This window comes from Silene latifolia, chromosome 6 (genome assembly GCF_048544455.1).
Source record: "Silene latifolia isolate original U9 population chromosome 6, ASM4854445v1, whole genome shotgun sequence".
NCBI lineage: Eukaryota > Viridiplantae > Streptophyta > Magnoliopsida > Caryophyllales > Caryophyllaceae > Silene > Silene latifolia.
The window spans coordinates 103558758-103630846 of record NC_133531.1 but is presented as its reverse complement, the minus strand read 5'-3'; the positions used below and the strand labels follow the sequence as shown (position 1 = coordinate 103630846).

The window sequence follows — 72089 nt, the reverse complement described above, 5'->3', positions numbered from 1 at the left end:
GACTCTTGGAAGAGGCACAGCAGGTGCTACATCCTTTCCCAGACTTGTCTCTGTCTGAGTAAAAACTCGACAGACCTTGTTTCATTTCATAATTAACAAAACACATTTCTATCTCAAACTCTCTCAAATCCCAACCATTTGCCGTCAAAATTCGATCAATCTACTCCATTCATCGTATCCTTGATTTTAATTCTTGTTTTTGATCAATTAGAGCCAAAAAATTAGGGTTTTCCTTCCCCTTTATGTCGAAAATTTGGGGGTTTTGCCTCTAATGGATTTGTTTGATAAAATTGATATTAGAAATGGATAATTGGCAATGTTAGGAACATAACCATGTATTCTTTTTGAATTTTTGTCAAGTATTGAGCATTTGAGTGAAATTGAGACGTTTTTCAGCTATTTTTGGAACCATTGTGTAATGGGTAAACTTCCTAACATATCGGATTTTTGATTTGTGACAGCTTTTTCAGGACACTTTTCTAGGGTATAATCGTTATTATAGCCAAATGCTGCCGAAATTTCAACTCATTGTAGATACCTCATTTCTGCACCTCCCGCAAGCCACCCGGTGATGATTGGCCCGCATGTTTGGTACACGGAATTATTTATGACAATTCGTAAGTTTATCATCAAGTGATAGCTCAAATACTTGTGTCTACCCCTTGGTCATCGTCTACGCACCGTTACGGTCGTTTTGACAGTAATTAAAGTTCATTTGGAGTCCGGGTCAAAAACAGTCTTCATTTTCTAATAAGCCGTTTAAAATACCGAGTCGGAATGTTCAGGAATATTCCGGATATTTCTATTCCATATTTTAATCTTTTAATCTTTTGGCAAAATATATCCCGAAATTATATTTTAAACAATAAGGAAGTTGAGATCTACCGCAATTCCATAACAGAAACGCGGAAAATCTTTCTTCTGCAGGAGGAAACTCCTAGGGAAAGGACGCAGCACATGCCGCGCCTCTTCTAAGAGCCGCAGTGGCTGCCGCGCCTCTTCCCAGCTCCTTTCTGCGTATTTTAAGATCTTTTCGAGATTTGTTTCCAAAGTTTTAACGAAACCCTAATTCCTCTAGTGATTAGTATAAATAGGGACTTTCGTTCCTCATATTTCTCACGCGAGTATCTGCCCTTCTCTTCTCCCTTTGAATTCTAAGACCGTGCTCTTTGCTTATTGGCGTCTACGTGCTTGAACTTTCGACCACATAAGCTCGGATCCTTCTGAGTACCGCCTCGTTTTGCATGACCAACTCCACTCAATATATTTAATCAACTTAGTTTAATTCCTCTTACGAGGGCACTTTTATCGTATATTCGAGTCGAGCAATCACTAATCGTTAACTTAGTCAATCTCGTTTCGTCAAACATGTAAGTCTGAGGGTGTAAATCCCATGTTTTATTATTGTATTTTACTTTTGTATAAATTATTGTAAGATTTACTTCGAAAGCATGTTTAAAACCGATTTATAAAACTTTTTACTAAACCCTTTTTTCGGATTAACAGAGATCAGATGTCGAGAAGAAACGCAACAACTACTGCGCCTCTTCAAAGAGTCGTGGCATCTGCTGCGCCTTTTCCTGAGGCTGGCGCTGTTTCTGCTTTTATTCTTCTTCCTTCGTTCTTCGTTGATTCATCTTTTTTTGTTCCGTTTCCTTTTATTTTTCTTCATCATTCATTCGTATAATAATTTTAACACATAATTAGTTATTTAACACTTTTAAATTCTGACTTAAATCCCAAGTAATCAATATTTGCGGGTTTTCGTCATTAAAATCAAACCCGGATTTTAGAGATTCGATTCATCCATATTAAGTCTCTGGAATTCGTCTTTTGTATATTTTTCATCAGTTCATCCATCTACATTATCAATAGTTTAAAACCTAATTATTTTGTATTAGCAACCCTAGTTAATTCATGTTAACCCAAAATTTGTAATTAGTCTTTAATTCGTTCTAATTAATTTGAGTTCGTTCTTTGTTACTTTTATGACCCATTCATATGTAAATAATCTGTTAAATCACTTTCATCGGAGTCAAATATCAGTAATCGATCATTAAAATCACCAACGAACATTAACGATATGCAGTTCCGGCTTCATGGCCAGAACTCACCTCAGGAGCAGACGCAGTGACCACTGCGCCTCTTCCAAGGGACGCAGCTCTGTTGCGCTTGTTCCGAGGTGAGTTCTGCCTCTGAACTTCTGTTGTTGCTTTAACCTAGCTTATTAGTTTACGTATTAATCGACTATTACCCGTATTATCACCATTAATCTGTCCGTTTTCTAACCTTAATTTATTTTCCTTTTCTTTTCTCAAATTATTCGTTTTAAATGTATTTTCGGCGTAAATCAATCAAGCCATTGTAATTATTATAATTTTAATTATCGTATTATATTTATTGTATTCTTTATTATCGTTTTGTTTGCTTGTTCTCGCACGTAATCAACCTAAATTTCTACTTCGACTTATTGTATGCTAAATTACATGTTCACCGACTTAGTTAATTCTCACATGCTAGGATTAATCTATTGTTTGTTGCATTGCATGCATATAATCGACAGCATATCAAATATAGATGATTTTCCCTAATCATTAGTAGAGGCCGCTATCGAGGCGGGCGAGATTAGGTGTTCGATCAAAAGAGCTTCCTAATATGTACCCTCACCCCTTACTCCAGATCTCTGTGAACATCCGTGTTCATTGGCATCCACGAGAGTCATTCTAGACATAGAATGCTTAGGGTAACGAGTGCTTAGTGTCTATGTCACTACTTTGTGTCTTGACATGACGAGAAGTATTCGAATAATTTCCAATTTTCCATAATAAATTGGTAGCGACTCCACAAATGCAAACGCTTGTTTTCCCCCGTACACCCCCCCCCCCCCCCTCCCCCCCGTGTCCACACTCATACCCGTGACTAGGCTTGGATTTAGACTTGACTTGACTTGACCCAATTTACCACATAAGTGGTCGGGTTTCGAAAGAAATGGCCAAAGATGGCGAGAAACGCCCATTTTCCGGGCTTAAGAAGCTTGAAACAACCTCACTGAGGCTTGTCGTCATTTTACGCGGCCTAATTACTTTAATTTTGTAGGTGACATTCCTTCTACGTTGGGGCGGACTCCCATGGATGTGGACGTCGACTTCAAACCTTCTCTCGCTCTCGAGGAGGTGGTCGAGGAGGTAGTTGAGGAGGTTGTTGAGGAGGAGGAGGTCGAGGAGGTCCCGAGGCGGGCCAACGTAGGACGTGGTGGTCGCCAGCTAGTGGGGACACCCGAGTGGGCTGAGAAATGGGATGGTAAACATCTCATTTGGGCAGCAGAGAGCCACCTGTCTTACAGGACGGTGAGGAGTTTGGTAAGTCTCGAACTGGTCATTCTTTTATTACGTTTACTTATTCACTTGCCATTTCATTTCTCGTTAATCTTGCGCTAAAGATAGCATCTGACCTGGATTGATACTGGATGCCGGGAACTTGAGGTCCTTCTCCGGCTACACGACGATGATAGAAGCCTACGAGAGACTGGCGGAGGAGGAGAAGGCCATCATCGAGCTGGGAGCCTTCAGAGCTTTGGTGGGAGCGTGGAGGGCGATCAAGGAAAGGAAGATTCGGGCTAACCTTTGCCTGATTCGAGCATTCCTTGATCGGTACTGGGACACAACCTTGACCTTTCACATGCCTTTTGGAGAGGTCGGGGTCACTCTGGAGGACTACGGCATGATCTCGGGTCTGCCGTGCGGAGAGGAGCCCTTAGTGTTTCCGTTGACAGCCATGAGAGTAGCCTCAGACGAGGCGAGAGAGTTGATCGGCTGGAACCTGGCATCGAGTGCTGCCAGCGTTCCCGGGCTGGTGCCGAGTTCTTACGTCAGGGACTACTTCGCAGGTAGGACCCTGGCGAGGGTGAGGATGGATGGGAGGATGGTGCCTCCACCTCCTTGCAGTGCTGAGCAGAGGGATTGTCTGTGGCTTTGGTGGTTCTTGTCTTCGATTTACCTCGGAGATAAGGGGAGAGGTTATCGACGAAGCTTCTTCCTTTTCTTGATAACTTGAGTAGCCTAGGTCGGTGGGACTGGGTTACTCCTGGCTTTGCAGTCCTCACTCACTACATGAGGGCCATGGTGCGTCCTGAGTCGATGGATAAGGGAACTTCTCCTACTACTGTCGATCATGGACTCCTGTTGGAGGTATGAACCTTCTTTTCGCATTATGAAAGATCATTATTTCTTTATCATTTGTTTTCTTTATCAAATTAAGAAAGGTCATAAATGATTGTCTTTGCTTTGCAGGCGTGGGTGTACTCCTACTTTCCCAGCTTCGCGCCCAAGAGGACGAAGCCCGAGCCGAGGGCGTACCCAGTCGTGAGAGACTGGGTGGTGTGTTGTAAGAAGAGTCAGCGCTCTTCTTACGATGTTTGTCGACGGGGCATGAATGCCCTAAAGTTGGAGGACGTAAGTGCTTTTGACTACTTGTTTAATTATTTCTTTTTATTTTTATTTAGAAGTGATCATAAGAATGACCCCCTTTCCCGCTTAGAGCCGATCATAGGAATGACCCCTTGTTTCCTTATCTTAGTGAGTGCCCAAACCCTGGGTAGAATACCTTGACGTTCCAGCTTTCGTAGCCGAGGTCCTTCGTCCTAGGAGCTCGAGTCGGCTGTTGTTGAGGGCGTCCATGGGACTTGTGTGGTACCTGGGCGAGCGTTTAACTCGGCAGTGCTCTCGTGAGACTTTCGTGGTTCCCATCGATCCTCCACAGACAATGTTTATGGAGCCTTCTGACGCCGAGAGAGAGGCTGGCTTGGCAGACGCGAGCAGTGACGCCCTTCTCCTTCCTGGGGAGGAGTACTCTGAGTTCATTCGTCAGAGGTTGGCGTTTTGGCCAGTTGTGCTAAGTATCTCACTTTTATTGTTTTGACTTGTCGAATAACGAATGATCGTCAAATAAATAAAAGAACTATTTGAAACTCGTAGGAGATCGAGGTGGCAGGCGTCGTGCCCCCAGCATACCCAGAGACACTTAAGTACATCGACGCGGCGGTGATGACGACGATCTCGGAGATCCATGACTTTGGCGAGGAGGTGACGGACACTGGCCTGGAGGAGTGCAGCACTTAGTGAGGAGGGTAAGCCCCCAGCTGCGGCTGTTTTTCGCAATCCTTATTGCATAAGAATGCATTTGTTCTTTATTGAAAACCTTTTGTTTATTCGAATACAAGTGACACCGTCTTAGTATGTGACACTGTGGAGGATGGCCAACCGGCTGTGGGCGATGGCCATTGAAGCACTTGCAGGTGGTCGAGGACGACAGGTATGAACCTCTCATTCTCTTTATTTTATTTCAAATTTTGTTGCTATTTCTCGCGTGCTGTTTTGAAATGGTTGAATGAAATGATTGAAATGAGGCATTTCTTGATCATTTACAGAGAGAGCGTGACCTAGAGCGCGAGCTGGCGCAGTCCCAGGAGGAGACAGCTCGCCTGTTGAGGGAGTTGGAGGTCAGAGACGCTGAGATTGCCGCTCTCGAGGCGACCGTAGCTGAGCTGAGCGACGACCAGGAGTAGCTGTCTTCTCTTCTTTTTGATGTTGTTGTCTTGTATATACTTGTACATTTTGGACTTCATGTTAGACTTTTAGGACCTCTTTCGGGCGAGAGCCCCCATTTTGATGTACATATTGCATTTCGGTTGTATATATGACGGCCTGAGTGCCTTTGCTGCCGAGTTTGCTATTCCTGCAGGTTAGCTTAAAAAATAGGTTTGGTAGTTGACGGTTTGTGCCGTCATGCTGCCAAATTTACACAGAATTTGCAAATAAAACACATAACATATAGATGGCTTAAATTAGCACAAAATAAGAAAAAGTGAAAAAGTGCCCGAAAATGAGCAAAAATGCAAAAAAAATGCCCAGAAATGAGCTCAAAATGACCGGACTGTAGGGAGGGCTACCCCCTAAAAAAAACTTAAAAAGAAATGTATAAGTGTGAAACGTAGTGAAAATGAGGAGTGAAATGATTCTCCGAAAAAAAAAAACAAAATGGGTAAGTGTGCTCGTTTGGCGAAAATGCCAATTTTGTCTCAAAAAGCGAACCCGAAAAGATTAAGGAAATATAAAATTTGGTAATTTGACGGAATTACCAAAATAATAACCTATAAAAATAGGAAATTATAGCCCAAACAAATTAGGAAAGATCCAAGGCTCAAAATCACGGAAAACAGAATGGGGAAGAGGCGCAGCAGGAGCTGCGACTCTTCGAAGAGGCGCAACAGATGCTGCGCCATTTCCCGAGCTAGTCAAACCTCGACAGAAATTAGGAAATTGCGTTTAGTATAAATAGAGACTTCGGGGGAGCTTTTATTCAGACAATTCCTCCATCTTTATTCCGTCTATCTCATAAAAGCTCTCATATCTTCATAAAAATTTCAAAATCATAGATGCTTTCGAAAACCGTCTCAAGGAGTGGACGAATGAGTTTACAAATGTTGAGAAACATGACATGGGTACATTTAGTTTGAGATCGATCTTGAGTCTCAAATTAGTGAAGATCGTGAAACCTTTCTTGGATGCCTGTCTCGATTATTGGGATCCTAATTTTCATGTGTTCGCCTTTTCTGGAGGCGATATTTGCCCTTTCTCTGAAGAAATAGCTGCTATTGGAGGATGGGACCCAGAAAATGCACCTGCTATACCTTTTAGCTCTCAAGGGTATAAAAGTAAATTTAGAGACTTGCTTGGATTGACCAAGGCTGAGGTTGACCGTCTTGTGACCTCAAAAGGAGTTCATATATTTGATTTTATTGACCGATTTATAAATAGGGAAGACCCTTCTATTTCTTATGTTGCGAGACGCGGGGCGTTCGGGTTTTGTCTACTGCATTTTTATGTCCCTCAAGGCCGTGTTGACAAGGAGATGAGAGGGGATCCTCGTTTCTTGAGCTTAGTAGAACAAATGGAGCTGCACAAGAGCCCAGCATGCCTTTGCTTAGAAGAAATCATTTTGGGGTTGGATAACAGAAAAGCAAACCGCAAGCTTCCTTATTTGGGAAGTCCCACCATTCTGCAGGTAAGGACCCGCTTTCCAACTGTTTTGGTAAGATTTTACCGACTAAAGATTTGTGAGTCAATGCGGCTATTCCAATTAAAATACGATATTAAAGACTTAAGTAGATCGATAGTAAGAACATAGTGAGAACGAAAGTAAACAACTAGTATGAAAGAGAAACAAACGAAAAGAAAGATAGACAAACGACACAAGCAAAATGGTGACGTGGGAAACCCAAAATGTGGGAAAAACCGCGGGGAGAATGGTATCCCACCAATGATCCACTAGTAGTAATAGTATTCAAGGGCGAACCTAGCTAGAATGATCAGGAGGTACAACATTAATCTCCAAATGACTAAGTACAAATGATACGAACGATGTATAAATTTCTAAGTATGTTAATAATATTAATTGTTGCAGGTGGTGAATGATATTTCTTCGAGTGGAGTCAAATGATGAATGCCCTTGAATCTAATGTTCGTTTATCTTTTATAGCCCTTCTTTGAATTGTCGCATATGCTCCCTACATATGCTCAACCATACGCTCCACTTCCTATGAAACAGGAAGTGGTTGCTGACTTTGTCAAAGCTTTTGCTGATCACTGCAATGTTCCTACTGGCTTCTTGTTACTTAATTCAAACATGGCCTTTGTATCACTTGAATGTCTAGGTTCATCCCCTCTTGTTCTTCATTGCGTCTAGCAACCTGCTGCCTTATTATTGATCCGTGTGCCTTTATTTTATCCAATTGCGAGTTGCCACGTCATGATGAGAAAATGAGGGTATTTTTACCCATACAATTACTCCCAAGAGACTGCCAGGTTCTGTTCTTGCTCGATGGATGTTGGGAGTTGCTTCCCTCTTGGACACTACGTGTAGTGGCGATGTCATAGCGTGACATCAGCCCACTTGCATTCTTATCCACTAAGTCTGACCGTTAGAGGTCTAATCAGTCACTTCCTCTCAATAACTCCCCACCTCCCCCACGTCTCCTTTCCCTCGATCCCCTCCCAATCTAACTCCCTCCCTTAACTCCCTTCTCTTAACTCCCTTTGGTTATAAATACACCCCTCCCTCTCCCACTTCCTTTATTCCCATCCTTATTAACCCCTTTCCCTAAAACCTTTTACTCTCCCTCTCTCCTTATAAAATCTCCCAATCCATCAGGTAAACTCCTTACTTTCTTCCCTCTCTCTTAATTTTTTTCACCTATAAACTTCATAATCATGGTCAAAAAGGCTATCTGCCGCACCGCTCCTTCTCCTTCTCCCCGTGGGGGTCCATCTGCTGCTGCTCTCTCTCCCTTCCGATCCTCTGGGATCCTCGCAGATCACTATCTGTGCGATTCCAGCTTTGTTGATACCCCCCTCGAGGAGGTGAGAGAGAGGCTTGGCCTTGGGCAGGAGGTCGAGATTCATATTCCTCAGCCTGGGGAGGCGTCGGATGCCCATAATCCCGGTTGGGTATGCCTGTACAAGTACCCTTTTACCCAGGGTTTGTCTTTTCCCTTCCCTCCTTTGGTGCAAAGGATCTTGCGTCACTACAGATTGGCGATCTGCCAGCTTGCGCCTCATGCGTGGCGCATTTTGGTTTCGCTCTGCATCCTCGCTGAGGATCACGCTTTGGGGATTGGTCTGGGTGACCTCGCCCTGCTCTATACCTTCAGGCCCTTTGTTGCCGGGATTATCACCTTGAGGTCCTGCGACACCAGCAACCCTGGCGTGATCCTTCCTCCCAAAGTGAGGGATGAAAGCTGGAATACAAACTTCATCTTCGTTAAGATTGACTTACCCCCACCCCCGAATACTTATTTGACAAGTGGGGGGCCTCTAAAGGTAATTTCAGTTTCTGGGTGTCAGTCGTTTTTCTTTTATCTTAATGTTCTTACTGGTGTGTACTGCTACAGGTTTGAAGCAGCCAGCTCCCTCAAGAGATCACAGCGTGATTAGCCGTTTATTTGCTCTTCCTATTGCAACTCGTTCTTACCCTGGTGTACTTTCTTCCCCTATTGGTACATCTGCCTCCAAACCTCTTGGCATTAGTGAAGGAGAGCAAGAGGAGGAAGAAGATAGAGAAGAAGAGGAGGAAGAAGAGGAAGAGGAAGAAGAAGAAGAGGAATTTGGTACCTCCACCAGTCAGCAAGAACCCCCAGCTGCCGAATTCCAGATGTCGTCTGGTAAGGCTTTGTTTTTTATAGGTTTTCGTTCTTGCTATATGGTCATTTGCATTTATGTTCTAATTGTGTTCCTGTACTAGGGAATATTCCTGTTTCCTCTCTCTCCCTGCTGGATAGAAAGAGGAAGCAAGTTGCTTCTGCCTCCTCCGGTCCTTCTCCCAGGAAGAGGCCATCGCTCCCTGCTGAAAAGGAGCCGGTTAACATGCCTAACCTTATTGAGATTGCTCCTCTGGCTCTAGCGGCTCCAAGGCCTCCTCTTCCCAATGCCTCCACCGTAATCCGATTTCCCAAGGGGTATGGCTCCAGTGGGGTGCCCCTCTGAACTCAAATGGAACAACTCCTGCTCCCTACTGTTGTCCATTCCATGGGAAATACCCCTCTTCCTACAGTATTAGATGAAGCTCCTGGACGCGCCCTGCAGGTACTTTTTTAATTCCCTTTGGGCTTCATCGGTCTATTTTGTTCGTGTTGCTGACTGTTCTTCTTGCAGGTCTTGCAGGACGGCCTGTTCCTGCGCAGGGAGGTTGCCAGGTTGATGAGGGAGGTGAACAACCTCAACGTCAACCGGGGGAAGGTGGAGGCAGATCTGGCGCTGGCTAGGAGGGAGAAGATGGCGACCCAAAAGAAGTCGGGCGAGGAGAAGGCGCTGCCCATATTTGGATCTTTGAGAGGAGGGCAGAGAGGCGTATGGAAGAGGCTTATAAGGAGGTGGAGCTATTGAAGCATCTCCTCTTGGACTCTACATTGGTTTTCGGTTGGGAAACAAAGATCAAAGGCATCAAGGAGTTTGAGGCGGGTGAACACTCCAACTGGGACCTTGCTGAGCAGGAACGACTGTTTAATGATGCATATCCAATCAAGCCGGACTTCAGCCTAATCAACGACTTGCTGGGTGGTGATGAAGGAGAGACCAGTGCTAGGACTGAATAACCAGTTGTCGCGTCGGTCGAGGAGGTCAGGGAGGATGCCCTTGTTGCCCAGGGAGGGGAAGGTTCATCTGGGGGAGAGGCTATTGTGGAGCCCAACACCCCTGTAGATGTTCCTGCTGGTGGCGCCCCGGATTCTGTTGCTGCCTAGTTTAGACATTTAAATTTATTTTTTTTTTATCTTGATGTTTTGTTGGGCACCATGTGTGGGTCCCATTGTAATCTAACTCTTGCTGCCTGGTAGTTTTGGGCACCATTTAGTACTCTTTTGTTTTTGCCTCGTAGGAGGGGCAAAAATACTTACTTTTCAAGTTCCCCCTGCTGAGGGGTGTTTATGAAAATTCCGTTTTGTTCCTTCTGTTGTTTTGCTAGCAATTTTTTTGTTCTTTCTGTTTGTGTGCCGGCTTCGTACTTGTTGAGGTGTCTATGGTGGTTCAGAGAGCTTTCTATCCATCAGGATGCTCGAATCCCTCTGTTTCGACCACGCGCACATTGGGTACTTCCTGCAGGAGGAACAATTTGTTAGTTCTTGTTCATCAGTTAGCCTACTAGGACATTGCCTTAATATTCAACTTACCATATCCACATTCAATCCAAAAACAATGATAAACCTAAAAATGGAAGCAATTTCATAAATCCAAAATAGTTTAGGGAGCACAAAGTGTGCTCCCCCAGAGTTTTACAACAACTTAAAAGAAATAGAGTTTCATTTTGGCCTTTTGAAATACCAAGTACGCTGCTTCCACATTTTGCTCCTTGTGACACCTGTGAAGTTGACACCAAGGGAAAATAAGAAAAAGGGTTTTAACTCAAAGGATTTAAAAGATACGTTGTAAGTTGTCATTTCCCTAGTATTACCTGCTGAATTCAGGAGACTTAGCACGTGCGTAATGAACGAAAGACCTTGCCTGGTGACTTAGTTGTTCCTGCTTTCAAAAGAGATGTAACTGTTAGACCAATGCAGGTGGTACAGTCAGGCGATACGAAACAAAATGATTAGTTCTTTGCGTATGTACCTTATGAGAGAGTGAGCTGTGGCTCTAGCAAGTGGGTTATAGGGTTGTTCCCCTTCAAGCGTTAGCTGCTTAATCAAAGACACTTTTAGCAAGTTAGTTCATGTTCTAAGGTTTCGGGAGTACTGAATGCTAGGATTCAAGGGTCCTGGGATGTACCTGTTGGAGGTGAAACTTCTGGGTCCTGCACGTGGAACCTCAGACATAGTATTTTTTAAGGTGAATGATGTTCCAGGATCTAGGGACAGTTTCCCCATCCATAGTACGCTGCCATCCTGATTTGGGCGCTGGTCCTTGGCTCATCAATGGTATCCAGGCTGCTGGCCATTTCTACCTGGTTCCTCTCTTCGGTGGCAATGGCATATCGATGCGTCGGTACTGGCACCTCAAAGGGAATAACTGTCTCGGTCCCATATACCAGACTGAATGGTGTTTGACCTGTTGCCACTTTAGGGGTAGTTCTATCAGACCACAACACGAAGGGGAGCTCATCTGCCCAGTTGCCTCCTATCTCCTCCTGCCTTCTTTTCAGGTTCTTCATGACTATCTTATTGCTGAATTCTGCCTGACCGTTGGTCTGCGGATTCCCAGGAGTGGACTTAAGCAGCTTGATGTTCCACCTAGCGCAGTAGTCTTCCGTTCTGTTGGATATGAATTGTGACCCGTTGTCACATATGATTTCTGAAAGGATGCCATATCTGTTGACTATGTTCCTCTTGATGAAAGATATCACATGCTTCTCCTGGATATGAGGGAAAGCTTCTGCCTCTATCCATTTAGAGAAGTAATCCGTCATTGTCAGCGTGTACGCCCTGTTTCCAGAAGCACGGGGTAATAGTCCCACAATGTCCATTCCTCATTTCATAAAAGGCCAAGGTGAGATGATCGGATGCATATGTTCTGCTGGCTGGTGGCTGACAGGAGCGTGCCTTTGGCATTATTCGCTTTTCATGACGTAATCTATGGCGTCCTTCCTCATGGTAGGCCAGAAGTAACCCTGTCTTAGTGTCTTATTGGACAGGCTCCTACCCCCTGTGTGATTTCCACAATCGCCACTGTGGATATCACACATTACTGCCCGTGCCTCATGTATGCTTAATCACCTCGATAGGGTCTTGCTAAGGACTTCCTAAATAGGATACCATCAATGAGTACGAATCTGGAGGATTTCATTTTGAAGCTCCTGGTGTCTTTCTGGTCAGTTGGTAATACCTCATCACGTCGCCAACTAAATTAAGGCTTGCGCTAATCATCAATCTCTTCCTGGGGTGTGGCAGTACACAGTATCCCTGGTTCGTATGTCCACTTGGTGGTTGTAGCCTTACTGGCGTTCTGCTGTTCATTCTGACGTATGTCAGGTTTCATGACATGTATAAATGGTATAGTACCCACTGCCCCTGGAGTGAAGGCTGCTCCCAGGGTGGCAAGAGCATCCGATTCAATATTCCAATCCCTTGATATCTGCTGGATGTGGAAGGAGGCAAAGCGGAAGCTCCTTCGCCACTTCCAGGTAGGCTATCATTTTAGGATCCATGGTTGTGTATACGTTATTCACATGGTTTACGATCCGTTTGGAGTCACTATACACCTCGATGCGGCTGATTTGCAATTCTAAGGCTAATTGGAGTCCTAAGATTAGGGCCTCGTATTCAGTCTCGTTATTTGTTGCTTTGAAATCACACCGTACTACCTGTATTATATGTTCCCCCTGAGGTGATTTCAGGACCGGCCCTACCCCTGCTCCCTTCGTATTGGATGCCCCCATCAACATGTAACTCCCATACCTGCTCCCCTTTTGCCTCACTTAGGGTCAAGATTTCACTGTCGGCTTGTTCTTAAAGGGTGGGACTAAAGTCTGACACAAAGTCAGCTAGGGCTTGAGACTTTATGGCTATTTGAGGTTCAAATTTCAGGTCGTACCTACTCAGGTGGACAAACCACTTAACCATTCTCCCTGACAGTTCGGGTTTCCTCATTATGGTTTTCAAGGGGTAGCCGGTCATGACTGAAATTGTATATGACTCAAAATAGGGACGCAATTTGTACGAAGTAGTAACAAGTGCTAAAACGAGTTTTTCCAGAGATGTGTACCTGGTCTCTGCAGGTAACGGAGACTTGCTTATATAGTATACTGGTTTCTGCATTCCTTCGTGCTCTCGTACCAGTACAGCGCTTACAGCCGCCTCTGTCACTGATAGATACAAATAGAACGGTTCTCCCTGTTCTGGCTTGGAGAGAAGATGAGGGGTGCTTAGGTACTGCTTGAGCTCCCCAAACGCTTTTTTATGCTTCTGCGTCCCCTCAAACTTCTGGCTCTTCCTCAGGATGTCACAGAACAATCGACACCTGCATGATGACCTTGATTTGAACTGGTTTAGGGCTGCTACCCGACCTGTGAGCCTCTGTACATCCTTTGGCTTCTGAGGAGATTCTAAATGAAATACTGCTTTGATTTGCTCTGTGCTGGCATTTATCCCTCTTTGCGTCACCAAGTACCCCAGGACTTTCCCAGAGGAGACTCTAAAAGTGCATTTCAGGGGGTTCAGCTTCATATGGTATTTTCTGAGGATCGGGAAGGTATTCTCCGGGTGGGAGATATGTTGTTCTACCTTCTCGGATTTGACTACCATATCGTCAATGTAGACTTTCGTTGTTCTCCCTATCTCCTCCTTAAACATTCTGTTCACCAGGCGCTGATAGTTGGAACCAGCATTCTTGAGGCCAAAGGGCATCACATTGTAGTAGTACAAGCCTCTGTCAGATCTGAAGGTTATTTTCTCTTGATCCTTAGGGTCCATTTTTATCTGGTTGTACCCACTCCGGGCGTCAAGGAAGGTAAGTAGCTCATGCCTTACTGTAGCGTCTACCATGGAATCAATATGCGGCAGGGGGAACGGGTCTTTTGGGCAAGCTTTGTTAAGATTTGTGAAATCGACACATACTCTCCACTTGTTGTTCTTCTTGGGTACAACCACAACATTTGAGAGCCATTCTGGATAGTTAACTTCCCCGATCTTGCCTACTGCCAGGAGGTTGTCTACCTCCTGTTTTATCACCTCGTTCCTTTCAGGAGCAAATTTCCGCCTTTTCTACTAGACTGGAGGAAATCTGGGGTTTACATTTAACCGGTGTGTAATTACACTTGGATCTATGCCAATCATGTCGCTATGGGACCAGGCGAAACAATCCATGTTTGTATATAGAAATTCAATTATCTGCTCACGGATGTTACCTGCACAATCAGCTCCCACCAGCACTATTCTTGCTGGAAACTGTAGGTCCAGGTTTACTTCGTCGAGTTCCTCCTGGGGAGGTGCGATATAGTCCCTCCGGATGCACAGTTTCTGTAATTGCTATGCTGGACCAGCTGCGGTGGGTTTTAGAGCGTTCTTGTAGTAATCCCGAGCTTCATTTTGATCTCCCCGTATCTCATGTACCCATACTCGCTGAGCTTAGGTGGAGCCTCGGTGCTCTCTGTTTCTCCTAAGACTTTGTTCACTGTGTTCTTGCTGTAGGGTTTGGCTCTTTAATTCTTTCTCTCTGTTGTGATTTTTCTGCTGGACGACTATGTTCCATACAGGTCCCTTCTATCCTCATCCTCCTCTAGGCGATAAGTAGCCTCTGCCATTTGCTTGACTTCCTCAAAGGTGGCACATGGATGCTTGGTGAGATCCTTGTACAAATCAGAGTCGCGATACAGTCACCTTCTGAAGGCGTTGACTGTCGTTGTAGGGTCGCACCTAGGGATAGATATTTTTTCCACATTGAATCTGGGAAGATAATCCCTGGTGGATTCCTCGAACCTCTGGATGATCCGGTATAGATCACTGGATAATTTTTCTGGCTTGCGACTGCTTGTGAATTGCTAATTGAAAACATTCACTAACCCTGCGAAGCTGGAAATAGACTTGTTGGGAAGGTTAACGAACCACTGGAGTGCGACTCCTGACAAGGTGGAACCGAATCCTTTGCACATACATGCCTCCTTCTCAGGCCATGTTGCCACCATCATTTTCTGTTTGTACTGGTTGATGTGCTCCAGCGGATCCTCTGTTCCATCATACAACATCATTGTTAGTGTGGTGAACCCCTTTGGCATGCTGACAAGGGCAATTCTGTCCATGAAGGGGGAATCCGCATAGCACTCCGGGGTTGCTACCTCCATGGGACGTGGTAACCCTGGAACCTTGCTGAGTAAGGACCTGATATCCTGCAACTGTTGTTCTACATGGCTTCCTGCCCCATACCCTGGTTGTGGGGAACTGAGTAGATCCCGTATAGATTTGGTGTTCCTCCTGGCATGTAAGGAGGTACCATGTAGCTTCCAGGTAATGGTGTTGAGTTCACAATAGGCCTGAACTGACTGTCTGGAGTATACGGCATATAGGAGCACATCCCAGGATATGTGTTTCCTGCTGACTGTTCTCCTGGATTGCTCCCTGGTACCACTGGTGTACTGCTGGTTGTTGATATGGGATTTGGAGTCAGTCAGTGCTCCTAATCCCACAGGATTGAGTACCATGGGGTACGTTTGCGACGTCCTTGGTCGTGGTGGGACCCCTGGTGGTTGGATTGTACCCTGGGTGGCCACCGTTCCTGCTGGATACACTTGCTCGGGTGGTGTGGTTACCCCTGGTGGCAGCATATCCATATCGAGCCTGGTTACTAGATTTTGCAGCATTAGCCTCCCTGAGTACTCCCTGCATTCCGTTGGTCGAGTCTCGACCTTGCCATCTGCTGGGGCGTTTCCAGGGGTGACACTGCATCTATCTTCTCCTATAAGGACTGGTTATTCCTTTGTAACCCTATCACCGCCTGCTGCAAGGATGTCAACCCTTGCAGCAACTACTGTACTGGATCCGGTTGTGATGCTCCTGGGAGACGGGCACCTATCAGGTGTCCTGGTGATCCTGGGCGCTGCGGACTCCCATCCTTATTAGGCTTTGGCACAGGATTAATAACTGGTGATTTGCCAGCCTTCCCTACTCCCAGATCTGTGATTTTGGGGGAGTAAGGAGGCTTTATGCGATACTTGGGCCGAGCCCGGCTGCGATCACTCGGTGGTAGGGACCGTCGTTGTTGGAACACCGGAGGTTACTGGCGTCAACCCTACTACTGGAGTTTGCGCTGATGTACTCATCGGATCTGATACGTTCTGATTAGATCCTGACATTACCAACTACAGAGATGTTAGGATATTTCGAAAAAAGGTATTTTAACCAAGATTTATCCACAAGGCCCCACGGTGGGCGCCAAATTGCTTTGGTAAGATTTTACCGGCTAAAGATTTGTGAGTCAATGCGGCTATTCCGATTAAAATACGATATTAAAGACTTAAGTAGATCGGTAGTAAGAACATAGCGAGAACGAAAGAAAACAACTAGTACGAAAGAGAAACAAACGAAAAGAAAGAGAGACAAACGACACAAGCAAAATGGTGACGCGGGAAACCCAAAATGTGGGAAAAACCGCGGAGGTAATGGTATCTCACCAATAATCCACTAGTTGTAATAGTATTCGAGGGCGAACCTAGTTTCAACGATCAGGAGGTACAGCAGTGATCTCCAAATGACTAAGTACAAATGATACGAACGATGTATAAATTTGTAAGTGTGTTAATGATATTAATTGTTGCAGGTGGTGAATGATATTTCTTCGAGTGGAGTCAAATGATGAATGCCCTTGAATCTGATGTTCATTGCTCATTTATAGCCCTCCTTTGAATTGTCGCACATGCTCCCTACATATGCTCAACCATACGCTCCACTTCCTATGAAATAGGAAGTGGTTGCTGACTTTGTCAAAGCTTTTGCTGATCACCACAATGTTCTTGCTGGCTGCTTATTACTTAATTCAAACGTGGCCTTTGTATCACTTGAATGTCTAGGTTCATCCCTCCTTGTTCTTCCTTGCATCTAGCAGCGTGCTGCCTTGTTATTGATCTAAGTGCCTTTATTTTATCCAATTGTTAGTTGTCACGTCATGATGAGAATGAGAGGGTATTTTTACCCATACACCAACCGTTTTTTTTCCTTTTTTTGTAGTTTTTTTTTCTTGTTTTTTTCGCGGTTGACCATGTGAGCATTGATTCCCGTCTTTCTTTGCAGGTTTGTCTTATGAAGTGTCTGCGGTTGATCGAGGCCCCAGTTAATATGCTAGGATACCATGCTTGATCAATTGCAATGCGGACTAGGCTCTACATGGTGGACTTCACTCGGGTTTATAACTATTGGGAGAATAAGCTGAAGAATGAAGGAGGACCCTTGATTCGGTGGATTGGGCCGTGGTGGCATCTTAGGTCAGTCACCGGAGTTTTATCTTTAGACCCGACTCGGTCAATTCGCATCCCTGGCTTGGAGTTCATGATTTGCATCTTTCCGGAGATATTGATGAGACAAGTAGGCCTTAAGCAGAAGATTCCTAAGCTCGACACCGTCCTTCAAACTGCATTGGCACATACTACAGAGTCTAATCGAGAGTGGGCACTCAAGTGGGCTCAGACGAACATGTGTTTCATACCCTTTCCTATTGGCTCCTTATGGGTATCCGACTCATACTTACAATGGAGGAAGGCTGCTACTCCTGAAGAGCGTGAGAAATTGAGGAAACACGAGCCTGTTGACTACAAGATTCGCGAGGTAGCAAAGGAGAACCAAAATTACTTGACTGAGGAGGAAGAAGAGGCCGGATTTCGAGTCTTTCATCCGTCGAAGAAACCGAAGACCGCTCTTGCCTTAGAGATGTTGATGAATCGAAATGGTAGGCTAGCGAGAGAGGCCTTTGGTTATTAGGTCTGAGATGGCACAAGAGCGCTCGGCTCGTGGCCGAGACAAGAAATATGACAAGGGTGACAAAAGCAAAGGGAAAATGGAAGAATAGCCTTAATCATTTATTATAGTGTTTATTTATTATTATTATTATTAAGTTGTAATAAATGGCGGAGTTTTTTGAATTCTAGCCTAGCATTTATTTTCAGCATTTTATATTATTTGGCATATTATTATTATTTATGGAACAAATGAATAAAAGATTAATTAGTTAAGAAACTATTGTGATTTTCTTGTATTATTCTTGTCGAATTTCAAATGCAAATGCAAATGTCCTTCTATTTGCATGTTAAAGTAATGGGTTGTATCCTATGAAGGATTGTCTACGTATTCATAAAAAATGAAATCAAACCCTTGCGCGTAGTTCGAATAAATGTAAGAGAATAATTGTTCTAAGCAAGAGCTTGTAGCGAACTAGAAAATAAGCATGAGCTTTACTTACTCCTAAAATACAATTCAATTTATTTGATGATACGAGGATGTCGAAGTGTCAAAATGCAAGAGCAATGTGACATAAGCTTTCTTACAAAGAAGGAATGTAGCACACAACTCTACTGCAAGCATTGGCTAAATTGAATGTAGAGCAGGGTTGAATACCTCACAGAGAATATCATAGAGCAGGGTTTAGAAACATTCAAACAAGAGTAAGGTCGGTTCCTAGTCCATTTCATGGAGTAGTGAAAGCCCTTGATACAAATATGAGTATGTAACACGGTATGGTTGACGTCAATCGCTATCTATCCTTAGGCCTAGATAAGAATTTGGACCGTTCAGACGGGACGATTGGTTGAATGGGTTGGGTTGGTCCATGGAAGGCCAAATAAAACGACCTAGACAACTGTCTCGTATAAACTATTCCCTAACCTTGTTCAAGTTTCATCCTTAGCAACACGTAAGTGTATTAATCCCCAGCGGAGTCGCCAAACTGTGGACACGAAGGGCCCACGGGGGGCGCTTGGGAACAAGCGTTTGCATTTGTGGAGTCACAACCAATTTTTATGGGAAATTAGAATCGTTCGAATACCTCGTGTCATGTCAAGACACAAAGTAGTGACATAAACACTAAGAACTCGTTACCCTTAGCATTCTATGTCTAGAATGACTCTTGTGGATGCCAATGAACACGGATGTTCACAGAGATCTAGAGTAAGGGGTGAGGGTATGTATTAGGAAGTCCTTTTACTGGACACCTAATCCCGCCCGCCTCAATAGCGGCCTCTACTAATGATTAGGGAAATTATTCATAGTTGATATGTTGTCGATTATATGCATGCAATGCAACATCCAACGTTTTAATCCTAGCATGTGAATTAATACTAAGTCGGTGAACATGTAATTTAGCACTCAATTATGTCGAATTGGAATTTAGATTAATTACATGTGAAAAACAAGCAAATAAATCATCCATAGCGATAAATAAATAACGATAAAAGATACAATGAATTACAACGATATAAATGATTTACGTCAAAAATATACCTAAGACGGACGATTTGAGAAAAATAAAGGAAGATAAATAAGGTTAGAAAATATGGATAGATTAGGAGTGGTATTATGACTAATAGTCGATTAATACGTAATTAAAGAGTTTAGGTCAAAGCAAGAACGGAAGTTCAGAGACAGAACTCATCCCGGAAGAGGCGCATCATTGCTGCGTCCCTTGGAAGAGGCGCAGCTTTTACTGCGTCTGTTCCTGAGGTGAGTTCTGGCTGTGAAGTCAGAACTGCGGGTAGTTAGCATTCATTGGTATGTTTAATGATTCATTATCGATGTTTAACTCAAGTGAAAGTGATTTAGCATGTTAATCATATATGAGACCGTCATAAAAGCAATAAACACGAATTAAAACGGATTAAAACGAATTAAGACGAATTAAAACTAATTAGGTGAATTAGGTTAAATTATGTAGACGGAAACGATTTGAAAGACGTGATAAACTGATGAAAACCTGTACAAAAGTCAAATTCCAGAGATTTGATATGAACAAATCGAATCTCCAAAATCCGGGTTTGATTTGTTGACGAAAACCCGCAAATATCGATTATAAGGGATTTAAGTCGAAAAATAAAGCATGGTAAATATTAAGGATGTACTAAAATTTATTATATACGAAGAAAAGAAGAGAAAATAAGAAAACAAAGGAAAAGGAACGAATCCACAGAGAACCGAGGAAGCAGAAGAAAAGCAGGAACTGCGGCAGCCTTCTGGAAGAGGCACAGCAGATGATGCGACTCTTCGAAGAGGCGCAGCAGTTGCTGCGTTTCTTGTCGACGTCTGGTTATTGTTAATCCGTAAAAGCAGTTTAATAAAGGGTTTTATAAGTCGGTTTTAAACATACTTTTGAAGTAAATCTTACATTAATTGATACAAAAATGAAATACAATAAAAAAGATGGGATTTACACTCTTAGACTTACATGTTTGACGAAACGAGATTAACTAAGTTATCGTTTTAATGATTTCTCGACTCAAATGTATGTAGAAAGGTGCCCTCGTAAGAGGATTTATATTAAGTTGATTGATGTGTAGTGGTCAAATTGGTCGGTCATGCAACGTGACTGGTACTCAGAATGATCTGAGCTTACGTGGTCGATTGATCAAGCACGTAGACGTCAAAAGCTTAGAGCATGGTCTTAGAATGCAAAGGGAGAAGAGAAGAGCGGACACTCGCGTGAAAAATATGTGGAACGAAGGTCCCTATTTATACTAAAAAATATGGAGAGTTATAGAATGACTCAAACTTTGGAAACAAATCACGGAAAAATCTGAAAACACGCAGAAATGAGCTGGGGAAGAGGCGCAGCAAGAGCTGCGACTCTTCGAAGAGGCGCGGCATCTGCTGCGTCATTTCCCCAGTGGTTTCCTCCTGCGGAAGAAAGAATTCCGCGTTTCTTTTATGGAATTGCGGTGGATCTCTACTTCCTTATTTCTTAAAATAAGATTTTCGGGATATATTTTACCAAAAGATATAAAATTAATTTATGGAATAAAAATATCCGGAATATTCTAGAGCATTCTGACTCGGCATTTTAAACGACTTAAAAAATGAAGCGGTTTTTAACCCGGACTCCGAATGAACTCTAATTACTGTCAAAACGACCGTATCGGCGTGTAGATGACAACCAAGGGGTAGACATAAGTATTTCAGCTATCACTTGACGATAAACTTATGAACTGACATAAACCGTTCCGCGTACCAAACATGCGGCCCAATCATCACTGGGTGGTTGGCGGGAGGTGTAGTAACGAGGTATCTACAGCTCGCGATACGCATCAATTGGCTCCGAGTATACCGTATCTTAACCCCGCAGATTTTGAGGGTTAACCAAAATTGAATATTTGATTCTCAGTCCCCGGACCAGAGTTGGCCGAGGTTCTTCTCCGTGGTGGTTTCTTGACAACCATCCAGTCCCCAAAGTCCGCCTTTGGTATTTCATTAACACCCACTTGATGCTCATTTCGATTATCTACCTCCATACTAGCTCTTGAGGTCTTATCTTTTGGACACAGATAAAATGTATGGCCTAGCTAATTTACCACACTTAAAGCAAATCATCTTCAACCCTTCATATTGAATGCCATACACTTTACCATATAGCCTGAATTTCGATAATAAGGGTTTAGAAACATCAACCTCGACAAACTGACCTCTCTGAGCAGTGGCCGTGTTATTGTCAATGCGTATAACTTCCCCTATCTTTAAGCCTATCTTTTTTAGAAATGTAGCATTGAAGTATTCTACTCGTAAGTTCGGGATGCGAACCCATGCTGTAAGTTTGGTGATACTGTCCTCCGAAGGAACAAAATTGGGCACCCATTTCCTATTGTGAGGTAGTGATCGTCAATCATCCACAGACCATGGGTTATGACAAAATCATAGTCTTGCTTTGATGAAAAACGGGCAACGTAATAGGAGTTCGTGAGGTCATTCAAGGTTAATTTTCCTTTAATCAACCATTTTGCGTGAAGCTTCCGCATTAACGAGAGATATCCGATATTTTTATCGAACATCTTTATGATAAGTGAATGTCGCCATGGTTTACGGATAATGGCTTTTTCCTTTTTGGGTAAGGCAAATCCTAGGGCACGTCACATCTTCTTCATTTCCCTTCTCCTCAACATCATTATCTGACTCAAGATCGATATCATCAAGTGATAATCATCCATTGAGTTGGAACCATATTCCAATCCTTGTACCTGATGTGAACATTATTTGCGCACATTTAGTCCCCTAATTGAACCCATTTTGCATACTAATATAGCGTTCCAAAGCCATTTTATCCGTCAAATGCTTTCTATTTTGCTTTCCTAGTGCATTTCGTATGTTTTGTAGGAAAGAAGATAATTAGGCGGAAATTCCCGTCTCCCATGCATATTTAGAAGCTTTTTGATGATATTGGATGGACTAGTATGAAGAGAAGACAAGATTAGAAGGCCTTTGTACATACTATAGTAGATGGGCAATGATGAGAAAAGATCTTTGCATCCCCGAGGAAATCCTCAAGGATTTTATGAAGAGAACGGAAGAACAGAAGAAAGGAAGAAGCTGAAAGACAATCCGAGCGGATTGCCCACAATCTGCCCGTCCAAGAGGAGCAATCCGAGCGTCTTCCCCAGCTGGACGCCCGTCCAGAACCACCACAATCCGCCTGTCCACCCCAAGAATCCGCTCGTCCAAAACACCCACAATCCGCCCGTCCCGTGCTCTGGACGCTCGGATTGTGTGACAGCTATTTCGTCTTCTACTCGTTCAAGGAAGGATGCACATATTTTTCTAAGACCGGCGAAAAGGAGACCGAAGTCTCTCTTGAGACCGGCGATTCCTCAAGGACTTAATCGTCATTTAAACCCTTAGTAAACCCTAATTTATGTACCTAATCCCCACTATAAATACCCCATTAGGCTAATTAGATTATCATCTTCTTCTTAGCAATCTCTAGTGTAGTTTATATCAATCAAATCTCTCTTTAATCTTGTAATCAACATTTAATCAAGTTTTAATACAAATCTTATTTCCTTAATCTCTCTTTTGTTCATCTTTCATTTTGGGTAATTGAAGATTATTTGGGTTATTATTGGGAGATTGACAACCTTCCAGTCAATCATCAAGTACTTCTATTATTCTTTGCTTTATTATTGGAATCATTAGTAGGTATAATTCTTTTAATCCCTTTTTAATTATTGCTAATGATCTTCATTTATTCATCATGTTTTACTTTGTTGGTATGATTGACAACCTTGCTAGCATGTTCCACATGATAATGAGTGAGTAATTTCCTTAGCTAGGGTTAATGGGTAATTAGGGGAAACCAACATGGGGGATGATTCATGCTTAAATTAATATGTTTTCATAGTTTATTTGCTTGCTTGTTGTGATCTCAACTTATGCACATGTTATGTTTGATGAAATGCGAGCCTATGAATCCTTACATTTTTTACCCATCACCTATCTTTTCAATGAGACTTGTAAGACATAAACCAACTCGAGTCTCATTAGACCATGCATATAGTTGAGTAGGGAAGATTAAGTCGACTTGTAAGTGTTGTACAATCTAATCGATTCGGCTCCGGGACCCAAACTTTCCTAGGATTGTAAGATATAAACTAACTTGATCCATCACAACAATAATTGCTTGCTTATAATTTGAGAATATGTTTGTATGATCAATTCCCATGAATCCCCTATGACCCCATGACACCCTAGTGCCTTTTATCAATTGTTTACATCCCTTTTTAATCATCTTGCTTGTTTACTTTTATTGCTATTTAGTTTAGTGATCTTCTACTTCAAACCCGAAATTGTGACACCCCTAGACACCACTAGTTGCAATTGAAAATCTCATCTCAATTCCCGTCCCTTGGGATCCGACCTTTACTTGCCTCTTTACTAATTGTAGAGTTGTTTATGGAGTTATAAATTGTGTTTTGGTCTAGGTGCTCCTAACGACAAGTACCGAAAACTAAACCCTCACAAGAGGTCACGACCAAAAATGGCGCCGTTGCCGGGGACGGTGTTAACTTGATTTAGATTTTCTTATATTGTTATTAGTTGTGTCTTTCTTTGCCTTAGGGAAGTAAAACTCCTCAAGGTTTGTTCTAATTATTTTCAAGTTCTTTGATATTTTGCATGTCTAGAAGATCACAAGGTAACTTGTTACCTTTTGATCACGAAATTGAAAGGACTTTGACAAACAATAGAAGACTTGCTAGGAGAACTTTGAGAGGTATTGGTGAGGTTGTAGATATTCAACCAAACACTATTGAGTTCGTCAACCCTTTTGCAAGAGAAGGTGAGGAGAACCCAACACAAAATCCAACACAAAATCAACCCACAATGCCTAAATTTTCATCACATTCCGTACCAACCGAGGAGAACCTACCCAATGGTACTCCCACACCACAACACTTAAACGGAAATTTTATTGTCAAATCCGCATTTATCCAATTAGTCGAAAGAAGTCAATTTGGGGGGATGCCTAGTGAAGACCCTCACTCTCACATGGAGACTTTTTGCGACTATTGTGATGCGATTTCTCAAACCGGTGTAACTCAAGACAAAATTCGATGGGTCTTATTTCCTTTTTCTCTAATTGGCACCGCGAAACAATGGTTAAAAGGCCTTGATAAGGCTACTCTCGGAATTGATTCTTGGAAGAAATTGGCTTTAGCTTTCTACAAAAAGTTCTATCCACCGGAGAAGACTAACATGCTAAGAGCTCAAATTACGGGCTTTAAGCAAAGAGATGAAGAATCCTTGTATGAAACTTGGGAGCGATTCAAAGGAATTTGTCGCTCATGTCCTCATCATGGACTTAGCGAGTGGTTCTTGGTACAACAATTTTGGAACGGTCTTTATGAAGACTCAAGAAACATTCTCAACATGGGATCAAATGGTATGTTCACCGAAGTTGATGACAATCAAACCTGGAACAAGATTGAGGAAATGGCGGTCCATAATTCACAATATAGTAGACCTCGCAAGGCTACTAGAGGAGGAAAGCATGAAGTGGACTCCATTACTCAATTGGGTGCTCAACTTAGTGCTCATATTGATACCATCAATTTGAAGATCGAAAAAGCTATGGCTAGACTTGAAGAAGCCTCAAAATCACCAAAGCAACATGTTAATGCCATGACGGCATCTTCATCAATCCCAAGTGGGATATGTGAGAATTGTGGAACTTTGGGACATGACCAAAGTGAATTTAGGGGGAACAAATGAACAAGTGAATGCTTTTCAAGCATACAAGAGTGGTACCCCTTATTCAAATTATTACAATGAGAACACCAAATTCCACCCAAATCTCTCATACAAAAGCCAAAATGTTCAAAACCCTCAACCAACATACACCCCACCTCCCATGAGAAACCAAAATCAAAGACCCTTTTACAACCAAAACCAAGGTTACCAAAATCAAACTCCATACAATCAACAAAATGACCAAGGTTTTGATGTTCAAAAAGTGGTCCTCCAAATGCAAAAGAATCAACAAGAGTTTTTTACTCAGATGTAAAAGGATAGTCAAGCAAAGGAAATCACCATCAACAACATCCTAGCCCACACCAAAATGTTGGAAACCCAATTGACTCAACTAGCATCTTCAAGCTCACAAAGACAAAAGGGGCAATTACCACCTCAAAGTAATCCCCCAAGACATAAAACGGTTAGTGCCATTCACTTGAGAAGTTGTACGAGATATGAAGCACCAAAGAAGCAAGTTGAGGATGAAGTTGTGGAAGCTAGTGACAAAGAAGAAGTTGTGCAAAACTCCAAGGATGGAGAACAATCAAAAGAAGAAGTTTCAAAGAAAAATGAAGACAAGGCCAAGGAGAAGGAGCCCATTGTGATTAGACTTCCTTTTCCAAGTCGTCAAGCCAAGCCCAAATTTGATGACCAACTTGGAAAATTTATGGAAATTGTGAATAATTTGGAAGTCTCGATTCCTTTCACGGAATTAATCAATCACGTGCCGGCCTATGCAAAATACATGAAAGACATCCTTACAAAGAAGAAGTCGATCCGGAAGCTTGAGACTATCGCCTTCACTAAGGTGAGTAGTGCAATACTTCAAGGGAGTTCACCTCCAAAACTTAAAAATCTGGGAAGCTTCTCAATACGTGTACCATTGGCGACACCACGATCAACAAAGCCTTATGTGATCTAGGGGCTAGTGTGAGTGTTATGCCGTACTCGGTAAGTAAAAGGTTAGGGATGGGAGAGCTTAAATGCACTAATATCACACTCCAAATGGCCGATAGATCGACGAAGACATCATTAGGGATATGGGAAGATGTTCCCGTAAGAGTTGGGAAATTTTTCATCCCGGTGGACTTTGTCATTGTTGACATGGAAGAAGACTCCAATATTCCGATCATTCTAGGCAGACCTTTCTTGCACACCGCGGGTGCGGTGATAGATGTGAAGCATGGAGAGCTCACTCTAGAAGTGGGAAATAAAAGCATAACTTTCAATCTTGACAAGACCATGAGAGCTCCCCGTTTGCATGAACCATGTTTTATGGTTGATCATTATAGCCGGAAGGATGATAGGAAGAAGTCGGAATTCCAATGGAAGAAGAAAGTCGATGATGCTCCATCAAAAGAGCAAGGAAATTGTAACAAAGAGAGCTTGAAAAGCTCACCAAAGTCAAGCAATGAAGAAGATGGCCTCATTGGCCAAGACAAGAAAGTGGGAGAGTTGTCTCTATCAACTCAAGAGATCTTTAGTGACCAAGTAGATGAAGTTTGTGGTCTATGGGACGATGAGTTTGAAGGGATTTTCAATCCCTACATTGGTAATGCTATCGATCAAGACCAACATGAAGGACAACAAGTGCAAAGATCTATTGAAAATCTTTATCATGACAATGAACAAGCTTTTGACTACTTCTTCAAGGTGTTGGGTAACATCAACAACACCTTGGACATGCCCCCATGACATCTCACTAAGGATGAGAGTTTGGTGGAGTCCTCTCCAAACCACCATTTGTAAATATTTCTAACTCCCTAACTTGAATTTTAATTCTTACATTGCATTTTTGTCATTTTTGGATTTTTTTTTTTATGCCTTGATCAAGATATTTATCATTTTTGAGAAAAGTGAGGGAGGGACTAATGATTCTATTGATGTGTAGTGCTTTAACTTAGTGTGGGGATAGCAATTGCCTAGGCTATTCATGCCTTCGTAGTGCCCCTACAATGAAGAATGAAAATGACACGGGATATGCAAGTGCACGGATGGAACTGAATCCGGGTAGACCAGGAGGAATCCGAGCGTCCTGATGGGTAATCCGCTCGTCTTATGGGAATCCGAGCATCTGTGGAAGAATCCGTCCGTCCAAATGAGCTGCAAAGTTGAAAATTTTGCTCTGTTAGAGAATCCGAGCGTCTCAGCTGAGAAGACGCTCGTCTGCAAGAAGACGCTCGTCTTTTTGCCAATGCAGATTGAGAAAATTCGCTGTAACAGAATCCGCTCGTCTTTGAGGGAATCCGCTCGTCCTAAATTGCAGAAATCCGCCCGTCTTCACTGAAAGACGCTCGTCTTTAGGCGAGATTTTCTGAACCCAGAATGAGCAGAATCCGAGCGTCCCGACGGGAATCCGCTCGTCTTCCCCCTGCAGTTTTGAACTTTCGGGTGTTTTAAATACCCCTTCCCACATTCATTCATTCATTCATACATTCAAAACACTACCCATAAACCCCAAAACCCCAAAACCCTCATCCTCTCCATCACCAAAAACAAGATTTCCTCAACCAAATTCAACAAAATCAAATTCAAACTTCCTTACAACAACAATTAATCACTCATTTTTCAATAATAATCAATCCAAGCACCAAAATCTTCAACCTTTGAGTCGATTTTTGAAATACAAAGGCAAATCCTTTCATCTTAAAATCGATTTGGGTATAATTGGAAATTGGAGATTTTCAATCTTTTCTTGGTATAATCATCAATGGCAATAACAAAAGGATCAACAAAGGCACTCAAGGCAAAGGCACTCTCAAAAAGGCAACAATGCCTTCAAGCAAAGAAAGCCTCAATGGCTATGGTGGTTGCTAATGCAAACTTGGAAGTTCAACAACAACAAAATCCTCCCTTGGAAACAACAACAACAACAACTCCGGAAATTGCTCAATTACCAAACTATCCGGAGGTAATTTTCATTTCTAACTCCCATAGGGATACATTTGCCAAGTATGCTAAGAAAGTCATTCTACCCACCAAATTCATATGTGAAGATGCCTTGAACAAATTGGGTATCCTTGAACAAACAAAAGCCTTCTTTGAAGTCATGGGGTTGGGAAAATTGTTTACTACAAGAGAATTTATATACCCCTCCCTTACCTTGGAATTCTTAAGTTCATTGAAAGTGACTAAGGTAGAGACTAGAACATACATCGAGTTTCGCCTTGCTAATGTGAATAGGCGCATCACCTTTGATGTTTTGAGTAAAGCATTAAGTCTTAGTGATACACCTTATTATCATAAGATGCCCGAAAAATATGACCCCGCTCCTCTTTGGGAGGCGATTTCCGGGAAGAAATTTGTGAGCTTTCATGCTTGTCGCGCTCTATTAGTCCACCATCCGGGCATTAGAGTGTGGCACAAGGTCATCGGGAATACTATAATTTCAAGAAAAGACACTAACCACTTTACAAAGCTCGATTGTGTTCTACTTGAGTCGGCCTTAAATGTTGGAAGGGAATTCACTAAGCCTTACAATGCTCTAAGGCTTTTGGTGGAAAGATGGCTCAATGTTGATTGTGGTAAGGAAGGCACCGCTTTTATCGTAAATGGAGGTCTAGTTACTCTCTTGGCCAAGTACTTTGATCCAAATTTCAACAAGGATAACACCTATGTGGCGATCAAAGGGGGTCATCTCATTGACATGGACGCCATGATTAACAAGTACAAGTGGGTCAAGCATAACTCTCTTGACACCAACTATGGGTGGCTCACCAATGATGCTAGATCTTTCACTTTGCCTTCCAAGATATGCCGCTTGAGTGCTCATCGAACAAACTACCTACTTCCACTCTCAAAAGGCGCCGAATACATCATCCGTCAACAAAGGGGCGAGATTGAAGAGCCCTCCTCCTCCATTTTCACACCACCCTATCCATTCAAATATCAAGAGTTCAAACCCGAAGGTGTTGAAGTGGGCAATGACTACATGACTCTACTTATGAAAGAGATGCATAAACAAGCTTACAATGATCGAGTAGATGCATACTTGGCCCAATATCCGCCCCTCTTTCATTTAGCTAGGCAAGGACTACTTGATCCTTCATGTCCTTTGCCTAGTTGGGCGGATAGGGAAGTCTTCTTTCCAAGCACATCTAGGGGTGAAAGACCGGGTGAAGATGGGAATGTCGATGATGAGGTTGATGATGATGAGGGTGTTGATGAAGAGGTAGATGATGAAGAAGAAGAGGCTAATGAAGATGATGAAAGAAGTGAGCAAGGAAGTGAAGAGGGGAGTGGAGATGAGTCCTCTTCTATGGAGGAAAATTATGACAATGATGATATGGTGGAGGACTAGCAAGCTTTGGAGGCTCCTACCCTCTTGAGGTTTGTCTACTTCTTTCTTTGTTTTATTTATTTATTTTTATCTTGATCATAGTTTGGAGAGTCCTAGCAACATGAGGACTAACACCTTGGCTCTATTGAGGTGTTCTTATTTTATTGTTTCCGTTTGAAAATCCAAACTGACAATATATAGTTTCATGCATTGCATCTTGTATGCATGAACTACCCCATAATTTAAGACATTAGAAATAATGTCTATCTCGGTTTGGGGAAGTACATGCATACGCAACGGGAGGTAATCTAAATTACGCTCTACGTCATAAACAAAAACCCATGCATCATGTAGTGTAGATTAGTATAGCTTGCATTTAGTATAGAATTCATGCATCATACTTGCATAATTTCCTATCATTTTGGCCATTGAGGACAATGCCCATATTAGTGTGGGGATGGGGAATTCTAACTTAACTTTTATTCAAAAATCCAAAAAAAAAATCAAAAATTTCGAAAAAATCAAAAAAATTGAAAATTTTCAAAAAATCAAAAACAAGTTCATTTCCTTTGTAGTGTAGACTTGTTTATATTGTTGTATATATTATGTTCGTTTATCCTTGTTCACATTGATCGACTACGCCACATCCTAGACATGAGGATATTGAAGACCGCATGGTATGATCTTTCCAATCTCCTTTTTCCTCTTTATGTTAATGACTATGTGGCTTTATTTTGATTGATGCGGTATAACAATGTGAATTTAGGACTTGCATTTAACTTATATGGCATATTAGTTGGTAGAATCATTTGCATTAGGATGTATATATGTTAGTTGCATCTGGCATGTAGTTTGCATGTTAGAAAAATTTTGCGAAACCATCTAATTGGGAAGCTTGACAAGTGTATATAGGCCCTAGTAGATGCTTTTTCTTCTTAAGACTTTGCTTGTTAGAATACTTGTAAAACACCCTAGGATGTGTCATGCTAGTATCCTTTGACCCATGGATTAAGGTCTAGTCAAGAGTACCTTGTGGTGTGATAACTCCTTGGCTACCGTTTATTCCAAGGTGACCCTTGAAACCATGCATCCATCATCCATGTTCTACCACATTTTTGTCATCAAAGGGAATGGGCACAAAAAGAAATTGATTTGAGTTCAATAAAATGAAAAGTGAAAGAAAGTTTGCAAAAATGCATCAAATGAAAAGAGGAGCAAAAATAGACTCCTAAAGCTTCAAATATAAGGCACCCTCACTACATATGAGGTGACTTTGAAAATGTTTTAAATAAATGCAAAAAGTGAAAAGTTATCAAGTATTGAAATGCCAAAAATCAAAAGAAATGGCAAGAAAGTGTTCTCAAACGTCAAATGCCACAAGAAATTGGGGGGGGGGGGACAAACAACAAAACAAAATCCCAAAATGAAACTCAAGTATCTATTGATCCCTTTATCCATCGTATCCAGTTTTGTGCATGGTAGAGAGGGGACGACCCTTCTTCTTGTCTAGGCAAGAAGGGGAATTCCGCGATCCTCCAGTGTTTCTAACACCATAGGGAGTCTACTCTTGACAAAAGCATTCAACGATTGAGGACAAAGGTACCCTAGCTTGACACAACTTGGAGGTGATTTATTGGTATCCTTCTAGGCTTAGTAGTTTGAAGAAATTCCATCTATGAAGGAGTGTGTACCCTTGAATTGCTTCCCCTTTAGATAATTTCCGCCACTTAGATGAGGAAAGTGGCTATTCTTTTGTAGATGCATCCATTACTTGATTTTGTGTGCTTTAATGATTGGATGTGTCGCCATTTTGGCAAGACCCACCTTGCCTTGCAAGAAGGCACCCTACCTCATAGTTGTCTTGTTGTGAGTTGAAGGGGCGGAGTGAGACCCGCTAATTGTCTCATATCGGTTATATTAGTAGGTTAGTTTAAATAAAGGTCTAGTTTTTGTCACCTCTTTACTCGGGACGAGTAAAGGTTCGGTTTGGGGATATTTGATGTGAACATTATTTGCGCACATTTAGTCTCCTAATTGAACCCATTTTGCATACTAATATAGCGTTCCAAAGCCATTTTATCCGTCAAATGCTTTCTATTTTGCTTTCCTAGTGCATTTCGTATGTTTTGTAGGAAGGAAGATAATTAGGCGGAAATTCCCGTCTCCCGTGAATATTTAGAAGCTTTTTGATGATATTGGATGGACTAGTATGAAGAGAAGACAAGATTAGAAGGCCTTTATACATACTATAGTAGATGGGCAATGATGAGAAAAGATCCTTGCGTCCCCGAGGAAATCCTCAAGGATTTTATGAAGAGAGAGGAAGAAAAGAAGAAAGGAAGAAGCTGTAAGACAATCCGAGCGTCTTCCCCAGCTGGACGTCCGTCCAGAACCACCACAATCCGCCCGTCCACCCCAAGAATCCGCTCGTCCAAAACACCCACAATCCGCCCGTCCCGTGCTTTGGACGCTCGGATTGTGTGACAGCTATTTCGTCTTCTACTCGTTCAAGGAAGAATGCGCATATTTTTCTAAGACCGGCGAAAAGGAGACCGAAGTCTCTCTTGAGACCGGCGATTCCTCAAGGACTTAATCGTCATTTAAACCCTTAGTAAACCCTAATTTATGTACCTAATCCCCACTATAAATACCCCATTAGGCTAATTAGATTATCATCTTCTTCTTAGCAATCTCTAGTGTAGTTTATATCAATCAAATCTCTCGTTAATCTTGTAATCAACATTTAATCAAGTTTTAATACAAATCTTATTTCCTTAATCTCTCTTTTGTTCATCTTTCATTTTGGGTAATTGAAGATTATTTGGGTTATTATTGGGAGATTGACAACCTTCCAGTCAATCATCAAGTACTTCTATTATTCTTTGCTTTATTATTGGAATCATTAGTAGGTATAATTCTTTTAATCCCTTTTTAATTATTGATAATGATCTTCATTTATTCATCATGTTTTACTTTTTTGGTATGATTGATAACCTTGCTAGCATGTTCCACATGATAATGAGTGAGTAATTTCCTTAGCTAGGGTTAATGGGTAATTAGGGGAAACCAACATGGGGGATGATTCATGCTTAAATTAATATGTTTTCATAGTTTATTTGCTTGCTTGTTGTGATCTCAACTTATGCACATGTTATGTTTGATGAAATGCGAGCCTATGAATCCTTACATTTTTTACCCATCACCTATCTTTTCAATGAGACTTGTAAGACATAAACCAACTCGAGTCTCATTAGACCATGCATATAGTTGAGTAGGGAAGATTAAGTCGACTTGTAAGTGTTGTACAATCTAATCGATTCGGCTCCGGGACCCAAACTTTCCTAGGATTGTAAGATATAAACTAACTTGATCCATCACAACAATAATTGCTTGCTTATAATTTGAGAATATGTTTGTATGATCAATTCTCATGAATCCCCTATGACCCCATGACACCCTAGTGCCTTTTATCAATTGTTTACATCCCTTTTTAATCATCTTGCTTGTTTACTTTTATTGCTATTTAGTTTAGTGATCTTCTACTTCAAACCCCAAATTGTGACACCCCTAGACACCACTAGTTGCAATTGAAAATCTCATCTCAATTCCCGTCCCTTGGGATCCGACCTTTACTTGCCTCTTTACTAATTGTAGAGTTGTTTGTGGAGTTATAAATTGTGTTTTGGTCTAGGTGCTCCTAACGACAAGTGCCGAAAACTAAACCCTCACAAGAGGTCACGACAAGTACTATCGATTTATAAGAGGACGACGCGGCCCTTGCTTTCTCACCATAGTTCTGAGGGGAGATGTTCGGAATTGATTCGTTTGGATTTGGGGCTATTGTGGTCTGAGCGTGAAAGGATTCAATGTGCAAAGTCTTACATTTAGAATTTTTTGTAAGAGCAGGGAAAGATGGAGCAGGGTTGCCGGAATTTAGGGCAGTGTTGTTAGGATTGGTGATTAATGGGTTGGTCTCCGGCGGGAGACCATTATTGGGTTCAAGCATTTTATCTCTCTAGGATGAAAAAAGAGTATAATACAAAACCTTTAATGAAGTGAAAAATCTATAAATACTATTAAAAGGCTAGCCTAAAAATGCCACATAGACAATGCCACATTGGATGAAAAAAAGCCACTTATACAATAACATGTGACTTGGCAAACTAATATGACGTGGATTATCCAATTTATATTATATTGCATTAATTTAATTCACTTATTTATTTTAAAAATCCATCCATATTCCATTAGATTTAAATTTAATTAACTAAAAAAAAACTACAATAAAAAAATACGCATTAACTATAAGTTAATAATTTCAAGATATTTCATATGGAGTACTATTATATGTATTCGAAATAAAAAAAAAAATTGAATACATAAGAAATTAAGAACGAAGAAGAATAAATGAAGTTGAAAACAAAAAAAATTGTATTGTCACTAATTCACTACTTTTTTTTAACGGCATTAACTCACTATTATTGTTACTATAACTTTGTTGTATATAGAAGATGTTTTACAAAACTAATTAATCGAAAAATAAGTATTAAAGATCATATAAAATATTTTCTTAGGAAAATGTAAAATATATGAAAAGGAAAATATTTATTTAATTTAAGTAATTTACAAACAAATTCTGTAAATACTTAAGTGAAATTAAACACTAATAATAATAGAATTTTAAAAGGGTAGAAATACCGTATTTAGTTCATGAAATTATTTCACGTAAATGATAAGGTTTTGGAAAATATAAAATATATGGAAAAGAAAATATTTATTTAATTTAAGTAATTTACAAACAAATTCTGTAAATACTTAAGTAAATCTATACAATATAGTTAAAAGGCTAGATTAAAGCATTTAATTTAATTTCACATGGCATTAGCATTTAATATTTTATACCCCATTAATTTCCATTAATTTTTATTGACTGTTTAATTATTATTTATTAATTATTATTAGATTATTGGTTATTTGATATGATTCTTAAAAAAAATTGAATGATTACTAAAAGTCCTTACAAAAAAGTTATTACATATTGTGTAACATACAAATAAAGAAAAGCAAAAGACATCATTAATATTCTTAAACTAAATGTATATATTAAAGATTTGATGAGCTAAAAAAACCAAAAAAAAGATGTAATTTACCAAAATTCACATAAAAGTTTCATAATTTACAATTATATTTCACATTTTAATTGAAATTTTTGGAAGTGAACATAGATGTTAGTGAATCGGTTAAATTTTTTCATATTAACACAACTCATAAAATTAAAGTACATATTTATTTATTTCTTTAAAATCTATATAATAAATAGTATAAAAAGGCTAACATTGAGTACACTTTTAAATGACATTTGATATAACCACATGATTTCAAGAAGCCATATTACAAGTCTCATCATATCATCATTATTGTCTTTTATGTCCCCTAATATTTATTCTTACAATTACAATATTAAAAAAAATTAAAGAAGACAACAAACTTTTTATCTTCTTCCACTTCAATACTTTATTCAATTCACCACAAGCATTTAACCATACTTTTCATATTCTTTCTCCATAACTCATTTCTCAATTTTCTTTATAATGATTCATATTTTTAGTTTACCTTAAATCTTTTGATTATATTATGACTTCTTAGTTACTACTTTTTTTTTCTTGAGATGATAATGTTTATTTCATGAGCACAACAATAGACATGCATTTTTTTTATAATTTTTTATCAGCCTACAGCTCATTTGTTTTTCTCATGTTCTCTTTTCCATTATAAGATTTTACTATATTGGTCAAACTTATTTGATAATATTTTAAATATACTCGGTATATCTTATGCAATTTTGTATTTCGTTTACAATTGATTTTGGCATAATACTAATTTGTACAATTGATTGAATTTTCAGGAGCATGACATACCTGGAGATCAATACGTGCAAATGACAATCGACAAGTATGTGGATTTTTTAAGAGGTAGCATAGTATTTCTCATTTTTTTCTTGGAATTTCTTTTTTTTGGGAGATTTTTCTATTTTAATTATTAATACAAAACTCATTTGATAATATTTTACATATACTCGGTATATCTTATGCAATTTTGTATTTTGTGTACAAATAATTTTGGCATAATACTAATTTGTACAATTGATTGAATTTTCAGGAGCATGACATACTTGGAGATCAATACGTGCAAATGACAATCGACAAGTATGTGGATTTTTTAAGAGGTAACATGATGTTTCTCATTTTTTTCTTGGAATTTCTGTTTTTTTGGGAGATTTTCCTATTTTAATTATTAATACATGACAATCGGTGAGTACAGAACACAATTTAAGAATTATCAATTTTTTTTATTTTAGATATTAGTTCAATATCAGTTAACACGATATTTGATGTTGGAGGATGTGTTCATATGGATGATCAAATCTGAAGCTCGTGAATGGAGTAATCACCATATTGAGGATGTATTTTTATGTCGTTGACATTTTAATTGATATTAGCCTATCTATTTTTGTTCCAATAATTATGCTAAGGTTTTTAGTCTATTAGTTATTCTTGGCTTTTTAGTTGTAGTGATAGTATCGACACAACATCGACGGATAATCTTACAAGAGAAAAAAAAAACCATCAAATGATAATTAAATTTGAAATGGAGAGACACGTATTCAATGTATTCAATTACTATATTAGTCTTACTTCATTCACTTTGTTAGGCTATTTTTCTTTTACCTATTGAAGGAGAAAAACTTGACCGCCTTTGGTAAATTGGCGGTTAAGAAAATCTTCAATCTCCGGAGCACCAATATCTTGAAGTTACATAATACATAACCCATGTATAAGTATTAATCATTGATTGCTATATAAACAACATATGTCTATATACATGTAATTAGACTATTTAATTTGAGTATGATGAATTGAGAATGCAAATCATTAAATTTACGAGTTAGCATAAATCATGAATCATCAGAGCAATGAGCAACGTCATTCGTTCAACATATACATTCAAAAAAACTCTCTACTAAATGCCTAAATCCCATTAATTTACTAGGTTGTTAATAGAGGAGAAGAAGAGTTACTCATGATATGCCTCTATTCCCCACTAATCTCATATTATTATTGTTTATATTATCGTGTTATTATGTTTAATCTCATAATTTCCATCCTATTTTATCGTCTGCAATGTTTCCAAATCAAAATCTGTTTTATACAAGTAGTATTACTAAAAAAAGAAAATTTGTATAGGACCCGTGATTTTTCACGGGTTTCAAAACTAGTTCCTTCCTAATTAAGCTAGGGTTCATTCATGAGTATACGGACGTGCTTTTTCACATACGTATTTTACTCTTTTACATACGTCTTTTACAATTATACCTTTGTCATTTTCCCCTCCCTCAAGTTGATTTTTTCATCTCCCTTCCCTTAATCCCTTCACCTCTCTCTGGCAACCCATTCTGTCAAACCTTATTCCGACCGACCTTAGCTTCCCCTTTCTCGGACCACCTTTATCCAACCTCATCTCTCCTGCACGCTCTTCCCGCGCGCTCTACCTACCCAGCAAAGTGCTGAATCATAGAATTGACAAAAGTCTAAGAAGGGAACACGATAACTAGATTATACATGTTCATTATATACATCATTTTCATCGACGACAGGTTTCGGAGCTTTGGTTACTAAATTATTATACGCTAACAGTACATTTCACAACCATTCTTGATTTAGCATTGTATCATTGCTTCACCATTAAAGCGTCCGACTAATTTTTATTGGAGATCAATATTCTTTATAGCGTCATGGGAAGAAAGTTAAGAAAACAATGGATTTGGAACATGTTAATTGATAATAATTGATAAAATCCTAATTATTTATACTAATGATTTGATAATAATTGGTAAACAATTAAACATATTAATTTCACTAATTGATAAACCTTAGTGATTTTAACAAAACATATTGATAATTGTTAAAGAACTGAATCAATATCTATCTATCTATCTATATTAATAAAGGAAACTTTTTTCGAGTGATTACAGAGAGTCCAACTTTTATAAAACACTGCTCAATTTGAAAATCAAATAAAAACTTTAAAAATATTATTAAACAAGTCGTTGTACGTTTGTCAAAAAGTGAATATTTAAAGGATTAGGTTTGCTGTTAGTATTGTAGGCATTTGAGTTGTTCACATATTAGAATTCTATGAAGTTAGCAACACTAAACCAAACATGGATACATGATTATATATACGTATGCTATATTGTCTCCAAATTTTGTAAATAAACCATGCTACATTGCTACTATGCATTCTTATTCTTTACATATGGTTTTTTACAGGTTTCTAATTTCTAGCAATTATCTATATGGCTCCAAGAATATTGCAAATAGTTGAACCCAAGTCGATCAATATGATAAATGGTATGTTCGTAGATTATTGGTTGCCAATTTTTATACTTTTTATGTATTACACTCAAAAGTAATTCATAAAAAAGAATATTTTAATAGCTTGAGTGTAAGGAGTACCGTACTCCCGGAGTACACAAGAATTTCTCTATTGTTATTGTGATCCATGCATACAACTATGGAAGTTTCTATTTTTAAATTATAAGGGTGATTATGTAATTTATTGTCCAATTTTCTTTTATTCGAAGTTCTAACCAGTTATCTTCCGAATATTTTTAGGGGCAAGAGAACCTAAGATCAACAGCTATAGTTTTTCCGCAATTTTTTCCAATTTCGTATAAAGGTAAATAAGTCAAACTTCGTATCTATAAGTGATTAAGTGGTTAAATAAATTATACACAATATACGTAAATTATATAGTTCCGTACTTAGTAGAGGTTATTCATACTATTTGTTTTCTTAACTTTGATGTTTGACGATTTGGCCATTGCTTTATGCTTTTTCTTTACCTTCATTATTTATGTTTCTCTTCAATATACAGAGTATTTTGTTTTTTTGATGAGGAGATACCCTTCTTTTAGGGCTATTAAAAAAGAAAACGATAATGGGGTGTGTATATGGAATATGAGAACGAAACACAGATAATATTGTACGAAATACAATGGTAATCATATCATCTATTCATCACATTGTTCATCTCACACTCTCACAGTGGGGTTGACCGTCATAATTATATGACTATCCCCGTTGTTTTTATATTGTTTATTAACGTGGTTACTGAGCTGAACGAGGAAATTTGCGTAAGAATGGAATGTTATTGCTATTCCGATTAAAAATGGAGAGCAAATTGATTATCAGGTTCTATGATCGACTAAATATCGTCTTAATTTAAAATTACATTTACATCCAATTAAAATAAAGATGTAAATAAAATAAGTTTGTGAGATATTTTAAGTTGAGACAATTTTATAAGACCAATTGTCTTTCTTTTCTGTTAAATAAATTCCACGTTTTATATCTGCAAATATTTCACGTTCAAAATTGACGTACATTGCTTGGGTTTTCTAATTTTACAATTGAAAAAAAAAGAAAAAAAAACGTAACCATGCTACAGTGGTGTAGTTGGCATCTTAATATTAGTTTGAAATGAAAAACTATTAATAAATTTAACATGTTTTAATTTAAAACAGATTAAGAGAGACCGACTGATGTAAAAGGTGATATATGACGAGCCTAATCATTTCGATACGGTTTTACTATAGACGTGAAATAAATTAAAAAGCAATAACTTGAGCAAGTTCCATTTTTACGAACTACTACTAGCGACATTAGAGACTCCAATTTTCACGAACTATTCCGTATCTTAAATTAATTATTTAAGGTTTTATATAAGATATGTACTACAAAAACATCACTCTCTTATATGTATTACATATTAGGTATGACATATGAAGTTGATTACTAATATATAAATGTATCAACTCCAAATTTACAAAGAGGTACAATAAATAAAAATGATAACTAACTAATACATCTCGATCAAAATAAACAATTAACAATAACTACTAATCGAGACAGATGCCCAATTTTATACCTATTTTTTTATAAGCTAAGTTTTTATAAGTCCAGTTCAACTCCTATATATATAAGTTTATTAGATCAAAAAAGTTAAGCTCAAGTTTAGTTAAACTTTTATATCTTCAATTAAGAAAAGTTAAACTCCTATAAATTTTTCAGTTTATCAAAATTAAGTTCAAAAGAACAGGGTCCTAGAATATTATCACATTATAATCACAGGATATTACAAACAGGCCCGGGCGATGCCCGGGCATTAAATTTAGTATATAACTAAAGGAGGCTTTTTTTTCTAATAATACTATTAGCATTAGAATTAGGAGATAATTAATTATTTACAATTTTTCTATTATAATATAATTTTCCTATTAGAAATAAGAATTAATTAATTATTTTACGATTTTCCTATTAGAAATAGGAAATAAATTAACAATTTATTAAGGCTTTTTTTTCCTAATTATACTATTAGAATTAGGAGATATAATTATTTAAATTTTTTCCATTATAATCAGGAATATGATTTTCCTATTAGAAATAAGAATTAATTAATTATTTTACAATTTTATTATTAGAAACAGAAAATAAATTAATTATCTACAATTTATCAATATTAAAAAACTATTCATTAGTATTTGTTCACTTTTTTATTAAATTAGAAGGAAAAAAAACATTTGATATATTTATAATATCCAATTTTATAATAACTTTCGATTAAAAAAATGAGGTATTATGAGGCTAAAAGGCCCTAGGCCGAACTGGGTTGTGACAAATGTGCATGCATAATACGTACTACATGGAATTTACTCATGTAAAGAGTAAAATGACTGCTGAAATATGCCCTACGTCTTTTGTTATTGCTAATGTCATATTTAATTATACATAATACAAAGTTTATTTTTCAAATGTCGTATGTATTTCTCCTACTAATTTTAAAGTTATTTCCCTCACAATACACTTAAACTTCTATTGATAATTTATTATATATTATTTACATTCATTTGTCATTATATAAAAGTATATTAATCAAAATTTAAATAAGATATTCACAAATTATTAATAAGTACAAAGGTTGATATCTATTTTTCAAGGAGTATTAAAAGATAAAGAAAGTTGCTGCTAATTTGCGAATCGAAATATCATATTATGACAAATGAGTAAATGTTTTGAAAAACTTTATTGTGCGATTGTTTTACAATTTAAAGTAAAAATGGTACCATGAGTAATAAAATAGATTTGAATGAGGCTTGAAGGTAAATTAGATACACTTATTATAGAAATATGTATAAGGTTAAGATTCAATTCAAGCAACGATCAACATTTTAAAAAAAGTCATGGAAAATACATAAAAGGGTAAGAGTAGTCTTTCCCTAATATAGTGAAGATCGTCTCTCTCAAGCTTTTCTTCTGACAAATTTACATGCATAAAAAACGGTACTATTCAATTATATGTAGCAAACTAATTATTATTGATGCTATATATTTTTATTTGTGTATAAATTGAGCATATCATCACTATAATTTAGGGAGAGATACGAATTGGGGAAGGGTGAAACATATTCGTCATGCATAATACGATGCTTTAACCACCTTTAGGCAAAAATATAAAAATAAATGAAAAAATTAAAACCTAAAAGGGGGTCACGTACTTGCCAACTCTTCTTTAGTTCTCTACCGCATTAATATTCTCATGAAGTTTATGACATTTATTTCATATTAATAAAAAAATGATTATACTGCTTCGTACAATTTGTGATTTATAACTTTTAGCTAACTTATTTGAACTTGCTTAAATTTATATATTTTAAGTGAAGAATATTAATTATAAATATGATAAAGATAAAGTTTGATCTTTAATTTCCTCGGAGATAAAAAAAAAAACTCAATTTTTATTTTCTTACAATATACTAATTAAAGGTCATAATGTAAAACAGGAAATTATACCACAATCTACTATTTCAATATGTCGATGATCAACACTCAAAATAGCACATTTGTTATTTAAATAGTGTAAAAACTCTCAAAATGCTAAAAAAAAAAATGTTCAAACTATCGTTATCAAACAAAACCTAAGTTTCTGCATTTTTTTGTCATGTTCAACTTAATCTTTACGGGATGTAAAAATGATGAAGTTCAGAAAGTAGCGGTTAGTTTTCTGTTAGTTAGATGGACTTTTTAAGAGAGAGATGAAAGTTTTGCATTTTAGACCGTTTTATGTGTGAACCGAAAGGATTAAGTAGTGGACTAAAGGTTGTTTCGAGTGGGAATGAGGTTGATTGCGACGAGTTGGTTGACTAAAGTTTTTCCTTACTAGATCTAGAAAGGGGATAATAATTATGAGATAATAAAATTTGAAGAAAAAAGGACAATAAAAATGAGATGGAGGTAGTTAGATTTATTTATGCAAAATGAAATAAATAGAAAAGTTCGTGTATATATATAATATTCAAATTTATTCAGTTTACAAACATAGTACCCAAACACTTTGTTTGAGTATCTGGAATGGAGGTAGGGGAGGGGACGAGAAAAAGACTAGGAAGGGAAAAGGAGAAAGATAAGAGGGAAGATTCCTTCTTAAACTTTTCTTTGTTGAAGGAGAAATAAATTATTTTCGATAAGGGAGACGAGGATCCACATCATCTGGAGTAAAAATTGGTGTTTCATGGAGGTGAATGAAATTTATGACTTCTTAGATGTAAAACGTAGCAGAAAGGTAGTGATAGTGGTAGTGGATTGGAGGTTGTTTCAAGTAGTAAGAACTAATTACACTGGCTGATGTTTTATTTTGCGGTTAAATTAGTGGGGTGGAGGGAGGGTGCATTTGTAGAGGGTGATGAGTTTAACGAGGATAGTGATAATAAATTGTGGACAGCGGGCCGCCCACGGGGGCGCTTGGGAGGAAAGAGAAACAAGCGTTTGCATTTGTGTATGGAGTCGCCACCAATTTTTATGGGAAATTGGAACCGTTCGATTACCTCATGTCATGTCAAGACACAAAGTAGAGACATGAACACTAAGCAATCGTTACCCTTAGCATTCTATGTCTAGAATGACTCTCGTGGATGCCAATGAACACGGGTGCTCACGGAGATCTGGAGTAAGGGGTGAGGGTACGTATTAGGAAGTTCTTTTGATCGAACACCTAATCCCGCCCGCCTCGATAGCGGCCTCTACTGATGATTAGAGAAGTTATTCGTACTTGATATATCGTCGGCTATATGCATGCAATGCAACATCCAAGTTTTAATCCTAGCATGTGAGAATTAATACTAAGTCGGTGAACAATTAATTAGCATACAATTAGGTCGAAGTAGGATTTAATGCTCAATTACATGTGAAAACATACAAGCAATAAAAGAAATACAATAATTATAAATTACAATAATGAAAATTACAATAATTACATCGGGATAGGTGATTTATGTCGAAAATACCTTTAAAACGGAAAATTTGAGAAAAAGAATAAAAGAATGAATTAACGAACAAAACAGAAGGCGATAATACGATTAATAGTCAATTATACGTAAACTAAATAAACTAGGTCAAGGCAAAAACGGAGTTCAGGGACAGAATTCAACCCGGAACAGGCGCAGCAGAGCTGCGTCCTTTGGAATAGGCGCAGCAGTTGCTGCTTCTGTTCCTGACCTGAATTCTGGCTGTGAAGCCGGAATTGCGTGTTGTTAATACTCGCCGGTAAATTTAATGATTGATTAAATTATTTACTCGGATGAAAGTGATTAATAGGTTATTTAACATATGATTAATGGTCATAAAACAACGATAAAACATGAATAAGACGGAATTAAGATGGATTAATTACAGGAGTGAACGATATTAACAAATTGAACAAACTAAATCAATTAATTAGGTTAAATATGATGGATTAATGACGAATATGTGATAAATACGACGAAAGACAGATGAAAACTATATCAAAGACGAATTCCAGAAACTCAATATTGATGAATTGAATCTCTATAACCCGGAATTGAATTTAATGACGAAAACCCGCAAATATTGGTTTATAAGGGATTTAAGTCGGATTTATGATGATTAAAACATGTTAAAGATGATGATTATAAATATACATGTGAAATTGTATGCTATTATGACAAACAAACGAAACAAAAAACAAGAATTTGACGAATTGCAGAGGACGAAGGAAGAAGAAAGAAAGCAGGAACTGCGGCAGCCTCACGAAGAGGCGCAGCAGGAACTGCGCTCCTTCGAAGAGGCACGGCAGTTGCTGCGTCCTTTCTCGACGTTCAGTCTACTGGAAATCCGTAAAAAGAGGTTTTAAAGCATGGTTTAGAAATCGGTTTTAATGAGGTATTTTCGACATAAACCTTACAATTGTGATACAATAATTAAAATACAATAAATAAAAGAGAGATTATACACCCTCAGACTTACATGTTGACGAAACGAGAAGGACTAAGATATCGATTAGTGATGCTCGACGCGAATGCAAAGAAAGTGCCCTCGTAAGAGGAAAACGATTAGATTAATTAAGTTGATTGATGTGGAGTTGGTCAAATTGGTCGGTCATGCAAACGAGGCTGGTACTCAGAAGGATCCGAGCTTACGTGGTCGAATGTTCAAGCACGTAGACGCCAAAAAGTAAGAACAAAGGTCTAGAATGCAAATGGAGAAGAGAAGGGCGGACACTCGCGTGAGAAATATGAGGAGCGAAGGCTCCTATTTATACTAATCACGTGAAGGAATTAGGGTTTTGGAGACTCTTTGGAAGTGAATCTCGGAAAGATATGAAAAAGATACGAAAAATACGCGAGAAAGGGCTGGGAAGAGCGCGCAGCAGCCACTGCGTCTCTTGGAAGAGGCGGACTGCTGCGTCTGTTCCCAAGGGGTTTTCCTCTGCGGAAGAAAGATTTCCGTGTTTAAGTTATGGTAGGACGGAAATAATTCGGTTTTCCTTAATATCTTATGTGAATATTACGGAAATTGTTTACCAAAAGATAAAAATTTATGACATATGGAATAGAAATATCCGGAACATTCCAGAACATTCGACTCGAGGATTTAACGGTTATCGAAAAATGAAGACGGTTTTAGGCCCCGGACTCCAAATGTACTCTAATTACTGTCAAAATGACCGTATCGGCACGTAGATGACAACTAAGAGGTAGATATTAATGTTTGAGCAATCACTTGACGATAATCTTACGAACTGTCACAAATCGTTCCGCGTAGCAAACATGCAGCCCAATCATCACCGGGTGGTTTGCGAGAGGTGAAGAAATGAGGTATCTGAGAGCCCCACTTTGACCGAGGCTTGGACAAGGCGAAAGTCAAAGTATAGCCATCAGGTCAATCGAAGATTACAACCTGACGACTATGGCGACGCGAGGCGGCTCAGGGGGTCTGAGCCAAGGACCTGTCGTCGGGAACATTTTAGAGTCTGTCGACTTCCGGGGAGGGTCGTTTAAAGTCCTTTAGACTACGTAAGGAGGCTCGCCAGCCATAAGAAGAGACCATACCTGAGACTTCTTCTCGAGATGCTTCCGGAGGTGCGTAGGAGCTAAGGTTAAGCATGGGAGCTAAGGGTAAGACCTAAAGGATACATAAGGATTGTGCTAGGGTGTGGGGCCCTAAAGGAAAGCATTGACGGGAAGGAGGCCAAATATAAGTTCAACTTAAGGGTAACTAAAGCTTGGGTATAGGAACTCTATTGGTTTGGGAACTTCTGGAGAACGACACCTTTGTCGAACTCCGCGGGGAAACACGAAATATTGTGAGTAGCAGGACACAGGCAGGAACTGCTGAGAGAAAACTGCTTGGGTAGTCTTCGAGAAATAATTGCGAGTAGCAGGACACAGGCGGGAACTGCTGAGGGGAAATCTTCTTAGGTAGATGTTAATCCTCATGTCTTGAGAGGGACAGTACGTCCGCTTACTTTCGCTGAAGACATGATTGGGAATTATTCTTCATGTCATGAGAGGGAAAGTGTATCCGCTTACTCTCGCTGGAGACATAATGAAGGCGTGTCGAATTCTGTGAAGGAATAAATGCTCGTTGTGACAAGCAAAAGGTCTTAGGAGAAATAAATAACATGCGACAGTCTGCTGCTGGCTTGGAAATGCGGGCCGGAACGAAAGAAAATCGTCAAACGGACCAAAAGAATAAAATAGCATCGGGGAAGAGGCGCACCAAAGATGGGCCCAAAAATAACGAATTCATAACGAATTTTTGAAAATCCGTATGGAGGGAACACAAGGAAGAGCTGCGTCTCTTGGAAGAGGCGCAGCGCCTGCTGCGTCTGTTCCCCAAAGTGTTATTTCTGCGTAAAAACGCGATAATCAGAGGCTTATGTTCATTATTTCGAAACACAAATCAAACCAATTTCTCTCTCAAATCTTCACCATTTCCGCCAAGGTTTGATCCAAAAGCTTGCATTAATTATGACTAATCGAGGTATGTGTCTCATTCTTGCATTAATCGCCTATATTTGCCCAAATTTGAGCCGAAAAAACTAGGGTTTATGACCCATTTGATCGAAATTTTGGGGCTTTTCCCCCAAATGCATTTGCCTCGTCAAATTGACATTAGAAATGGATAATTGGTAATATAAGGAACATAACCATGTATTTGTCTTGAATTTTCGTTGAGTTTTGAGCCTTTGAATGAAATTTGAGACGGTTTCACAACTAAACCGTAAATCGCTTCGAAAATAGCCTTAGGATTGCCCATTTGCGATGAAACTTGATATTTGGGATCCTTGAATGATGGGTAAACTTTCTACCATCTCGGAATTTTGTTTTGTGACAACTTTTTCAGGACACTTTTCTAGGGCATAATCGCTGTTATGACGAAATGTTGCCGAAATTTCGACTCGAACCCGGAACTAGGCTTCAAATTAGGCTTGACTTGACCCAAATTACCACATGAGTGATCGGGTAGGTGGGAATATGGCCAAGGATGGCAAGAAAAGAGCGATTTCAGGGCTTCCGAAGGCTCGAAAATCCCTTAAACAAGGCTTGTCGTCACGTGACGCGGCCTAAATTTGCTTTAATGTTGCAGGTGATGAGGCTTCTACTTCTGGAAGAGCTCCCATAGAGATAGACGTTGCTACTCTCGAGGAGGCTTTAGAGCAGGCCTTCACCGCCGCGGTGATGGCTGCAGGGGACGAGGTCCACGAGGAGGAGGCTGTCGAGGAGGAGGAGGCCCGTAGACGGGCCAACGTTGGGCGAGGAGGTCGTCAGCTGAGAGGAGCTCCTGCGTGGGCTGAGACTTGGGAGAGCAGGCACCTGCTGTGGGCTGCAGAGGGTCACCTGTCCTACAGGACGGTGAAGAGTTTGGTAAATAGGAATTCGCTACTCATTACTCATCCTCTTTCATTCACTTGTTCAAATTTCTTTCAAATTTCATTCAAAACTAAAGATAGCTTTTGTTTCAAATCAAAATAGGAGGCCGGGAACATCAGGTCGTTCTCGGGTTATACGACAGCGATGGAGCACTACGAGCGGCTGTCGGCGGAGGAGCGGGCCATGATCGAGCGTGGAGCGTTTGGTCCTTTGGTGCAGGTCTGGAGGGACATCGCGAAGAGGAAGCTGCGGGCTAACCTTAGCCTGGTCCGCGCTTTCTTGGACCGATTCTGGGATACGACTTCCACGTTTCACATGCCTTTCGGTGAGGTGGGAGTCACTCTGGAGGACTACGGCATGATTTCTGGTCTGCCATGTGGGACCGAGGAGGTGGAGTGGCCGGAGACTGCCATGAGGGTGGACTCGGCCGAGGCGAGGAGATTGATTGGCTGGAACTTGTCGCCGAAGGCTGTTACAGTGCCGGGTTTCATACCCAGCTCCTACGTTCGAGACTACTTTACGGGAAAGATCTCGGCGCTGGTGACGATTGACGGGAGGGAGACGGCTCCTCCTCCCTGTACAGCTGAGCAGAGGGCTCGTTTGTGGCTCTGGTGGTTTCTGTCTTCGATTTACCTCGGAGACAAGGGCGAGAGGCTGTCGACGAAGCTTCTTCCCTTCCTTTTCGACCGAGTTCCCTAGGGCGTTGGGACTGGGTCACTACCGGTTTTGCGGTCCTCATCCGCTTCATGAGGGCCATGGTTCGTCCGGAGTTGATGGAGAAGGGGACTTCTCCTGGCGCTGTCGGGCCTGGACTACTGCTGGAGGTATGAACCTTCCTTTAGACCAAAGTAAATTCCTTTCTTTATCTAATCACGAAAGATCGTCATTGATTATTCTCGCTTTACAGGCGTGGGTGTACTCCTACTTCCCGGGCCTCGCGCCCAAGAGGACGGAGCCGCACGAGAAGGCCTATCCCATGGTGAGGGATTGGGTGATGTGCAGGACGAAGAGAAAGCGTTCTTCTCACAGTGTCTACCGGCGGGACGTGAACGCTCTTCAGCTGGACAGCGTAAGTGATGTGACCATAATTAGTGCATATCTAGCCCCCGAATTAACCTTGTTCCCATGCTTTTTAGTGCGTATTTGGGTCATTTATTATCTTTAGTTCTTTGTTTTGCATATTCTTTGAGATTTTGATCCCTTGGTAGGAAAGGAGTAAGAATCTTGCATTTTCATGGCAAAACAAGACTAAATTGATCGAATTCAATGACCAAGCATCAAGGAGAGACGAGATTAGAAGGCCTTTATACATATGATAGTAGATGAGCAATGTTGAGAAAGGATCCTTGAGTCCCCAAGGAAATCCCCAAGGAATTTATGAAGAAAAGGGAAGAAAAGAAGAAGAAGTCTTGCTGAGGCACAATCCGTGCGGATTGTCTACAATCCGGCCGTCCTCCACCTGCACAATCCGTGCGGTTTTCCACCAAGACACTCGGGTTTGGCCACCACAATCCGCCCGGATTCTCTCCAATCCGCTCAGGTTCCATCGCCAGAATCCGCCCGTCCTGACCCTGATCCGCTCGGATTCCTCTACAGCGCATTTTCGTCTTCTCCAAGCTACAAAGAAAGAAGCCCTTCCTTCGAAAAATACCGGCTCCTCCCTGCTCAATCTAAAAAGTGTAATTACTAGTTTAGCCCTTAGTTAACCCTAATGCATCCCCCTAATTTCCACTATAAATACCCCATTAGTCTAATTAGAAGAGCATGTTCTTCTTATCAATAATTAGAGTAGTTAATATCAATCAAATCTCTCTTTAGTTTTGTAATCAACAATTAATCAAGTTCTAATACAAGTTTTATTTCCTTAATCTCTCTTTTGTTCATCCTTTATTTTGGGTAATTGAAGATTATTTGGGTTATTTTTGGGAGATTGACAACCTCTCAATCAAGCATCAAGTACTTCTTTTATCTTTGCTTTATTATTGGAATCATTAGTAGGTATAATTCTCTTAATCCCTTTTTAATTATTGTTAATTACTTTCATTTATTCATCATGTTTCATTTTGTTGGTATGATTGGCAACCTTGCTAGCATGATCAACATGATAATGAGTGAGTAGTCTCTTAGCTAGGGTTAATGGGTGATTAGTGGAAACCAACATGGGGAATGATTCATGCTTAAATTAATATGCTTTCATGTTTTATTTGCTTGCTTGTTTTGATCTCAACTCATGCACATGTTATATTTGATGAAATGCTAAGCCTATGAATCCTTGCATTTACCACCATCTCCTATCTTTTCAATGAGACTTGTAAGACATAACCCAACTCGAGTCTCATTAGACCATGCATGTTGTTGAGTAGGGAAGATTAAGTCGACTTGTAAGTGTTGTACAATCTAATCGATTCGGCTCCGGGACCCAAACTTTCCTAGGATTGTAAGATATAACCCAACTCAATCCATCACAACAATAATTGCTTGCTTATAATTTGAGAACATGTTTGTATGATCAATTCCCATGATTCCCCTATGACCCCATGACACCCTAGTGCTTTTTAATCAATTGTTTACACCCCTTTTAATTCATCTTGCTTGTTTATTTTCATTGCTATTTTAGTTAGTGACCTTCTACATCAACCCAAATTGTGACACCCCTAAGACACCACTAGTTTCAATAGAAATCTCATTTCAATACCCGTCCCTTGGGATCCGACCTTTACTTGCCTCTTTACTAATTGTAGAGTTGTTTGTGAAGTTATAAATTGTGTTTTGATTCGGACGTGACCCAACGACCACACTTTTAATTGTGAACACGAAACGGACCGATCAAAAATGGCGCCATTGCCGGGGACGGTGTTTGCTTGATTTAGATTTCCTTTTATTGTTATTAGTTGTGTCTTTCTTCACCTTGGGGAAGTAAAAATCCTCAAGGTTTGTTCTAATTGTTTTTAAGTTGTTTGATATTTTGCATGTCTAGAAGGTCACAAGGTGATTTGTTACCTTTTGACCGTGAAATTGAAAGAACCTTGACGAACAATAGGTGACTTGCTAGGAGGAATTTGAGAGGTATTAGTGAAGTTATTCAACCAACTATTGAGTTCATCAACCCTTTCGTAATAGAAGGAGAGGAGAACCCATTACACAATACCCCACAAAATCAACCTACAATGCCTAAATTCTCGTCACATTCCGTACCCACCGAGGAGAACCTACCCAATGGTACTCCTACACCACAACATCTAACCGGAAATTTTATTGCCAAATCCGCCTTTATCCAATTAGTCGAAAGGAGCCAATTTGGGGGGATGCCTAGTGAAGACCCTCATTCTCATATGGAAACCTTTTGCGACTATTGTGATGCAATCTCTCAAACCGGTGTGACTCAAGACCAAATTCGATGGGTCTTATTTCCTTTTTCTCTAATCGGCACCGCGAAACAATGGTTGAAGGGCCTTGATAAGGCCACTCTCAGAATAGATTCTTGGAAGAAGTTGGCTCTAGCTTTCTACAAAAAATTATACCCACCGGAAAAGACTAACATGCTAAGAGCTCAAATTACGGGTTTTAAGCAAAGGGATGAAGAATCTTTGTATGAAGCTTGGGAGCGGTTCAAGGGAATTTGTCGCTCATGTCCTCACCATGGACTTAGCGAATGGTTCTTGGTACAACAATTTTGGAACGGATTATATGAAGATTCAAGGAACATTCTCAACATGGGATCAAATGGAATGTTCACCGAAGTTGATGACAATCAAACATGGAACAAGATTGAGGAAATGGCGGTCCATAACTCACAATATAGTAGACCTCGCAAGGCTACTAGAGGAGGAAAGCATGAAGTGGACTCCGTCACTCAATTGGGTGCTCAACTTAGTGCTCATATTGACACAATCAATTTGAAGTTTGAAAAAGCTATGGCTAGACTTGAAGAAGTCTCAAAATCACCAAAGCATCATGTTAATGCCATAACGGCATCCTCATCAATCCCAAGTGGGATATGTGAGAATTGTGGAACTTTGGGACATGACCAAAGTGAATGTAGGGGAACAAATGAACAAATGAATGCTTTCCAAGCATACAAGAGTGGTACCCCTTATTCCAATTATTACAATGAAAACACCAAATTCCATCCAAATCTCTCATACAAAAGCCAAAATGTTCAAAACCCTCAAACAACATACACTCCACCACCCATGAGAAACCAAAATCAAAGACCCTTTTACAATCAAAACCAAGGTTACCAAAATCAAAATCCATACAATCACCAAAATGACCAAGGTTTTGATGTCCAAAAAGCGGTCCTCCAAATGCAAAAGAATCAACAAGAGTTTTTTACTCAAATGCAAAAAGATAGCCAAGCAAAGGAAACCACCATCAACAACATCCTAGCTCGCACCAAGATGTTGGAAACCCAATTGACTCAACTAGCATCTTCAAGCTCACAAAGACAAAAGGGGCAATTACCACCTCAAAGTAATCCCCCAAGACATGAAACGGTTAGTGCCATTCACTTAAGAAGTGGTACAAGGTATGAAGCACCGAAGAAGCAAGTTGAGGATGAAGTTGTGAAAGCTAGTGATAAGGAAGAAATTGTGCAAAACTCCAAAGATGGAGAATCATCAAAAGAAGAGAGTTCAAAGAAAAATGAAGACAAGGTCAAGGAGAAAGAGCCCATTGTGATTAGACTTCCTTTTCCAAGTCGTCAAGCCAAGCCCAAATTTGATGATCAACTTGGAAAGTTCATGGAAATTGTGAAGAATTTGGAAGTCTCGATTCCTTTCACGGAATTAATCAATCACGTGCCGGCCTATGCGAAATACATGAAAGATATCCTCAAAAAGAAGAAGTCGATCCGGAAACTTGAGACTATCGCCTTCACTAAGGTGAGTAGTGCAATACTTCAAGGGAGTTCACCTCCAAAACTAAAGGATCCGGGAAGCTTCTCAATACCGTGTACCATTGGCGACACAACGATCAACAAAGCCTTATGTGATCTAGGGGCTAGTGTGAGTGTTATGCCGTACTCGGTAAGTAAAAGGTTGGGGATGGGAGAGCTTAAATGCACCAACATCACACTCCAAATGGCCGATAGATCGACGAAGACACCATTAGGGATATGGGAAGATGTCCCGCATTTAATTGGGAAGTTTTTCATCCCGGTGGACTTTGTCATTGTTGATATGGAGGAAGATTCCAACATTCCAATCATTCTAGGAAGACCTTTCCTACACGCCGCGGGTGCGGTGATTGATGTGAAACATGGTGAGCTCACTCTAGAAGTGGGAGATGAAAGCATAACCTTTAATCTTGACAAGACTATGAGAGCTCCTCGTTTGCATGAACCATGTTTCATGATTGATCATTATAGCCGAAAGGATGAAAGGAAGAAATCGGAACTCCAATGGAAGAAGAAAATTGAAGATGCTCCATTCAAAGAGCAAGTGAATTGTGACAAGGAGAGCTTGCAAAGCTCATCAAAATCAATCAAAGAAGAAGAGGATGGCCTCATTGGCCAAGAGAATAATTTGGGAGATTTGTCTCCATCAAATCAAGAAATTTTCAATGATCAACTTAATGAAGTTTGTGGTCTTTGGGACGATGAATTTGAAGGGATTTTTAATCCCTACATTGGTAATGCCATCGATCAAGACCAACAACAAGGGCAAAGGACTATTGAAGACCTCTACCATGATAACGAACAAGCTTTTGATTACTTCTTCAAGGTGTTGAGCAACATCAACAACACCTTGAACATGCCCCCTTGACATCTCATCAAGAATGAGAGTTTGGTGGAGTCCCCCCTAAACCACCATTTGTAAATATTTCTAACTCCCTAACTCGCATTTCAATACTTGTATTACATTTTTGTCATCTTTGGATTTTTATTTACTTTGATCAAGATAATTGTCATGTTTGAGAGAGAAGTGAGGGAGGGACTAATAATTTCAATTGATGTGTAGTGCTTTAGCTTAGTGTGGGGATGGCAATTGCCTAGGCTAATCATGCCTTAGTAACGCCCCACAATGACGAACACGAGATATGAAGAAGAATGGAAGGATGATAAGGGATATGCATTATACACGGATGGAACTGAATCCGGGTACAAAGGGGTAGAATCCGAGCGGATTCAGGAGAATCCGCCCGTTTTCTTGCAATCCGAGCGTACTGGGTTGAAGACGAACGTCCTTATAAGCTGAAATTTTGAAAGATTTTTGACTGTAAGAGAATCCGGGCGTCCTGGACAGCAATCCGCCCGTCTCTGAAAATCCGTCCATCTTGGAAAAAAAACGCCCGTCTTCTCTGCTAAGGAAAACAAGAAAAATTCCTGGACTGAAATCCGTCCGTCTTCTAAAGAATCCGCCCGTCCCGTGTCAGTGAATCCGAGCGTCTTCTCTTGAATACGCCCGTCTTTAGGCGAGTTTTATCAAACCCAGAAGGTGCAGAATCTGCCCGTATTGGACAGAAACCGCACGGATTGCCCCTGAAGTTCGAATTTTTTGGTCTTTATAAAATCCCTCCCACCTTCATTCATTCATTCATTCATAACACTACTTCAAAACATCAAAACCCTCATCCTCTCCATCACAAAAACAAAATTCCTCAACTACATTCACCAAAATCAAATCAAATCATCCTTCTAACAACAAATTAATCACTCCTTTTTCAATAAAAATCAAAACCAAGCACAAAATCTTCAACCTTTGAGTCGATTTTTTAATTCATAAAGGCAAAGCCTTTCACCTTTAAATCGATTTCGGTACACTACAAATTGAAGATTTTTCATTCTTTTCTTGGTTAAGTCATCAATGGCAAGGACTAAGGGAGCAACAAAGGCAACAAAGGCACCAAAGACACTTTCACAAAGGCAAAAGGCTCTTCAAGCAAAGAAAGCATTGGCTATGGTGGTAGCAACCCCAAACTTGGAAGTGCAACAACAACAACAACCTTCTATAGGAGCAACAACATCTTCTACTCCGGAAATCGATCAACTTTTGCATTATCCGGAGGTAACTTTTATTTCCAAAACCCATAGAGATACTTTTGCCAAGTTTGCTAGAAAATCATTTCAATCCACCAAATTTATTTGTGAAGACACCTTGGGAAAGTTGGGTGTCCTTGAGCAAACTAGAGCCTTTTTCAAAGCCATGGGATTAGAGAAATTTATTGAATCAAAAGAATTGACATACCCCTCCCTTACCTTGGAGTTTTTGAGTTCTTTGAAAGTCACCAAAGTTGAGACTAGGGAAAATCTCGAGTTTCGTCTAGCTAATGTTAGTAGACGCATTTCCTTTAGAGAATTGAGTGAAATTTTGGGTCTTAGTGATGAACCGAGTTATTTTAAGAATTATGGAAAGTATGATCCCGACCCTCTTTGGGAGGCAATTTCCGGAAGGAAATTTGAGGATTTTCATGCGAGTCGTGCTCTTTTAGTCCACCATCCGGGCATAAGAGTATGGCACAAGGTCATAGGAAACACCATTATTGCAAGGAAAGATACCAACCATTTCACCAAACTTGATTTTATTCTTCTTGAATCGGCTTTGAACATTGGAAGAGTACACACCAAGCCTTTCAACTCTTTAAGGCTTTTGGTAGATAGATGGCTCAACATTGATTGTGGGAAGAAGGGCACTACCGTTATTGTCAATGGCGGCCTAGTCACTATCCTAGCTAAGTACTTTGATCCTAACTTCAACAAGGATAACAAGTATAAAGCAAAGGAGGGTGGTCATCTTGTTGATTTGCATACTATGATACACAAGTACAAGTGGGTTGCCCATAACCCTCTTGACACCGAGTATGGATGGCTCACTAGTGAAGCTAGATCGTTCACTTTGCCTTCAAAGATTTGTCGTCTAAGCGTCCACCGGACCAATTATCTACTTCCCCTTTCTAAAGAGGCCGAGTATATTATTCAACAACAAAAGGGTGAACTTGAAATGCCCTCCTCTTCCATTGTCATACCACCTTACCCCTTGAGTATCAAGAGTTCAAGCCGGAAGGAGTTGAAGCTAGAAATGATTATTTGACTCTTCTCATGCAAGCAATGCACAAGAAAGCCTTTGAGGATCGTAAAAATGCTTACTTGGCTCAATATCCACCCCTCCTACACTTAGCTAGGTAAGGACTACTTGATCCATCATGTCCTTTGCCTAGTTGGGCGGATAGAGAAGTCCTATTTCCGGGTGCATCTAGGGTCGTTTCGGGTGACAATGAGGTTGTTGGTAATGAAGAAGTTGATGATAACATTGATGAGGAAGCAAGTGAAGAAGGAGAGAAGGATGGTGAGCAAGATGATGAGCAAGATGAGAAAGAAAGTGAAGAAGCAAATGAAGAGGGAAGTGGCAATGCGACCACTTCTAATGAGGAAAGTGATGATGGTGATGATATGATGGAAGATTAGCAAGCCTTGGAGGCTCCTACCCTCTCATGGTTTGTCTATTTCTCTCTTCATTTAAATTATTTTTCTTGATCATTGTTGGAGTAGTCCTAGCACCATAGAGGACTCACACCTCGGTACCATTGAGGTGTTCTCATTTTATTGTTCCCATTTTCAAAATCCAAAATGACAAATTAGTTTCATGTTGTAACACCCCCATACTCCACGTGCCTTACCAGGACCACTCAGGTATAAGGATACTACCATCTCGGTTACCCGAGGCAATGATAATCATAAGACAATAAGGAAACGTACTTTATTACATAAGTTTAAGTGATTACATAACAAAACCAACTGTAAGCAAAATACAACTGTTCTCAAACTATAGACCAACTGAATGGAACTGTCTTAACAAACACAGCGGAAGACTAAAGACTCTGATATGTGATGACTCCATCCCCAGCTAGATCCCACGCGTATCCAAGATATACCTGTCAAGCAATCGCTCACCACCCCGAATGGATCACCACATTTTTAAAACATTTAAACGGGTCAGACTAATCACACAATTCAATATATCAACAATAAGATAAACAGACAACTTAACCGTCACACACACACACACAACCACACCAATCCTAACAATCTCAATCACCGATCGTCCACCGGACTACCGCCTGCGATGGGGGACCGCAGCCGTTCCCACCTAAGCCCCGCTCATCATACCGAGCGATAACCCTGTCCCTTAATGTGCACATCCCCTTCCGTGGCGGGTTCCACGAAGGGCGAAACTAGGGCGTGAAGCCACTCCCGCAAGTGACTCCACTCAGCCGAGAACGCATCTCGAGAACCAGAGAACAATCAATCACAATCACAATCACAACCGTCACAATACAATTACTATATCAAACAATCAATCTCAACACATCAACAATCATCCCATTATGGGACTAATACTGAGTAGGAAATCCTACCTGGAAAGCACAACAATCAGACGGTCTCTACAGCTGTATCAAAAGCCTCTTCTACAAAACATCCTCCTATCATACAAACATATAAACACTACCAAATCACAATCTACACAAAAACCCCCAAATCCCCATATTAGGGTTTAAACAACTTAAAGGAAATATTATAAAAACGGTACATAGGTCTTACCCTCGACGCAAGGATCTCAACGGTATAACGAATGGTGAAATCCGACCTTCCAAACTCCGGGATTTGCTAACAATGCGATTAAAGTGAAGAACGTACTTTGCTTTCTCTCTTGACAGTAAATTAGGTTTTGAAAAGTGTTTAAGAACAACGACGGAAAAGCTTAAATACTTTAATCACATAATTAACAAAACCCGAGAAATAACTCCCCGTAAACCGGCTACTCGATCGAGTAGCTAAGGTACTCGATCGAGTGCCCCCTTACTCGATCGAGTATCCTAGTTACTCGATCGAGTACCCAACAGGTCAGAAACTATTTTAAAACGCAACTCACCCTTACTCGACAGAGTAAGGGCTACTCGATAGAGTACCCCGAGACTCATAAATACGGAGTATTACAGTCTTCCCTCCTTAAAAAGAACTTCGTCCCCGAAGTTCAACCCATACTCAAAAACAAACATACTAACTCGGTCAAGACGCAACAAAGCTACTAAGAACTCAAAACAAAACCCCAACTTACAAAACATGAAACCATGAACTCTTAACACCAACTCTACCAACTATTCCTACCTCCACACCTCGCTCACGATGTCGTATCAACTACATCATAAACTCTCCTTCCACTAACTCCATACATAACCAACTACATAAACATCAAACGGAATGTTACATTCTACCACCCTTAAAAGGAACTTCGTCCTCGAAGTTTACTCACACTCATAACCTCATCATCCAACTGTCACCACTATCGAAGTATTCTCGCATTCCTAACATCGAACTACTACAAGCACGTCCATAACCTTTTAACACTATCAACCACAACATATACAAATCCATATCTTATGCTACACCAACACTCTACTTCCAAATATACTACCATATGAACAACCATCAAAATCTCTTTTATCGCATCCTACTCCTCTTAAGATAAATGTTACGTCCTCGTAACTCACTAATACTAAATCCTAGATATATCTTTTCATTATCCTCATCACCACCGCATGTCAAAGATAACCACCTATAACCTAAACACTCACCATGCACATATCCAAGGCTCTCTTACTTAAACATTTTTCATACCTCAACTCGTACGGCACACCACCTAACTTATACCATACAACTCGTAGCAAAATCACCATACTAACTTTCCATTCTTACTGCAAAAAAACATACCTCTCTATGTAAGGCACCTATCTCCCAAAAGCATAACTCACCATCTACACTCGTTACGTACACTCACACTAGATCCTCAAGTTCTTTTCTTTCTTACCGCAAAACTCATACAAAACTTAACATGACACTAATCCCCAACACCCTACACTCACTGTCCCAAAATCTGATTATGAACCACCTGCAGCGTCCAGATCAATACAACACATGTTCCACCAATCACTTACCATGACTATGTCTAAAGCCTCATCTTAAAACAAGATCAAAAGTATCAGAATAACTTCGACAATGTGTCCCATCAACAGAATGTCACTATACCATGACAACAACGAAAACATATACAACTCTCTTTCATATCATACTCTACCCTCATACCAAAACTTAACTGGTAAGAAACATTAATAAACAAAACAACTGTCTATCTGTACAAACTGAAACTCACAGGAAGCAACATCAAACAAAACAACAATTTATGTGTAACTGGTATGTACTTTTAAGAACTCGTATCATAATCATCCCGCCTACTCCACCACAACCGGTGACGACATCGCAACACCACCACCAACAGCCACACCGCAGTGCGAAAATACCCGCATCACAACACTAGGTACCGTGCCCGGATCATCACCCGAGGCACCACACCTACACCGATAGACATCACAACAGACACAATCCCATAAACACTGACCCAACATAACTTCTCGGACAAGAAAAACATACTCAAATCCACTTTACTAGATCACAATGCAACATGTTATATGAATTAAACAGGTAATAATCTCATGAACATGAACATCATCCTTACCATTTCACGGAATAAACAAGTATCATCCATACACATACAATTTTAACTATCCATGCCAGATCAATCACATTATTACCTTTTGAACCTCATTCCATTAGTATACCGTACCCAACATAAATTACAAAACAATCATATAACAACTTTATAATTATCACACCATGCCACTTCTTGTGAGGTCAGAACCTCACACAAACATTTACACGTATCATAGACCCGTAATCACATCCACCTAGTCAATCCTGATCACGTAAGTTACCACTCAACAAAGGTTACCTGTCGCCCGAGCTTAACTCATATGCCCCTCATAACATATTCTCCCATTCGCATATCCATCACCCCCTGCCAAATGTAACCATACTATTAATACTCAACTACTAACAACCGCCTCATATAACCACATCTTACACTCTCTCACAACCATACATATCAACATGGTCTCTGCAAAACCAACCGCTACAGAATTGTTACCTTTCTAATATACCATCACCCTTAACCACTAGTCACAAACCATATCACTACCACTGTCCGGACATCAAATCCTTACACTCATCTCTAAATATCACGATTTCTTTCCTATCTTTGGTTAACATCCCAAATAACGAACATCAAATCCATCAACAAAATTACTTCAACATTCTTCCCAATACCATTCTTAACTGTATCATCATCTAAATCTCCACCAAAATCTCATATCATGCAGATATTCTACCAACTTCTTACCTTCCTGAATTCCTCAAAACTCAAGACTAATCATGTTGTCCCGAAACTCCTCTATAACCATTAACTAACATCCTCATGATTGGTAGCACACATCTCGACGACTCCTTACCTCTATATCACATAACTCCGGTGCCAACATTTCCTTAGTTTTATTCCCCTCATTCTTTTCTTTTACACTCTACAAAATCAATTAACCATTCAACTCCTTATCACTTCTACCTAACTCTTTAGTGTTTAAGGTTTTCCTCACTGCTCCAAAACTCACATCTAATTATTTCATATCGATATCATCTCACTCTTTCTTACCACAAATATTCTCTTATTATGTCATCAATCACCCTTGTCACTAATCCATCCATAGAATCAACGTTTACTGTTCAACAATTACATCTCTAGAAATCAAAATTCCTTTCATACCGCTAATTGCCCAAGGAAATCACACAGTAGTTTCATCTCTTAATAAACCAAATCTCCCAAACTCATTCACTGTCTACAAATCCACCTCGCGACATGTCTCCACAAAGTTCAGTATATACTACTCTTCTCAACCCTTTTAAAACGAACTTTCACTATGTATATTCTTAACCCACACGACTCCTAACCATCCCCCTCCATGATTCTTTACACATCTCAAGATGCCACCATTTGTGTCCCTCATTTCAATCTTTTCATTCTCACGTTCCATAAACTCACATCATCCCTTGCCCACATTTAATTACTTTTGCATTACTCAACGTACAAACATATCGCTCATCTCATCTCACAAAACATGCTCTATGTCTCCATAAACCATAACGATCTTCCTTTTCTTTTTCCACTATCTATCACAACCACATATAGCTCATCTCCTCCCACCAAACTCATACTCACCAAAAGGTGCCACTCACCACCCCATAAGATTGGGTAACTTACGTATCAAGACCAACATACATGTAAAACAATGCATAAAGAAGCAAAATAACCACTTTGAATTAAACATAATATGCAACGAAGTCAAAAGATAAGCATATGACCCAAAACAGGGGTCACTAGGTCGAGTACAGGCCACTCGATCGAGTAAGTGACTTACTCGATCGAGTAGGTGAAGATCAGAAGCACGTAAAACAAATTACCAGGGCTACTCGATCGAGTAACTAACGACTCGATCGAGTCCCCTACTCGATCGAGTACCAAGGCTACTCGATCGAGTACCTACGCATTTCTCAAGACTGTCCAGCCAGAAAAAAGTCATAACTCACTCATTTCATGGTCGTTTTGGACGTGTGACCTATCGTTAGAATCGTAAAAGGACAAGCTATCACCTCCAATTGGAATCACATTAAAATAATTTATGCATCTCAAGTTATAACAGTTTAAAGACAACTTTGCTGTAATCGAAAACACAACTACTTGATTTTACTTCCCAACAACTTAAACGACAACATGGTAAACAAAAACAACTCGATGCTCATAAAACCAGTATCCCTAACCACATGTTATTAACTGCAAAAGCCAAGCAACAAATAACTCGATGCACATATATCATTCAACTTACCAATCACATATTACCCACATGTTTTTATTATATAACTTTACGTACACAATAACATAATATACGACATAAAATCCCCTATTCACATGTTACTAACATTGCAACATTATACAATCCATTACCAACATAAACATGCTCCACACACATGAATTTCATATTCTTATGCAATTACTTACTTAATCTCTTCCAACCAATTCATCCATTACAGCTACACACTTCTTACAACATATACACATGAACAATCGTGGACAAGTACATAAACTTATCATACAACTCTATGCAAACAAAATATACGTATACAACACAACATTCTATTCACATGTTATTCTTATGTCACATTATGAATCATCCATCCTGCAACATCATTACTCATCACATATCATCACAAATGAACTACTTCCTTTTTCTACCACATCATTCATCATTCTTATATACTTTTCCTACGATTCAAAACAACATTGTAAACCAACTATCATGCTTTCAATCAATAGCTTACGAAATCACATCATCACCATCTTTTCTACACATTCCCCATTCTCCACATACATATATCCACTGATTCATGCCACACATCACCATATAGGTACACAATTCACAAGATAAACACATAACGATCCCGACTCATATCCCATGGTGACCGGTTCAAAATTGTAGGGCGAGTTCGTGACTTTAGGACGTCTCCCAAGCCTTTGCATTAGCTCCTACAACCTCTACCCCGGGTTCATTTTAATTGACTCCCTATATTCATTAGATTCATTGGTTACAGGTTACAGGATCGTCGTTCGGATACAATTTGTAACACCCCCATACACCAAGTGCCTTACCAGGACCACTCAGGTATAAGGATACTACCATCTCGGTTACCCGAGGCAATGATAATCATAAGACAATAAGGAAACGTACTTTATTACATAAGTTTAAGTGATTACATAACAAAACCAACTGAAAGCAAAATACAACTATTCTCAAACTATAGACCAACTGAATGGAATTGTCTTAACAAACACAGCGGAAGACTAAAGACTCTGATATGTGATGACTCCATCCCCAGCTAGATCCCACGCGTATCCAAGATATACCTGTCAAGCAACTGCTCACCACCCCCGAATGGATCACCACAGTTTTTAAAACATTTAAACGGGGTCAGTACTAATCACACAATTCAATATATCAACAATAAGATAAACAGACAGCTTAACCGTCACACACACACACACACATCCACACCAATCCTAACAATCTCAATCACCGACTGTCCACTGGACCAGCCCTGCCAGTGGGGGACCGCAGTCGTTCCCACCTAAGCCCCGCTCATCATACCGAGCGATAACCCTGTCCCTTAATGTGCACATCCCCTTCCGTGGCGGGTTCCACGAAGGGCGAAACTAGGGCGTGAAGCCACTCCCGCAAGTGACTCCACTCAGCCGAGAACGCATCTCGAGAACCAGAGAACAATCAATCACAATCACAATCACAACCGCCACAATACAATTACTATATCAAACAATCAATCTCAACACATCAACAATCATCCCATTATGGGACTAATACTGAGTAGGAAATCCTACCTGGAAAGCACAACAATCAGACGGTCTCTACAGCTGTATCAAAAGCCTCTTTTACAAAACCTCCTCCTATCATACAAACATATAAACACTACCAAATCACAATCTACACAAAAACCCCTAAATCCCCATATTAGGGTTTAAACAACTTAAAGGAAATATTATAAAAACGGTACATAGGTCTTACCCTCGACGCAAGGATCTCAACGGTATAACGAATGGTGAAATCCGACCTTCTAAACTCCGGGATTTGCTAACAATGCGATTAAAGTGAAGAACGTACTTTGCTTTCTCTCTTGACAGTAAATTAGGTTTTGAAAAGTGTTTAAGAACAACGACGGAAAAGCTTAAATACTTTAATCGCATAATTAACAAAACCCGAGAAATAACTCCCCGTAAACCGGCTACTCGATCGAGTAGCTAAGGTACTCGATCGAGTGCCCCCTTACTCGATCGAGTATCCTAGTTACTCGATCGAGTACCCAACAGGTCAGAAACTATTTTAAAACGCAACTCACCCCTACTCGAAAGAGTAAGGGCTACTCGATAGAGTACCCCGAGACTCATAAATACGGAGTATTACACATGCATTGCATAGTGTGTGCATGAACTACATCCATCCTTGGACATTAGCAACAGTGTCTCACTCGGTTTGAGGAAGTTAATGCATACACAACGGGAGGTAATCTAAATTATCCTCTCCGTCATAACAAAAACCCATGCATCATGTAGTGTAGCTTAGTGCAGATTGCATTTAGTATAGAAATCATGCATCATCTTTGCATAATTTCCATCACTTTGGCCATTGAGGACAATGCCCATATTAGTGTGGGGATGGGAATTCTAACATTTAACTCTTATTCAAAAATCCAAAAAAATTGAAAAATTTCGAAAATCATAAAAATTTGAAAATTGAAAACCCAAAAACATGTTTATTTCCTTTTATAGTCTTGTGTATATATTGTTTTGTATACATTGTGTTTGTTCTATCCTTGTTCACATTGATCGACTACGCCACATCCGAGACAAGAGGATATTGAAGACCGCATGGTATGATCTTTCCAATCTCCTTTTTCCTCTCTATGTTAATGACTATGTGGCTTTATTTTGATTGATGCGGTATAACAATGTGAACTTAGGACTTGCATTTAGTTTATATGACATATTAGTTGGTAGAAACATTTGCATTAGGATGTTTATATGCTAGTTGCATCATGGCATGTAGTTTGCATGTTAGAAAAATTTTTGCGAAACCGTCTACTTGGGAAGCTTGACAAGTGTATATAGGCCCTAGTAGATGCTTTTTCTTCTTAAGACTTTGCTTGTTAGAATACTTGTAAAACACCCTAGGATGTGTCACGCTAATATCCTTTGACCCATGGATTAAGGCCTAGTCAAGAGTACCTTGTGGTGTGATAATTCCTTGGCTACCGTTTATTCCAAGGTGACCCTTGAAACCATGCAACCATCATTCATCCATGTTCTACCACATTTTTGTCATCAAAGGGAATGGGCACAAAAAGAAATCAATTTGAGTTCAATGAAATGAAAAGTGAAAGAAAGTTTGCAAAAATGCATCAAATGAAAAGAGGAGCAAAAATAGAACTCCTATGCGTCAAATATAAGCCACCCTCACTACATATGGGGTGACTTTGAAAATGTTCAAAAGAAATGCAAAGAAAAGTTGAAAGTTGTCAAGTGTTGAAATGCCAAAAATCAAAAAGAAATGGCAAAGAAAGTGTTCTCAAATGTCAAATGCCACAAGTAATTGGGGGGGAAAAACAAAAACAAAGCAAACTCCCAAAGTGAAACTCAAATGTCTATTGATCCCTTTATCCATCGTATCCATTTTTGTGCATGGTAGAGAGGGGACCACCCTTCTTCTTGTCTAGGCAAGAGGGGGAATTCCGCGATCCTCCAGTGTTTCTAACACCATAGGGAGTCTACTCTTGACAAAAGCATTTAACGATTGAGGACAAAGGTACCCTAGCTTGACACAACTTGGAGGTGATTTATTGGTATCCTTCTAGGCTTAGTAGTTTGAAGAAATTGCATCTATGAAGGAATGTGTACCCTTGAATTGCTTCCCTTGTAGATAATTTCCGCCACTTAGATGAGGAAAGTGGCTATTCTTTTGTAGATGCATCCATTATGTGATTTTGTGTGCTTAATGTTTGGATGTGTCGCCATTTTGGCAAGACCCACCTTGCCTTGCAAGAAGGCATCCTACCTCATGGTTGTCTTGTTGTGAGTTGAAGGGGCGGAGTGAGACCCGCTAATTGTCTCATATCGGCTATGTTATTAGGTTAGTTTAAATAATGGTCCTAGTCTTTGTCACCTCTTTACTCGGGACGAGCAAAGGTTCGGTTTGGGGATATTTGATGTGACCATAATTAGCGCATAATTAGCCCCCGAATTAACCTTGTTCCCATGCTTTTTAGTGCGTATTTGGGTCATTTATTATCTTTAGTTCTTTGTTTTGCATATTCTTTGAGATTTTGATCCCTTGGTAGGAAAGGAGTAAGAATCTTGCATTTTCATGGCAAAACAAGATTAAATTGATCGAATTCAATGACCAAGCATCAAGAAGAGACGAGATTAGAAGGCCTTTGTACATATGATAGTAGATGAGCAATGTTGAGTAAGGATCCTTGAGTCCCCAAGGAAATCCCCAAGGAATTTATGAAGAAAAGGGAAGAAAAGAAGAAGAAGTCTTGCTGAGGCACAATCCGTGCGGATTGTCTACAATCCGGCCGTCCTCCACCTGCACAATCCGTGCGGTTTTCCACCAAGACGCTCGGGTTTGGCCACCACAATCCGCCCGGATTCTCTCCAATCCGCTCGGGTTCCATCGCCAGAATCCGCCCGTCCCGACCCTGATCCGCTCGGATTCCTCTACAGCGCATTTTCGTATTCTCCAAGCTACAAAGAAAGAAGCCTTTCCTTCGAAAAATACCAGCTCCTCCCTGCTCAATCTAAAAAGTGTAATTACTAGTTTAGCCCTTAGTTAACCCTAATGCATCCCCCTAATTTCCACTATAAATACCCCATTAGTCTAATTAGAAGAGCATGTTCTTCTTATCAATAATTAGAGTAGTTAATATCAATCAAATCTCTCTTTAGTTTTGTAATCAACAATTAATCAAGTTCTAATACAAGTTTTATTTCCTTAATCTCTCTTTTGTTCATCCTTTATTTTGGGTAATTGAAGATTATTTGGGTTATTTTTGGGAGATTGACAACCTCTCAATTAAGCATCAAGTACTTCTTTTATCTTTGCTTTATTATTGGAATCATTAGTAGGTATAATTCTCTTAATCCCTTTTTAATTATTGTTAATTACTTTCATTTATTCATCATGTTTCATTTTGTTGGTATGATTGACAACCTTGCTAGCATGATCAACATGATAATGAGTGAGTAGTCTCTTAGTTAGGGTTAATGGGTGATTAGGGGAAACCAACATGGGGAATGATTCATGCTTAAATTAAAATGCTTTCATGTTTTATTTGCTTGCTTGTTTTGATCTCAACTCATGCACATGTTATATTTGATGAAATGCTAAGCCTATGAATCCTTGCATTTACCACCATCTCCTATCTTTTCAATGAGACTTGTAAGACATAACCCAACTCGAGTCTCATTAGTCCATTCATGTTGTTGAGTAAGGAAGATTAAGTCGACTTGTAGGTGTTGTACAATCTAATCGATTCGGCTCCGGGACCCAAACTTTCCTAGGATTGTAAGATATAACCCAACTCAATCCATCACAACAATAATTGCTTGCTTATAATTTGAGAACATGTTTGTATGATCAATTCCCATGATTCCCCTATGACCCCATGACACCCTAGTGCTTTTTAATCAATTGTTTACACCCCTTTTAATTCATCTTGCTTGTTTATTTTCATTGCTATTTTAGTTAGTGACCTTCTACATCAACCCAAATTATGACACCCCTAAGACACCACTTGTTTCAATAGAAATTTCATTTCAATACCCGTCCCTTGGGATCCGACCTTTACTTGCCTCTTTACTAATTGTAGAGTTGTTTGTGAAGTTATAAATTGTGTTTTGATTCGGACGTGACCCAATGACCACACCTTTAATTGTGAACACGAAACGAACCGATCAGTAAGTATCCTACTCATATTCACTTGCTTCTTATATTGTCTTTTAATTGATCATAGGAATGATCCTTGTTTATCTTATCACAGTGGGTGCCCAGACCTTGGGCGGAGTACGCTGGAGCGCCTCCTTTCGTGGCTGAGGTCCTTCGACCCAGGAGCTCGAGCCGACTGCTGTTGAGGACGTCGATGGGTCCTGTGTGGTACTTGGGCGAGCGCTTGGCTCGTCAGTGCTCTCGGGACGTGTTGACGGTTCCCGTCGATCCTCCCAGGACGATGTTTAGGGAGCCTTCTGAGGCTGAGAGGGAGGCGGACCTGGCTGGTGCCAGTGGTGACGCCCTCCTTCTTCCTAGCGAGGACTACTCGGCGTTCCTTTACGGGAGGTTGGCGTACTGGCCGGTAGTGGTGAGCATCTTTTATTCTTCCTCTTGATTTGATTTTGAGAATGATGATGAAAGATCATCAATTAATGAGAACCATTTGTCTTTGCAGGAGGTCGAGGCGGCGGGCATCGAGCCCCCAGAGTACCCCGAGACCCTCGAGTACACTGACGCGACCGGGAAGACGACAATCTCCGAGCTGCGCGACTTTGACGTAGCTGTGACGGATGCTGGCCTGGATGACTCGCAGCATCTGATTCGGAGGGTAAATCCTCTAACTTTGCATAACTTCTGTGTAAGAACACATTTGATTGAGTTTGTTCAATTGTTGAAAACTTCTTTTTGAAAATGCAGGTTGCGCCGTCCCGGTTTGTGGCGTTGTGGAGGGTGGCCAACCGGCTGCGAGCTACTGCCGTCGAGGCACTTGTCGGCGGTCGAGGCTGTCAGGTATGAACCTTGCGCCTATTTCATTTTTGAATTTTTGATTTTCCAACTTTTCTTGTAATTGATTGACACGAGCCAATTTTGTTGTTCACAGGGTGACCGCGAGCTGGAGCGAGAGTTGACCCAGTCTCGGGAGGAGACAGCTCGCTTGCTGAGGGAGCTCGAGGTTCGGGACGCCGAGATTGTCGTTCTTGCGGCAAGAGTTGCAGAGTTGGAGGGCAACCAGCAGTAGTTTTGTGTAGCTTTTTTGTTTGTTGGCTGTATTTTGCACATTTGTACATTTGTTTTGGACATTTGAGCATTTTTGGACCTTGTTTGGGGCTCGAGCCCCCAGTTTGTTGTACATTTCCTTTGTTTGGTGTATATGAGATGGCTTGAGAGCCTTTGCTGCTGGGTTGTGTTGCTTGTATCTGCAGGTTAGTTTTGAACAGGTTTGGTAGATGACGGTTTACGCCGTCATGCTGCCGAAATTTACATAGAAAACACGCAAAGCATACATTTATATATACATATGGCCTTAATTAGCGCAAAACGAGTGACTCGAAAGAATGCAAAAAAATGCAAAAATTTTGCCGGAAATGACCGGACGTTAGGGAGGGTTACCCCCTAAAAAAAAGAAAAACAGAAATCTATAAGTTAGAAGTGAGATGATTTAAAAAAGAAATGAAATAAATGTAAATCGAAATGATAGTTATGTCCTAAAATGGAGTAAAATGAAAATTATTTCTTAAAATGAAAATGAAAAAAAGAAAATTATTTCTTAAAATGAAAATGTGCATTATTTCCTAAAATGAAAATGTGCAATTCCGGTAAAATGGCGAAAATGTCGATGTCGCCTCGAAATGCGTGCCCGCGAAATTAGGAAACCTGAAACATGGTAATCTTCTCATATTTACCAAAATAATAACCCGTAGGAATAGGAAATTATTCGTGATGGAATTAGGAAAGATCCAACGCGGAAAACCACAGAAGTGAAGCTGAGGAAGAGGCGCAGCATGAGCTGCGTCCCTTTGAAGAGGCGCAGCAGGTGCTGCGCCTGTTCCCAAGGTGTTCTGCTCTGACGGATTTTTGGAAACAGAAATTAGTATAAATAGAAACGTCGATAGAGCTTTTATTCACACAAATCTTCCGTCTCTTCTTCGTCTAATTACATAAAATTCTCAAAATAAAATTTTTTCATCATGAATACTTTGGAGATTCGTTTGAAGGAACGGACCAACGAATTTTCGAACATGGAGAAACATGATATGGGTGCTTATAACTTTGGGTCATTGTTGAGTTTAAAACTCATCAAGGTTGTTAAACCGTTCTTGGATGCTTGTCTTGACTATTGGGACCCGAATTACCATGTTTTTGCGTTCCCTGGAGGTGATATTTGCCCATTTCCTGAAGAAATTGCCGCCATTGGTGGGTGGGATCCTGAACACTTGCCTGCCATTCCTTCTACTTCGCAAGGGTACAAGAGCAAATTTAGAGACTTGCTTGGATTGACTAGACTTGAGGTGGACCGTCTAGTTACATCGAAAGGCGTGAGAATGCTGGACTTCATAGATCGATTCATCAACAGGGCCGACCCCACCGTTTCTCATGTTGCTAGGCGGAGGGCATTTGGCTTTTGCTTGTTGCATGTGTATGTCTTCCAAGGGCATGTTGATGAAGACTTGAGAGGTGATCCCCGTCTTTTGGGCCTTGTTGAGCAAATGGAGCTGCGCAGGAGCCCAGCTTGCTTATGCTTAGGAGAGAATCTTTTGGGCTTGGATAATAGGAAATCCAACCGCGACCTACCGTATTTGGGAAGTCCCGTCATTTTGCAGGTAAAATACATTTTTCTTTTTGTTTTTTTTTCTTCTTTTTCGTTTTTTTTTTTCGTTTTTTTTTGTTTTCGTTTTTTTTCTTTTTTTTCGTTTTTTTTTTGTTTTTCGTTTTTTTTTTTTTTTTTTGATGTCTAATACCCGCTTTTGGTAGGTTTGGCTTATGGAACGGCTCCGATTGATCGAGCCCCCAGTTCATGTGCTTTCCTATCATGCCCGCTCGATTGCGATGAGGACGAGGTTGTACATGGTGGACTTCACTCGGGTCTGTGATTACTGGAAGAACAAACTGAAGAGTGATGATGGTCTCTTGATTAGGTGGGTTATACCGTGGTGGCACCTCAAATCTGTCACTGGAGTGTCTTCTTTGGATCCTACTAGGTCCGTGCGCATTCCTGGATTGGAGTTTATGGTGTGCATCTTTCCGGAAAGGCTGATGAGACAAGTTGGGCTAAAGCAGACGATCCCGAAGCTTGATACCGTCCCGCAGACTGCGATGGCGCTTACTACGGAGAGCCGAAGAGAGTGGGCCATTAAATGGGCCCAAAGAAACATGTGGTTCTTGAATTTCTCTGCCAATGCCTTGTGGGTGTCGTATTCTTATCTGAGATGGAGAAAGGTTACTACTCTGGAAGAGCGCGAGAGATTGAGGAAGCACGAGCCCGCTGACTACAAGGTACGCAAGGTAGAGAAAGAGAAAGAGAAGCATCTGACATAGGGAGAAGAAGAAGCCGGGTTTCAAGTCGTTCATCCTTCGAAGAAACCAAAGACTACTCCTGTCGCGGAAATGGTGATTGGCAAGAATGGAAAAGCTAGGCCTCGAGAAAGACCGTTGGTTATTAGGTCTGAAGTGGCGCAAGAGCGTCCGGCTCGAGGTCGTGACAAGAAATATGATAAGAATGACAAGGGCAAGGGGAAGATGGAGGAATAGCCCGAGTCTTTATTTATTATTTGATTATTATTATTATTATTTATTGTTGTAATAAAAAGGTGGGGTTTTTAGAATCCTAGCCTATTCTCTTTTTATTATGTAGCGTACTATTATTATTAGAAAATGGATGAAATAAAAAAGGTTAAATGGTTATGAAACCGTTGTGATTTTCTATTTATTGTTCTTGTCGAATTCCAAATGCAATGCAAATGTCCTTCTATTTACGTTTTAGATATAACGGGTTGAATCCTGTGAAGGATTGCCTACGTATTCACTTAAAAAAATGAAATCAAACCCTTGCGCGTAGTTCGAGTAAATGTAAAAGAATAATTGTTCTAAGCAAGAGCTTGTAATAAACTTAGAAAATAAGCATGAGCTTTTTGCTTACTCCGAAGGTGCGAATTTAGTTTATTTGATGATACGAGGATGATAAATTTGTCAAAATGCAAGAGCATAGTGACGTTAGCTTATTTCAGCTTGGCCAGGGACCGTTTATTTAGTGCCATAAGAGCGACACGTGGGGTTACGCGTGGCGCGTTTTTGTTCCTATTCTAGGCATAGTATCGTTTTAGTTGGTCAAGGTTTGTTGGGTTTGGAAAACTCATTCCCATCTAGGTCTGTGATTCTAACCGTACCCCCTGGAAGTATGGACTTGACTAGAAATGGTCCGGCCCAATTAGGTTTGAATTTTCCCCGTGGGTCAACAGGTAAAAGAGCTCTAACCGATTTAAGTACTAAGTCTCCTTCTTTGATGTTTCTTGGCCTAACCCTTTTGTTGACAGCTCGTTTGATACGTGCTTGATATGTTTGGACATTATGCAAGGCGCGTAGCCTACGTTCATCCAGGAGGATGAGTTCTTCATATCTATCCCTCTTCCAATCGGCTTCCGGGATTTGGCTTTCGAGTAAAATACGCAAGGATGGTATTTCTAGCTCGACTGGTTGTACAGCTTCCATGCCGTAGGTCAAATAGAAAGGAGTAGCCCTAGTGGGCGTTCTAACAGATGTACGATACCCCCACAAAGCAAAGGGTATCTTGCTTGGCCAATCTCTATAGTTGTCAATCATTTTCTTCAGAATCGTGACAACATTCTTGTTTGCCGCCTCTACCGCGCCGTTAGTCTGTGGTCTATATGGTGAAGAGTGGTGGTGCTTAATCTTGTATTTGGCTAGCAATTGCTCGGTCTCAGCTTGGAAATGTGATCCGTTATCGCTAATGATCTCATGTGGGCAACCATATCGACAGATGATGTTGTTTTGTATGAACTTTGCCACATTTTTAGCTGTAAGACTAGTGTAGGAAGCCGCTTCTACCCACTTGGTGAAATAGTCAATTGCTACTAGGATGAAACAGTGACCTCCTGTTCCGGCCGGGGTTATCTTCCCAATTATGTCAATTCCCCATGCAGAAAATGGCCAAGGAGATGTCATTGTATAGAGCAATGAAGGAGGGACGTGTTGTACATTCCCGAAGATTTGGCAATTATGGCAATGTCTTACGTATTTGATGAAATCGGATTCCATTGTGGTCCAATAATACCCCAAACGTGTGATTTTCTTCACCATCATGGGCCCACTCATGTGAGGGCCGCATTCTCCATCGTGGACTTCTTCCATCACCTTTCGTGCCTGTGAATGATTAAGGCAACGCAAAACTACACCAAGAGGTGTTCTTTTGTATAAATCCCCTTGCATGAGAACGTATTGGGAAGCGAGCAGGCGCATAGCACGTTGTCCCCTTTTGTCCATATCCGGTGGATAGGTACCGTTAAGCTTAAAATTCAGGATTTCTTGGAACCAGGGTTCCTGTGCGATTTCCTCTTCATCGGTGATTTGGTGGACATAAACCGGCTCTGACCGTCGTTCGATGCACAAAGGCATTTCCACCATGTGATCTGGCATATTAATCAAAGATGCAAGTTTCGCAAGAGCGTCTGCAAATTGATTTTCTTCCCGAGGTAGATGTAGGTAGGTTACGTGATCAAAGAATTGAGCGACTTGGTCTATTCTAGCCTGATAAGGTGCGAGGCTTTCGCTTCGAATTTTCCAAGATCCTGTAACTTGGTTGATGATCAGTGATGAATCCACATGTACTCGGAGGTTTTTAATGCCTAAGCTCACTGCCGCTTGTAGTCCAATGAGACAAGCTTCGTGATTCTCGCAAAGATTGTTTGTCACCTCGAAGTCGAGTTTGACAGCAATTGGTGTATGCTCGCCTTCAGGAGAAATGAGCAACACTCCTATTCCAAATCCTCTTAAGTTTGATGCTCCATCAA

At 40.0% G+C, this 72089-nt stretch overlaps 2 non-coding genes across 2 annotated transcripts; both read right to left on the bottom strand.

Annotated features, from left to right (window-relative positions):
- Positions 1 to 24688: 24688 nt before the first annotated feature.
- On the bottom strand, positions 24689 to 24795 carry LOC141589143 (small nucleolar RNA R71). The gene has a single exon (XR_012520093.1). It is a non-coding gene; the product is annotated as a small nucleolar RNA R71 (small nucleolar RNA).
- A 25538-nt stretch (positions 24796 to 50333) lies between these two features.
- Positions 50334 to 50440, bottom strand: LOC141589067 (small nucleolar RNA R71). The gene has a single exon (XR_012520021.1). It is a non-coding gene; the product is annotated as a small nucleolar RNA R71 (small nucleolar RNA).
- Between the last annotated feature and the right edge of the window lie 21649 nt (positions 50441 to 72089).